At 47.0% G+C, this 56,931-nt stretch overlaps 2 protein-coding genes across 2 annotated transcripts; one reads left to right on the top strand and one right to left on the bottom strand.

Annotated features, from left to right (window-relative positions):
- Positions 1 to 1,447: 1,447 nt before the first annotated feature.
- On the bottom strand, positions 1,448 to 24,257 carry RBM27 (RNA binding motif protein 27). The gene is made up of 21 exons (XM_054168251.1): positions 24,077 to 24,257; positions 21,334 to 21,452; positions 20,465 to 20,589; positions 19,721 to 19,827; positions 18,751 to 18,941; positions 17,668 to 17,925; positions 16,854 to 17,087; positions 16,234 to 16,368; positions 14,353 to 14,502; positions 12,402 to 12,549; positions 11,984 to 12,137; positions 10,637 to 10,894; positions 10,398 to 10,526; positions 8,836 to 8,958; positions 8,236 to 8,310; positions 7,962 to 8,126; positions 7,462 to 7,566; positions 7,169 to 7,360; positions 5,263 to 5,349; positions 4,577 to 4,687; positions 1,448 to 4,055 (listed from the first exon to the last, which is right to left on the bottom strand). Exons 1-21 carry the CDS (start codon positions 24,133 to 24,135, stop codon positions 3,969 to 3,971), a joined length of 3,012 nt encoding a protein of 1,003 aa, XP_054024226.1. The 5' UTR covers positions 24,136 to 24,257; the 3' UTR covers positions 1,448 to 3,968.
- A 3,487-nt stretch (positions 24,258 to 27,744) lies between these two features.
- Positions 27,745 to 55,144, top strand: LARS1 (leucyl-tRNA synthetase 1). Its single transcript, XM_009902327.2, has 30 exons — positions 27,745 to 27,832; positions 29,082 to 29,162; positions 29,587 to 29,727; positions 30,653 to 30,814; positions 31,740 to 31,852; positions 32,238 to 32,301; positions 32,798 to 32,865; positions 33,173 to 33,398; positions 34,427 to 34,514; positions 34,602 to 34,678; positions 35,425 to 35,478; positions 36,014 to 36,154; positions 36,807 to 36,884; positions 37,445 to 37,530; positions 37,623 to 37,688; positions 37,775 to 37,857; positions 38,742 to 38,880; positions 41,625 to 41,837; positions 42,397 to 42,454; positions 42,580 to 42,643; positions 43,312 to 43,495; positions 44,084 to 44,174; positions 44,972 to 45,112; positions 45,698 to 45,838; positions 45,927 to 46,037; positions 47,796 to 47,906; positions 49,995 to 50,099; positions 51,441 to 51,536; positions 53,245 to 53,377; positions 54,824 to 55,144. Exons 1-30 carry the CDS (start codon positions 27,782 to 27,784, stop codon positions 55,027 to 55,029), a joined length of 3,372 nt encoding a protein of 1,123 aa, XP_009900629.2. The 5' UTR covers positions 27,745 to 27,781; the 3' UTR covers positions 55,030 to 55,144.
- The last annotated feature ends 1,787 nt before the right edge of the window (positions 55,145 to 56,931 follow it).

The following is a 56,931-nucleotide window of genomic DNA, read 5'->3' as shown; positions in this document are numbered from 1 at the left end:
GGGAAGAACTCACAAAACTTCAGAGGAATGTCAGACTCCCCTCTCCCTTCCCAGCCACGCTCATGTCCATGATCTCCTCCACAAGGACCCAGGCAGACATCACACAACCTGCTCCAGGGGCTCCACAGAGTTGGGTCCCACACTTCAGAAGTTACAATTCCATTCCCATCCTCAGGAAACAAGCCCTCATAGGGCTTGTGTTCCAAACCCCTCACCAACTTCGTTGCCCTTCTCTGGACTTGTTCCAGCAAGTCAACCTCCTTCCTAAACTGAGGGGTCCAGTTCTGTGCCCGAAAGCAGTGAACAACAGAACAAATCAGTGTTAGAGCAGATGGCAAAGGGGTTGGGATTTGAGGAGTTTCATGCTTGGTACTCAATCTTCATACAATGCCAGACTGGTTTGGGTTGGAAGGGGCCTTAAAGATCATCTTGTTCCAAACCCCTGCAACTAGACCAAGGCCCCAGCCAACCTGCCTTGGAACATTTCCAGGCTTGGAGCCTCCACAACTTCCCTGGGGAACCCATTCTCCTTTCCCTGGGGAAGAATTCCTAATGTTTCATCTCAACCCAGCTTCTTCCAGTGTGAAGCCATCACCCCTAGTCCTCCCACTCCCTGCTTTTATACAAGACAGGACTTTTCAACCCTGCAGCAGTATGGCAAAGCTGGGAGAGACCAGAACCCATCAGGGGCTCCAAAACTTGTTTTCTTTGCTGTTAAGCTCCGAACCTTCCCCAAAACACAACACTGCCGCTCCTGGAACCTCTCCCACCCTGCTGCACCTCCCTCCTCTCCTTTAGCTGGCTCATTTAGTGCCATTTCAGAGCACTTAAAAACTTGCACACACATATCCCACACAACTGAAGCCCCCTCCTCCCTCCCCCTTCACTGCCCCCCAAAGAAGTGATCAGGCTCTTTTGGTGATGGTTGTAATGGTTTGGAATGGTTCTGGCTCTCCAATTGCAGTTAGAACTGACTTTGTCTTTTCTAGATCTTGAACCATTCCACTGTATATCTTTATTGGGAAAAAAAAAAAAAAGGAAAAAGAAAGCAAAAAAAAAAGGAAGTCCACATGCATCTTGGAAATTAATCTTGTAATCAATAAAACAAACATTACAGATAGGAATTTAATGTATAAACAGTTAGAAATCCAACAATATCTCCTAGGGTGCTATTACACAAGTTCACATCTGTAAAAACTATGGTACAGGGTCACTGTACAGCAAGGGCTCCGTTCCTTTTCACATGATTTGGCAGCACAAAGCAGCGGCAGCTGGCTCCACACCGGGCAGTTCAACTCTTGCTTTGCCCTTTCTTTGTTCAGGTGAACTCAAAGAGAGAGAATCCTTCCTGACAGGGACTGTCTTTCATTACACTTGCAGTGTTTGCACCCCAAGTTCAGGCTGGTGCCACCTAACCCACACGCTGCTGGTGGCACACGCTCCTGGCTGGGCACAGGAGTGACGGTGCTGGCTCTGAGCTGGCCCAGGGTACCCCTTGAAAATACAGGTGAATTTGCCAGGGAAGCGTTGCCACAGCAAGCAAGCAGCGCTGTTGTGTTACCTGTTGAACAAAAATCCCCAAACAGCACAACAGAGCCTAAAATCCAGGGAGCTCCCTAAGCTGTGGCAAAAAGGCGACTTCCAAGAGCTTTCCTGCTCCCTACACCCCCAAGTCAGGCACCGCTGCCCTGCCCACCACCTGCACTCCCCAACCACCCCACAGCTCACTATCCACACACAAGCCAAGTTCAGGAGCACAACTCTGCCTCACCACCTAGAAATCACCATGTTTGGGATATCCCCAGAGGACTTATGGAAGCCTGCCAGTGCGTGCTGTAAAGGGGAATAAACCCAACCCAGAAATCGGATGAAGCCCTCACAAGTTCACCAGCTAAAGCCACCACTTGCCTCCCTCTGGCCCAAAAGTGCCCCTGAACAGGGTGCCAGCCAGGCAGGGCCACCCTAAATGAAAAACCATATGAAAAGGAATCCCATTCTACCTGTGCCAAGGCTACTGCCATTGCTCTTACAGCTTTCATCCATTCACTGCAGTTTTCATTTTCCAGATACAAAAATACAACAGTTCTCATGGAAATCTATAGGCTGGTAGTTTTAGTACACAAAAAAAGCAAAGTATTTACAAAATTATACAGTTTAAGAAAAAGCTCTGTACAAAAAAATATATAAATCCTTTTGTTCCCTCTATCACTTTTTAAACTGTCAGCACTCAAGATGGGTTTGCTGCAATGGAGTTTGCAAAATATACACTGAGTGAGCCACAGACACTGAAATGAAACACTGGAGGTGACGGGAGAAAAGCAAGACTTGTAAGGATGTTGGAGTGGCTGCCCCTTGTTTCCTCCTGTCTGCAAGTTAGCCTCAATCAGCAGGAAAGTCCTAATTATATAGGGGTTGAACTTGGAGACAATACTGAGACACATTCCCTTTGATGGCAGGGAAACAAAGTGATACTGGCTTGAGCTTTGATCCATCACCACAGCAGAAGGATAACGAAGTTTGGGGACTGCTGACCTCGAATCATGCTCAGCTACAGGCCACCTGCCAAGCTCAGAGCCATTTAGAGGGTTTGATGGGCATTTTCCCCTCAGCTGGGAACTTGCTAAGCTGATTATTCCCAGGAGGAGAGCATTTCTGCACCAGAGGACAGCATTTCTGCACCCAGAAGCTGCTTATCTCATGTAGAAATGCATCTGAAATGTAGTGAACCTGCACAGTGCAAGGGGCAGGCAAGGAAAGGCTACCTGGAGATCTCAGGAGCTGCAGGAGCTGTCACAATGGAGATGTACAGCTCAGGCACCTGACCCCCTGATCCTCAATACTATTGAACCACCCCATTCACAGGTGCTGTTCTTACAGTGGAACACCAGTAAGGCAATGGAGAATGGAATGGTGCTTATCTTGAAGGTAAGCTCAGAACCTCTCAAGCCCAGCTCTGAACACTCCTCTAGGGACTGGCCACTCCCAGTACAGGTTTAACACTGCTCTTGGAGCAGGACACCAACACTGCCTTGGCTAAAAAGCATTTTTGCTCTGAGCACTTCATGGATTTGGGTTGAAGATCAAAGGGCTGGTGACAGGGAGAGGAGGGAGAGCTGGCAGGCAGCTGCCAGTTTAGTTGTTTTTCAGTATGAAACATTACATTCCTGCTCAGCAACACTGAAATGCAGTAAACAGAATCTAACATGAACCTTACCCTGAAACTATGGCAGAGAACCAAGAAAAAAGTGAAAATCCACTCCAGCAGGGGCCATTGCTGGTCTTTTCTGTGGAGCAGAATTTGAACAAACCAACCAACCAACCTGGACAATGACATGACAATACCCTGTTAAACTGCTTCTTCCACCTCCTCTCCCCAAAAAGCAGTCAAACATAAAACCTGGTGGCCTTCACAGACTGCAATAAATGTATCGATCTAGCCACAAATAATTCCTATAACAAGTGATTCCACTTGAAATACAATGTTTCCCCCTTCTCAATTAGCAAATGAGGCCATTTTTTTCTTTCATAACATTTAATGAAAGTTTGTGTCTTTCCCCCAAGTCCAGAATATTGCTAAATAAAACCTGGGGTAGCTTTTCAATTAGAACCCAACAAATCAACGACGTTATAAAAAACCCAACACAAGGTAATACAGGCGACACAAAGAGGACAAGAAAATATCAATTATTTCTTACTCCCCTCTCTCTTTTTCATCCTCCTTAAATAGAAAATATCACCAGCCTGGTGAGCTTGGTAAGGATGTAAAAATTCACTGGGCCTTTGGCTAGCTTCGTGTCACAGCTCTAGATCCAAAATGTTTTGTAACCAACTTTGCTCACTTTAGACCTTGTGGTTTGAAAAGAAAGTAAAGCTTTTTTCTTTTTTGGCTCATCAACTTCCTTAAATAAATGTTTAAAAGGTGTAGCTTGAACTATATTCCTAAAATTATACATTTCCAACATCAAGTTTCATCTTCTCCAGGAACGTGATTCGTCCTCGTCTTCGTCGTCGTCGTCATCATCTTCGTGCAAAAATAAATCTGAGGTCTCGGTTTCCTAGAGGAAGAAGAAATGGACTTAAACCAACCACAGCCATGCATCCTAGGGAACAGCCACCCCACACAGCACCAGTCCTGCTTTAGATCAGGGTCCTGTTCACCAGATCTCACTGAAACAGTCCCATGCCAGAAGGGTTAGGGACAGAACAGCAGGGAAGGAGGAGGGAGTTGCAGTAAGCCACAGCTCACCCTCTCTGAAACAACTTTTCTGGTCAGTGCCTGCTCAGAAAAAAATCTTTGAAAGCTTTCGGTGCTCAATTACAGGGAAAAGTCCAGACAGTGACTTATCCTCCCTGGAGCACCAATTCTGTGAGCCTCAGAAAATCAACATCCCAGCCAGAAAGTCTCTTTTTTTTCCATTTTTCCTTTTCCATCTTTTCCCCGCCACGACTACTCCAAACCAGCCAAGCGTCTGAAGTAACCTCCTTAATGACACTGCTTCATTAAACAGAAAATGGTAAAAGCTCTGAGGCAATGCATTCTTACAAGAATGGTTGGGTTAGTAACGCACTCTCATACCTCTTCCTTGGATTCCTCTTCCTCGATCTCGGTGGACACTGAAGGTACCTTGGGTTTGTACCATGATATCTGTAGCCTTCGGTCTTTGAAGCGGGATCCTTGGTTAGCAGCCTGGATTGGATTTGAAATGAACAGATTTTCAAAGCCTGGGTCAGGTAAAGAGTTTCTAAGATCACCAACAATGTGCTAGGCCCTGGGAACACCACACAAATGGTGGTAAGGCACTGTAACAGGTTTCCTAGAGATGTACGGAGGCTCCAAGCCTGGAAATGTTCAAAGCCAGGTTGGATGGGACCTTGAGCAACCTGGTCTAGGAGAAGGACTGGAAGTAGATGATCTTTAAGGTCCCTTCCAATCCAAACCCCTTATGATTCTATGAAATGCACATGTGAAGACCTCAGACAAGCCACAACAATCTGCTTCAGTCTTCTGAAAGCAACTTCACTCAAACCTGAATCTGCCAAACAACGCTCATCTACCAGCAGCTGAAAAGCTTAGCAGAGCTCTGGGTCACTAACAGGGTAAGGAAGAGCTGTGATCCCCTCTAGTGAAACTGCCTGCAGCAGCAAAACCAACCCCAGTGTCCAGCCCAAACCAGCAGGAACCAAAGCATGCTACGTTTTAAAAGAAGGGAGGCCCAAGAAGTTCCAATACTCCTATTTTAGAACCTCCCTTCCTCTACTCACATTCTCAGCTTCTGAGCGCGATTTAAAAGTCAGGACAACACTTAACGGGGAATCCTCCTCCTGAAGGTCTTCAATATCTCCAAATTTCTAGAAGAGGAAAGTCAGTTAGGAACAGCTGTGATCTTCTCCTCCAAGACCATGATCATCATCTGCTACAACTGCAGCCACTGAAACCTGATTGTTTTTGACAGAAGATTGACAGCCAGAGAGAGCTCAGCTGCATCACCCCTGAGTACTGCAGCATTTGTACTGGTAGTTTTTGGCCAAAGCAGAAAAGTAGCTCAAAAGAAATAGCTGCAGTAAAGCACTAGCTGTTGGTGAAAACTGCTACTGGTTTTAGAAGCTAAGGACAGCTAAAACTTTGAAAAGCCACAAAGTCTTTTGGAAAGAAGACTAAAAATCTTCACAATAGAGGCACTCTGGTGCCCCTCAGGGCTCTTCCCAGGGTTCGTGGCACTCTTACCACAAAGCAGGTTGGAATTTGTGATCAAATCACAGACCATTTTTCACTGAATTTACCTCAAAGCAGCAGGCAACAAAGCTGGTGAGGGGTTTGGAACACAAGCCCTATGAGGAAAGGCTGAGGGAGCTGGGGTTGCTTAGCCTGAAGAAGAGAAGGCTCAGGGGAGACCTTATTGCTGTCTACAACTACCTGAAGGGAGGTTGCAGCCAGGTGGGGCTTGGTCTCTTCTCCCAGGCAAGCAGCACCAGAACAAGAGGACATAGTCTCAAGCTGTGCCAGGGGAGGTTCAGGCTGGATGTTAGGAAGAAATTCTTCACAGAAAGAGTGATTGGCCGTTGGAATGTGCTGCCCAAGGAGGTGGTGGAGTCACCACCATTAGAAGTGTTTAAGAAGAGCCTGGATGAGGCACTTGGTGCCATGGTTTAGTTGATCAGATGGTGCTGGGCGATAGGTTGGACTCGATCTCGAAGGTCTTTTCAAACCTGGTTAATTCTATTCTATTCTCTAACCTTTTGACAAGCAGTGAGGCCAAAGCAGGAACCTGCTGCATGAAGAACTGGAAACTTCTGTTCCCACTCCAACCAGAAAGAAACCAGCTTTCAGACTAGCAGCTCAAGAGCTCCACTGCTGCTTTGTACCCAGTTCTGAAGGGGAGGGCTACAGAAGTATCAGCCACTTGCTTTGCACAGAGCTTCCAGACATGCCACAGTGACTGGGTCAAGCTTGAATGTCATGCTGGGTCTATCTATGAAGTATGACATCACCTCTCCACAAAGTTTACCATCTTTGCACAACAAAACATCTCCCTCTGGAAAGGGCAGCTGAGGGGAATGGAAAATCAAGTTTTCCTTTGCTATCTTGGTTAGGATTCCAATACTACCTTAGCTGGCAAACCAGCAAGGTGTTTACTCCACCATGAATGCAGGAACAAACATAACTCTTCTGAAACTACTGTCCTGCATAGCAAAGCAGCACTTTGCCTCTGGAGCTCCAGAGAGACAAGAGAAATGGTGTGAACTGCTGATCTAAAAGACAACTCGTGAACAGAGAGAGGCTGATGGTTATTTTTCATCATTCTGACATCTATTTTAAGCTACTTCAGTGAAAAATTAATGAGTAAGCTTCTTAGCACTGCCCATTAAAAGAAAGCACTGGGCAGCTTTTGTGAAGCAGCTACAGACACTTCACATTTACACCCTCGGTAACTGTTGATGCTGTTTGCTTATCCACAGCCTGCTCCATGTGTTCAGGAGGAAGTCTTTGATTTGTCTGCACTAACAGAAACAAACAGACTTGCATCTTCAAGACTTTGGCAGAGAGCTGTTAGTGCCCCTCTGCAAGTGAGCATACGGTCAGGATGCTGGTTCCCTGCTTCATCTCCAAGTCAGAGCTCAGCCACCATTCCCAGCTTTTGTGTTGTTTTTTATGTGACCTTGTACTTACAGAGAAGTGCTGTAACAATTCATCTTTCTCCTCTTCCACGAAGCCTCCCACTGTCAGTGCCTTGGGGCGATGATCCACCACCATGTGGTTCAACATGCCCCTGCCTCTGCCACCACGGCCCCGGCCCCGGCCCCTCCCCTGGCCTGGTGACATCTTCCCACGGCCAGCCGGCAAGATCCCCAAGCGTGCAGCCTGGGAAAGGAGGCAAAGAGCATATGATGTCGTCCTCAGTTTGGGAGGACTGGAAGTGGTTACACTTCATCAACACATCAACAGCATCAGTCCAAACTCACCTCGACCTGTAGCTGGTTGAGCTTTTTTCTCAGCTCAGTTGTGTCCTCTCCAGAAGAGAGTCTCTTATGGAAGTCCAGCTCTGCATCGAGAAGTTCCTTTTGTGCCTTGGGCAAAAAGGAAGGGAAAAGCAGAAGTGCAAGTTATGCTTTTAATGTGTTTTTCCTCAGCAATGCAGTGATGTAAATGATACAGGCAGAGCAGCACACAATAACCACTCATTGCTCTAAGCTGTTTTCACTGCCTTCACGTCTCTCCCCCAGCTCACTTTTCAAAGGGCCCAGAATTCTCTGCCTCAGAACTGGAACAAGCTTGAATGAGCTACATGCAAAACTAGGTCATTCCAGTTCCTTAAAACCATCACCTGCTTGTCCATGACCATCACCCTCAAACTGAAAACACCACTTGGAAGTGTTTTGATGTTAGTCTGCTGCATCTTTAGGGCACGGCCTTGGAAACCGTTACAAAACGCAGCTGGGCAAGTGTCTTGTGCCACACATACCTCTGTCTTGGACTTTAATTTTGATGTTGTGGAGGTTGTAGATGAGGTTTTTAATTCATCCTTTAACTGAGATATTTTGCCTGTTAACTCTTTTAAGGTCTTCATTATTTCTGCCCTTTCTTCTGGTTTCATGGCCTTGTTTTTCTCCAGCTTGGATATCAACATCTGCACGTGAACAAAAGAACAGGAATGTAAGATTCCAGCAACACCACCACTGAACAGACAGCTACCTACAAGCCCAGAATGCATCCTCTAGAAGACACTTCGGAGTTACCTTCTGGCATTCAATTTGTTTTTCTAACATCTCCTGCTTCTTTTTCCTCATGTCTTGCTGGAGTTTCATTGCCTCCTGCATGAGAAGAAAACTCTTTCAGCCAGTAAAAAGCATTAGATGTACTCACACAGATCACATTTCCTTCTTTGGCTCTAAAAGCAAGACCAGCAAACTGCTGGTCTGCAACATGCAAAAGGATGAAATGTGTTTGGGCTGCAGAGCAACAAGCTTCTAACTTCCTGCTGGGAAGTATTCCAAGTACATTTTTGCCTCTTTCAGAGAGATCTAAAGAAACAGATCCTGCATTGTCATTTAAGTGTCTAATGCCTCCAAAGATTATAATCAGGGAAACACCACAGGAAACCCCAGAAACCCCATGCATGACCCATGAGTGCCAGCTGAGGCACCCCAAAGGAAGGAATATCCACTTATCCATGACTAACCTCAGCGTGTGCTTGCAAGACATGCCTGATAACGACAAAACCTGCACAAAATTAGGGAGATAAGCAGCAATCTCTGAGGTTTCAGTGGCCCTCCATCCTTTCCTTATCAAGTGCTTTGATCACTACACTGTCAGGCAGCCAACAAACAGCAAAGTACCTGTTTTTTTTTAAGGGCTTCTTGCACATCGTGTGGTTTAGACCCTGCACCAGGCTTCCCAGGTGCCTTGAGGTGTGAAGCGCTGTAAACCATTTTTGAGTGGCTTGTGGGAGTGGGAAACGTCTGAAACCAGGAAAAACACACAAAACCCACAACAGTTTAAAACAAGCATGTCAGACCAGCAGTGAATTTCAGAGGAATGTGTTTTGTGAAACATGAACACAAACCTCCAGCTCTGTGCAATGAGACAAAAGGACCAAGACCAAGGTCATTGTCACACGTAGATCAAGGTGTGGGTCTAAACTCAAGTTTCCTCAGAAACAATCAGCTTAACTGCTTGTGCAGAGGATTTGGGCAGAAGACAGTTTCTTTCTTCACCCACCACTCCCTCTGTACCTTGATAAGTACTAAGACCAGTGAATCTGATCTGCATTACATGTAGCTTCGCAGTCATCATCTGACATGAGACTTTATGAACAAGTGAGACAGCAGAAGTCACCTGCTTGCTTCCTGTAAGTGAGGGCCCCTCTGTGGCCAGGAGCACATGCTGCTCTAGCATACTGGTGTGAAGTCAACTGGATCAGCTTCAGCTCAGAGCAGGATTACTGAATGGCTTAGGTTGGAAGGGACTTCAGAGATCATCTCCTCCAACCTCCCTGCCATGGGCAGGGAAGGCTCTCAGACTTGGTTGCCCAAAGCCTCATCCAACCTGAGCTTGGACACCTCCAGGGAGGGGGCATCCACAATCTCCGCAGGCAGCCTATTCCAGGGTCTCACCACCCATGTACTGAAGAGCTTCTTCCAAAGATCCAGTCTAAGCTTGCTCTCCTTCAGCTTAAAACCATTCCCCCTTGTCCTCTTGCAAGACATCCTTATGAAAAGGTCTCTCTTCCAGACTTCCTGTAGGATCCTTTCAGGCATTGGAAGGCAGCTCTAATGTCCCCCCAGAGCCTTCTCTTCTCCAGGATGAACAACCCCAGCTCCTTCAGCCTGTCCTTATAGCAGAGGTGTTCCAGCCCTTGTGGCCCTTCTCTGGGCTCACTCCAACAGTTCTGTACCCTTCTCATGATGGGGAAACCAGAATTCACACAGTATTTGAGGTGCAGCCTTACAAGGGCAGAGTAAAGGGGCAAAACACTTCTCCTGCCTGCTGGCCACACTCTTCTTGACGCAGCCTAGAATCTAATTTGCCGTCTGGGCCTTCTATAAGCTTCCAGCACTACTGTTAAAGCACAGCATAAGCTTGGCAGGCACCAGGAAGGCAGTGACATTCACCCAGGGAAAGCTGGCATCACACTGAGGCTGCCAAGCTGGTTTACTATGAAGCATTGCCAAGTGTATTTGATGCTACTTTAAATACTGACTGTTTCTGGAGTTGCTGTCCCTGTTTTACAGAAGCAGGTCATGAAACTGGGAAGTGACTGATGATGGTTGCATGGAGCCTAAGTGAAGAGAAATGGCCAACTGGGAACAACTCAAGCTCTGCTTGCTGGCTTCTCCTTAGGTAACAGTCTAGAGCCTTAACCCAAAGCATGAAGATGATCAGAGCCTCACTAGCATACCTGAGAATCCTCCACCACAGCCCCAGTTTGGCTCAGGTCAGACTGGTTTCCTCCTGCTGCTCCAAGGCGACGTTTTACAGGGACTTTATTAAGGACATAGGCACCAGATGCCAGGGGTTTGTTCATCACCTGTTTTACCAGGAGATATCAACAAAGGGAAGGTTACCCACCATGTCCAGGAGCACCAGTCACTGAGGAACACTGGTGATGCTCAGTTACAGGTCAGGGCAGCACGGTACCTTTGAGAGATTGCTGTGCATGGTCACAGCAGGTGTCGTGGTCAGGGCTTGCTGCTGAAGGTGAAGCTGGTGGTGGAGAGGCTGAGTGGGTGTCTGCTGCTGCTGCAGCACTGGGGGCTGCTGCTCACTGTCCCTGTGCCACAGCACTCGGATAAAGCGGTTGTTGAGAACGGCCTCTGTGCTGGAAATGGCCTTCCTGGCCTCGTCATTATTCAAGTACTGAATTAGAGCAGCCTCAGGGTCGTTTTGGAAAGCAACCTAGAGCAAAAGTTCAGTAGAATGTGTGATTTCTCAAGGAAGGAAACATCTCAGCCAGGAGCAAACTGCAAATAACCTGCACTAACAGTGGGCTATCCAAGGACAGTAACAGCTCAAAACACAGGTCTCACATTCTGTGTGATCAAACCCAGGAACCTTCTGGCAGACACTGCACACACTTGCAGCAAAGCCTAAACACAGGAAAATGAAACAGGCTCCTCCAAACAGCATCACACACTTAGAACAGTGTAAGCTTCCTTCAGGGTATGACTGAAGAGACCCCAGTGCAGACTGGAAGAGCAGACTACTGTCAGAGGTGGACAATGCAGAGGATCCCCACATTCCCAAACCAGAACAATGTCACTGTTTTTCTCTACAAATTAATCACAGGAATAAAAACACACCTTGGTTTGTTTTGATGACTGAGCAGGTTTGAAATGCTTTATTTCACTGCTGAGGTGCAGAAAGCACCTTGATGGTGAAATAAAGCATTTGCAACATGCTGAGCTAAGACATGAAATCATTAATTCAATAAATACAGAAGCTTCCCAGGTATCTGTCTTTGGTTCAGACCTCTGTAGCCCTAGGCAACTGTTTTCTCCAGAAAAATAAATGGGTATTAAGCCATTTAAGCCACTTAACTACCTGTGCTTTGTGTATATGGCTTTCCCTCACCTCTTACAGTGCAAGCAACACTACAGCACTGCAGCCAGCACTAGGGTGCAAAGTGGTGATGGACTGGTGCCTGTAAAGACTCTCCTGTAGCATCATGGGCAAAGTCCTGACTATGAAATACTGCAGGGACAGGACATACAGCAATACATCCAGGACAGGAATGGTTAAAGGCTCTCTTTCATGAGCTGCTTAAGTTGGTTTAATGTTGCTAAACCTGCAAGCCTCTCGAGTTTAATAAGGTCTGGGGAAGGCAGAAGCCAACAGGCTTGCACAGAACTAACACCAGGCAGAGAAACAGAAGTTTCCTCTCAGTCTGATCAGCTGCTCTCCCAGTTTGCTTCCATCAAGACTCCTCAAAGAATGCAGCTCAGTTGCAATATTCAGGTAGGCAGAAAAGTGGCCTTTGATTTTTACCTGAATGTTGACGATAGTTCCAAACTTGCTGAAGTGCTCATTGAGCTGTGTGATGTTGTTCAGGTCTGGGGGAATTTTCCTCACTTCCAGTTTGGTGTTTGTATACTGGTTCTTCTTCAAGAATCCTGGCTTGTTCTGGTTGTTATTTGCTTGCCTAGAGAAAGTGACAACAAGGTAGTAATTTGACAGGCACACATACACTTGAGGAAGGCACATGTTAATCCACATTTAACTTCCATTTTTCTCTAGACACGAGCTAGAGTTCTCCCACTGCCAGATATTGAATCTCTACATTGTGGGATTAAGGATTTTCTGACCCAATCAGCTTAAACTACAGGGATTGGTGAAAAATGACACTCCCAGCACTGTCAGCAATCAACTGCATCCCAATTAGTCAACAACAGCTGTTAATTCTTACTTTCCCAGCCAGGGCTTCTTTAATGGTGGACATTCCATGCTACTTGGAGATCTTTTCCTGCTGTCTGGTTCCAGGACAACTCGAGTGACATTGCTGCTGTTATTTGTGATAGGAATGGGAGGCTCAGTCTGGATGATAATATTGGCAGCTGGGGAGAAGGAAAAAGGCCTGTGTTAGTCACCATACACCCAAGGAGACACTGGGAGAGCTTTCACTTAGACAGCAAAGTAGGATTGAGTTTAACAACAGAAAATGGTGGAAGACTTTATAAAGCTGGTCAGTTTGGTTTATGAAGTGATTTGGAGAAGACTTGCTGGTCTAACTGAACAGAGAAAAGAAAATAGTTAGTCCAGCCAGCAGAAAGGAGGCTTTGACCTTTAAGACTGGTATTAGTTTAGGGAAAAGATGAAACTCCATCTTTCAGGTACTAAAAATTCAGATTCTACAGGAATAGAGGGGGGGAAAGGAGGAAAAGAAGGCAGCTGGGTTCCCAGGCTACAGGTCAGAGTGTGGAAGTGTGGAGCACAAGCTGAACAAACAACCAACTTTCCCTGTATTAACCCTTGACAGTGAAAAAGCAACCAAAAACCCATTCCTCCCCCTGCTACCCCCTTGTCATCCCTCCACTCAGTCTTCAGCAAACAACTGTTTATTAAGCACAAATTTGCCATGAAATTATACTCTGAGACATTAGAGTTTGAAACAACTTCCCCAAAGACAAAGCTGAAGCACTGTATCAGTTTGACAAGGATTTATTTACAGCCTTTTCAAGATTAAGCTGTTCCTGTTGGTCTCCTGTGTATGCCAAACAGTCAGCTCCTAATAAGAAGTCTGAGTTAGAAGTCATTTTCCCAGGTCATTTAGATATGCCAGAGCTCTGCTGGTTACCCTGGTAAGGACACAGACTGGGCATTTTTGGGCACAGTTTTAATCTCTGGAGGATGATTAAAGTAAACATGCCACACATGTGACAAAGACTTAGTAAAACAAGTGGTCTGAAGCCCAGCCCTTACAAATGGAATGGGCTCTCAGAAAGAACCCGAAGGCCAGCAGCAAAGCCCCAAATCTGCTTTTGTGATGTTCACTGAGATGAAACCAGCAATCTCTGCAGCAATACTTAATCATGTTCTGCATAGAATGAGTCACTGGAAGGAAACAGTGAACAATAAAACTTCATCTACTGAATAAGGAACAGTGAACTGTGGCAGTGAGCACTGAAATTTCACAGCTTTTAAGTGCTGAGGAGAGGAATAGAGAAGGGAAAAAGAAAGTTATGCTAACAGAGCAAAAAAACCAAACCCTTAAAGAGCCTCAACTTGTTCTCTCCCCTAAAAGATGCTGTGTGTGTGCTGCCACTAAGAGACTACATCCACATGCAGCCAGTTAAGGACTCAGAATTACTGCAATGCCAGCTGGGATCTCCATAGACTGGGACAACTGGAATGCTGCAATGTTCATCTGAAAGAGAGTATCTGGCTGACAGACTATCAAGCACAAACACATGCCACAGTAGCTCCCCTCTTCACTGCCACCACAGCAGCCAAGGTAAGCACTGGAGATCATGGCCTCTGTGCCCCATCTTCTAAACACACCCTTGGCAAATCTAAGGCAATCTTCAGATTGTCCTGCTTCAAGCCATGTTTCTGCACTGTGTTTCCTTCTTCCAGCACCCAAAGAGTGCCTTCACAGGCTAGAGAGAAATAAACCCCAACCAACCAAGCAGCTGCAAACCCCTTGTAATGTTCCCAAGCCAGTGGCTATGTTGACTCCCAAAGGCTGCTGTGACCGCAGGAGGGTCAGATTAGCGCTCAAAAAGGCAAAGATGTCCGAAACCCCATCTGGAACACTAGATCACTGAGAAAAACTATTGCTTTCAGCCTGAAAAAGGGGAAAACAAGTGTTGAAGTCTTGGACAGAAACAGCAACAGCAATGACTAGAAACCCTTCCTACCTCTTGGATTTGTATCCATCTCCCCAGATGTTAGGCCAATTAGATTGGGACGCTGCGTTTGTGCTCTCGTAAAGAACTGTCGGTACTGGGATCTCCCAGCACTGGTAATGCTGGGAGCTTCAGGGTTATAGCCATCTGGCTCATATGTATCTATAAAAAAAGGAGAGAAATGAAAGAATTTTTCAAATGAGTTGGAGACTCAGGGTTAATGTTCCCTTAGGGAAATGCACGGATGTCCAAGACTCAGAAGTTGGTTTGGATGAAGAGAAGAGGGAACAAAGGTTGTACAGCCAAGGTGTGCAGCCACTCAACTCCTCAGCTGAGCTCTACACCCAGGGCTGACTGGGCCTGTTCTCCTCTGGCTTTGAATGACTGCTGCTGTTTGTCAGAAGCACACAGGTTGCAGCAACTGAGTCCTGATGGGCTGCCTGGGGAAGGAGCCCGGTGTCTGTGTCACAACCTCTGATGGCATTTCAAGGGCAGCACCAAAAGATTTACTGCGAGCATTTCCGCTGCATGGCCCAAGATGCAAAGAGACTTCCAGTCTTTGCTGCCCAGCAGGCTACTTTGCTGCACAAAAGGGGCTTTGGGGAAGAACAAACTTCAGTGATTCCAGTCACAGAAAGCTGAGAAATTGAGTAATTTGACCAATACTTACCTATTAGATGATGCTAAGAATGAGACCAGTTGCCTAGCTCCATCAAGGTACTAAGGATTATTCTAAATAAAAGGGGAACACAAGATGATAGAACTGACTCATTGCTCCTCAAGCCCAAGATCCACAGCAAGGATGATGCATTCTTCCAACCACAGAAAGGAAAAGCTATACAAGAACTAGAATAAATGAAGTCTATGGAAAGCCTTCTCAGAAACACAACATGTCCTGGACCAGAAATGAATGCCTACACAGGGGAAACGTGGCAGGCTTGAAGCACTCTACATTGCAGCTCCTTACTCCACAGCAACGATAAAATAAAGACTGCAAAACTTAGAGCAGATGCTCCAGAATGTCAATATTGATGTTCTACATCTGAGTTTTGTTCTGCTAAGAGCCTTCATTACCCTTGCACAGCGTGACCCACAAGCTCCTCTTCTGTGATCTGGCATGTGATTGACTGCAAGAAGGCAACCAGCAGAAGTTCCCACAACAGTCCAAGAAAAGGAGATGAGAATCAACAGAGATGTTGTGGAGAACAGACTCATGCACAACAGCTGAAGTTAGTGATACCCTGTGAGCTCACGCTGATGGAATCACCTACTAGGATAAGTTCTGCAGCTGAAAGAATAGGATGGGAACATCTGAGTGCCTGACAACATTTTGAGATCACTGTACAGATTATCTAACAAGACAGCTGAGTGACTGAAGTTCTGAGAAGCATGGAAGAAGCCACAAAGGAAATGACATGGAGCATGAACTAGACCTCTCCTTTGGACATGTAAAAACAGCCCAGATGGTAATAGGATAAACCACTGAAAGCCAGACATTTTTTAATCCAGAAAGCCAGAACTAAGTTGATTTTGGAAAGAAGATGGAATCAAATCTCTCATCTGTAGTAGCCAAAACCAGAAGGGAATAAAGACCAGGTCAGATGGCATTTACAGGTTTGCAGATCCATCTTCTGCCTACTACGGATTGCTTGGTGTACATGAACCCCAAAGGAAGCTCCCCACAAGTGACTTTTCCTCAGCCAGGGCAGAGCACCACTGCTGCTTCCCACAGCAGCAGCCCCTGCTGCTGCACTGAGCATGGAGCAAGCCTTCAGACTTCTTTTTAGATTTGTATGCGCTGGAGGAAGGCAGAGGCCATTTCTCATCACACAGCAACAGAGGAACATCACAACTTCTGTCTCACGCAGGTTTCAAAGACAGGAGTTTGCTTACGTTCTGAGACTGTGTAGAGCAGGTTCTGGGGTAGAGGAGGAGGCAGCCTTGCTCCCACAGGTGCCAGGCTGGGCACCACACTTGTCCCGGGCTGCTCACGATTGTTGATCAAACTGGACTGCGTTAATGGGGGTCCTGCAACGACACCACAGAGCAGGTTACCAGGGCTTGTAAGTCCACAGACAAAATATGCACATGGTTCAGTGCTCTCTGCTTATGCCTTTCTCTGGACATGCTCAGCAGCAGAGATTAGCCCAGTGTAGTAAAAGTGCATTGAGAAGCCCCCTTCAGGTAAGTTAGTGACTCCACCAGCTGCTTTATCCTGGGAGGCACAGGGCTTCAAGAGAAAAAAAAAATAAAAGGGAGGAGGAAAGAAGGGTTATGAGGTAAGGTGAAAGAAATCCCCCTTCAATTCTCTGCCCAACCTATCCAATTGCATGTGAAGAGCTGGGAACATCAACATTTAAAAGCTGATTCTCCAGAATTATTTTGGCAATGCTCTGAACAGCATGTTACTAAGCAAAGCAACTAGAACTCGCTGCCTCACATAGAGATCTTCCAGAAAGCTGTCACCACTGCCACTGGGTGACAAAGAAACACAGAACAAAGTTGTGACTCACTTGGTACGGGAAGGACAACGGGAGGCGGTGCCTGTGGGTGAGCTTGCGGAACCGGTAGCCTCATATTCCGAGCTGGACCTGGCAGAGGGGGCAGGAGCATACCAGGAGGAGGAGGAAGTCCCGGAGGCGGTGGAGGAAAAGGAATCATACTTGGCAAAGAAACTTCATCTACTACTAAAGGATCACTTCCATGATCAAACTGGCAAAGATCTCCAAATACACAGAATCCTCGCTCTGCAAAACAGGACAGTTCATGATTTTTTTTAAGACAAAAAAGTAATAATCAATAAATAAATCAATATAGCTGTCAGCAACCTGTGGCATTTCAGTTTTTGCTGACACAAAACATTCAATCACCGATCTGACACGGCACTGCCGCGTGAGGCTTCAAAGTTACTCAGATTATTCTAATCTTCCTGAAAAGCACACAAACATACATGCAGCCAGCGTAAAAGCTGTGGGAAAGTAAAGTCAGAAGTCCCAGGTGATTTATACTGAACACAGACTACAGTCTTCATCAGAACTGCCAGTGGCTGAAGTATCTGCCATACACGTACAGAATTCTGAACAAACTCCACGTGTTCGGTAATTCTATTCTATTCTTACCCAGCTACTGTCAGAGTGTAAGCAAACTGCCCCCAGTAAGAGCAGTTATTTCTCTAGAAAAATACAGGCATATATGTATCTTTCACACAAGCAACACTTCACATCCCACTGCATTTTAACTCCCAGACTACGTTCAGTGGATAACTCCAAACCAAAGCTCAGAGAGTAAATGAAACAAGGCATAAAGCTGAAAACTGAAACACCTCACCGTCATAATCTTGACATCTTCTTTTAGGAGGAGGGTTTCTGCCAAAGGAACTGGGGTTGTTGTGATTGTTATAGAAATTTGACCAGCTCTCTGTTGTGTTTTCAAGATGGTGTGCAGGTGCAACAACAGTGACAGTACTGGGGATAGATTGTGCAGCGGAATACTGCTCAGATGATTTACTGGGAGAGACGGCAACCGGGTTGTAGGAGACCTCAACATCATTCCTTTCGCTCTTGAACTTTGATCTCTCTCGGTGCTCTGTTGTTAAAAAACAGAAGAAGTTAGGTAAAGCCTTCATGCTTTGGTCTGCATACCAGAGCCTTGAAAAAAGTACACAACAGCATAAATATTTCCTTAAATATTCAGTATTCTGCACTTAAGACTAAGCTCCTTCAAGAACAGTTTGTCAATGAAATAAGAACTAAATACAATGCAAACAGGGTTTTAATTTCAGAAAGCTAAATGTTTTCTTTGCAAAATGCATGTTCATTCCTCTACTCCTTAATCCATTCTAGATTACAGCTTTGTCTTTTAAAATAGAAAAAAGGAGGGAAAAAGCCTGAAACAACAAACCTACCCCCGCCCTTAACTAACGTGGTCTCAACAGGCGTGGAAATCTGTTGTAATCTGTGCCTCTTATTTTTCCAACAGACCTGAATTAGCCCTAAAAGAACAATGGAACACATGGTAACCACCTTCAAATACAAAGAAACCTTCTCTAAAACACACACAGTAACAAAGTGACAAAGAGGGTAACACTTTTTTACAAACAGAGATCTTTGAGGGGGTAAAAATAAATAAGAATAAACAGCTTTGTCAACACACAGAGCACAAAACTATCAGCTGCTGCTACTCTCTGGTATACACCAGTGGGTACATTAAGAGGTTAGCAAAAAAGGAACGATCTCTGTGATAGTTCTGCTCTGAAGAACAGCATCTTAATTAATAATTTCAGGAAGACAGAAGCTCTCAAAATTTGCTCCAGCTACTCTAGGACACGCACAGCCTGCCAGACCACACAGTTTGCAGAAGCCACCACACATCACTGCCATCAGATGCTCTCCCCAAGCCCCGAGTACTCACCAGCACTCCTGGCGTCGTGGTCTTTGCTCCTGCCCCGGCTGCGGCTGCGGCTCCGGCTCAGGCCCCTGCTCTTGGAGCGGCTCTTGCTGCGCCCGCGCCGCCAGCTCGACTTCTCCCTGTACAGCTCACTCCTGTCGTAGTACCTGTCGTAGTCCCTCCACTTCCCATCATCTCTCTTTTTGTCTCTGGATCTAGAAAAGACAGATGTGGACCATGTTCATGAAGAGAGAAACCAAAGAAAGAAACAAGCACGCAGCAAGATGCTCTGCATCCCTTCCACCCAGTTTGGCCAGCAAAACATTCAGATCAGAATTTGATAGAATGAGTCACAGAATAGTAAGGGTTGGAAGGGACCTCTAGAGATCAAGTCCAAACCCCTTCTAAAGAAGAAGCACCCACAGCAGCTTGCCCGGGATTACAATGTCCAGGTGGACCAAATTTCTCCAGAGATGAAGACTCCACAACCTTTCCGGGCAGCCTGCTCCAGAGTTTTAGCACCCCCACACTAAAGAGGTTTCTCCTCAGTTTCCCAAATGAGGCAGAAAAGCACAGAATCTCCAAGCTGGGTCACCAACTCAGCGCAATCAGCAAGGGCACAACTAAGGAAAGCCAGCAAGTGAGAAGTTTGAGAAGCAGAACAGGGCATATTTTAAAAGTGATGTTGGCATTGTGAGCAACCCCCTCAACCATTCCAGACCCCCCAGCAATGCTTTTCAATTCTGTAGGAAGGGAAGGGATGGAGCTGATGTTATTCCCTGGCATCCACATCTGAAAAACAGCCCTTCTGTTCTGAAGAGCCCAACTGCAGGTGAAAGGCTCTCATGCAGTCAGTGCTCAGCACACAGATAATGCAGTGCAGGGAGAATGTTACTGTTGCTGCGAAAAATCATCACCTACAAGGTAAAAATCCACAGCTGGAGATTGCCAGTGAATGCAGCAGAAAACATGAACACTTTGGGTCAGAACTAACCTCTGCTCACTGGAATCTGTACGGCTTCTCTGCGGACTGGAGTACTTCTTCTTCCTGCTCTCCCGCTCTTCTTCCACTACCTCTTGGAAATTCTGCTTCAGAGGCAACTACCAAGCAAGTATGAGGGTCAGGTTTGGTGGTTTGTTTTTAAAAGGAAGAAAGTAAGATCAGATTGAGCAAAAACTAAGATGATTTAGACGAATAAACATGTGTCTTAGGCAAGTGACAGCAGAGGATTCTACAAAGAGACTTAGCCAACCTCAGGAATAGGATTTCGCTTTTCTCAAAAACTTGATTGTTTTCAATTTTGTTAATAAAACTTAAGACCAAGGCAAGAGAAAGAGCTACTGGCAAATGAACACTAACTCCCTTCAAAAGTCTTTATCCCTCCATATGGAGGCCACCAGATGTCATTGATTTTTAAATATTACAGAAAACATCTCAAATCCTTTATATTTCTCGCAAAATCTGAAATGCTTTTGCTGCTTTTCTCTCATGCACTTCCCAGACCATTATAAGCTCCTACTGCCAGTGACAGCTGGCTAGGGTTTCTGAGTGCTCTTAATCTACATCAAAGGCAGGCTCTGCAGAGGGATTTTAAAGTCGTCTTATCTGAAGGACCATCTCAGATGCACAGGGATCACAAAACTCATTGGTCACAACACCACAGACTTTTCTTCCCACTTCACGTACAGGACAGTTGATTGGAAGATTAGAGACAGGTAGACAGCAAAACAATGTTACCTCCTCCTTGACTTCTTCTTTTTCCTGACCTGCAGGCTTTGCTTCTGCTTTTGGAGGTTCCAAAGAGGGAAGGTAACTCTTTGTGTACAGACTTTCAAAAAGTTTATCTACAAACCCTGAAGTTTCTGAGGATACAGAACACAAGAATAGACTGTTACATACTGATTTAAGGGCACTGCTGGATTCACCAGAGAAGTCCCTCAAAGAAGTCACCCTGGTGGACTACTGACAGAAGCATCTTAAATTGGTGAACATTAGCTCTGTTCCAGGAGCTGGAATGACATTTGTGGAACTTGTGTATTTTAGGTTTATCAAAGAGCTTCCTTCAACCACATTCACAACTTCAAAATGCTCTAAGAAGCAAGTGTGATCAAAAGTTATGATACAGGAGTGAGTCCAGTGACTCCAACAGCTGCAGTCAGCAGCCTCTTTACAGCAGTTTTTGAGAGCAAATGGCTCACAGGAAGCTAATCACAATCATCAGTTTCACATCAGCTTGCAGAAAAACTCACTGAAGTTCAAGCGTTTAAAACTTGGGTTTGAACCAAACTGCTGTGAGAAGCTCACCAGAAGCCTGAAAGTTTACTATGGACCGGGTTGTCAGAAGGTACCAAATACCTGTCAGAACTCCTGGCAGCATGAGGTACACCAAGAGATTAAATGTCTAGCTTTTATTTCAGAGGACAAGACTAAGCTACATGCCTTCATCTGAAGGTTATTTTTAAAGAAACACACAATTTTTATTCCTTCACACTCTGTTAGAAATAGTTCCTGGATAACAAGAGCGCTTTTGAAGGCAACAGCAGTGGGTCATCCCCCCTCCTCCCCTTGCTGACGAGAGCCCCAAAGAATAGGGCACAGCACAGTACCTTTTTGTAGAAAGACATCCAGCTGATCAGCACAGAAAGCTTTCAGCTCTTTCTCCGGCTTGTCTTTCTTGACTAGTGCCACAACATAGTTGGCTAAGGCAGAGGGGTCTGCATCACATCTATGGAGAGAAAGAACCAGTCTTGACTCTGCTGAAGTTTGCCAAAGTCCTGTGTCGGGCAATCACTGCCAGGAAAAGGCACCAAAGGAAGCCTGGCCATGCGTGCTGGATGCTGCTGACACCCAGCACTGACCTGGACGTGCTGCAGCGGCTGAGCCAGCAAAGGGTCCATCACGGTATTTTAGTTGCTTTGTGTCCCCATCCCACCCAACAGCCTTCCCTTGCTCCTTCCTGAACTTGGCTTAGGAAAAGCCACCCTTCTATTACACAGAAAGAGCCAATTCTAGGCCAGCTGAACAGCTGCCACCATCTCTCAGCTTTCTCCATGCACAGCAACCACCACAAAGTAGGACTCCACAAGAACAAGAGAGCAATCACCAGCAAAGTCACTGCCCATGACTAAAGCATTAGAGGGGCTTTAGAGCCTTGAAACACTGTTACCATGAACAGCAGTTCAGAAAGACCAAAAGAGCCCATTTTAAACACACAAAGAGAAACCTGCAGCACAGCTGTCGTTACTGTGTCCAACACACTGGTTTTCACCCCCCAAGGACTCTTTCCATGCCTACAAACTTTACAGCAATCCTTAAGCACTGTTAAAATGTCTAGGGGGGTGCAACTGTCAATATCCATTCACTATCTGCATTACCTAGGCCCTTATCTAGCCTCATGAAGGCCACAGATAGCCAGCTGTGCAACACCACTCTGCCACAGTTTTACATGGGCTATTGCTTTAGATCCCATCACACAGCTACCAGAGAAACACTCCAAGCACAAACCACATCAACAGTGTCAAATGATTAAGCAGCAACCCCTCATCTTGCCTCTAAAGATGCAGATGCAGGCTATCAGGTGCTAGGCAGGAACTTCAAACAGTTTGACCTTTCAAAGATGATTTTTTTATCTTGTCAAGATTAACAGAGAGGGGATTGTGTATTTCCTAAGAACATTAACTATGGAAACAGAAGGCAACAGTGCAAAGTATACAGACCTCAACGTAAATTAACCACCCCCTATAACAGAAAAAAAAGGCTAAACACAAAGCCAGGCAAGTGACAACTGTCTAGAGAAAATAAAAATCCTCAGTGAGCACCAATCTAGCAGCTCCACTCCAAATTAGTCTGCTGGCTGCTTCCAACATGCACTAAAAGCCAAGTTAAGTGTAGCAATTAACAACAAAGAGACCACAAATTTATGCATTTTACAACTCTCAAGCACACATTTACAAGAAGAAATAAACTCTATGTAATGGATTTGGTGCCAGTGCCCACACAGAATCCACTATAAACCTTCAGTTTAAAATAAAGGACATGAACCATCCCTTTATAGCCATTCCCACCCCTCTCTCCATACATTAGTTTCTTTTAGGCACTACATTATGCACGACAAGAGCACACAAAGTTAACCACACTTCTCCAGGTTAACCACCTTGCACTTTCACACCACAGGGATTTCTGATTCCCTGCCATGAACTCTCAACTCTGATTTGTGTCTCTACAGTGCAGGGAATGCTATACAGCAAGAGAGAAGGCCAATTGTAAATGGCAACGGAGGTGTAGAAGCAAAAGTTACACGCAGTCCAGAGAGACTTTTGGGAGGATGTGATCAAGTCTCAGAGACTCTTTGTCTTAAAAAACAGAAAAAAGGAAAGTCATGAGGTATGTTCAAAGGCCTGTTACTCCATGACTACAGCTAAATATCTCTAAAGCCTGTTTAAAGTAGGAAAGCAGAAATGTAGCTGTAAAAATATCAGTTAACCACACACGGTGAACTGCAGCTTCAAACAGGTCTTATTTTTACACCATAGAAACTACTAGACTAACTAGTTACTGACAAGTTAGGTTCCTCCAGGACCCCCTTCCTACAGAGTAGATTCCACCAGCACCTCCCTGTGTCCATGCCACAAGTGCTCAGTCAGCATGCTAGCTGCCTTTCATGAACACAGTGCCTTTCATTGCCAAAACCAACCCCCCCGGAACAATCCTCACCCAGCACTCACAGCTCCAGAAACAAACCAGCTTGTCTGCCCCTCCTGCAGTGCCTGCCTGCGTGCTTGGCTATTCTGCGACTCTGGCTTCTCGGCTCACGCTCCCATGCCACAAACCGATGTTACGCAGCGGGAATACAGCTCTGACACCACCGCAGCCCCGGGCCCTGCCCGCTCTCTGCCTCTGCCCAAGGCCGATACACAACTGTCGGGACAAAAGGCCAGGCCCGGCGCCCTCTGGAAATCCCAGTTCCCAGCCCAAGCCCTCTAAGCCGGATTCTCGCGTAAACCCAGCGTGACTTCTGAATCGCCGGCCAACGGCGCGGCTCTGGGCCGGGCCCTGTCACCTCACACGGCCTCATGACGCCGGGTTGCCTGTGCTCGACGGAACGCAGCGGTGGGACGAGGGAGGGAGAACTGGGCCCCGGTGCCTCGCCGCTTCGTCCGGGTTCTGGCCCCACACGCAGCCCCGTTCCGCGGGAGCAAGTGCCAAGCGTGCCCACCCCGACCTCCGTCCGCGTTCACCCCACGTCGCTGAACCACCTCCCCTCACAGCGGGGGCCGGCCTGCCCCTACACCTACCCCACCGCCACACCACTGGCCGGGCCGCGCCGGCCCTCCCCCAGTCCGCACTCACATCGGCTCCAGCAACTTGGCCAGCCAAGACTTGAGAGCGTCCACGTTCTCTATAATCATGGTGGCCCCACTGCTCCGCCCGGCTCAGCTCTACACCACCGCCGCCATGGCCGCTCGCTCGGCCCGCTCCCGCCGCTCGTCCTGGGCCCTTCTCCGCGCTGAGGCCTACTACAGGAACTAGCCACCAGTGCGCAACGGAACGTGCTGGGCACAGCCGGGGCGGGAACAAGACACCGCTCACCAATCAGACAGCAGAATTTACACAGCTCGAGCCAATAGGAGCTGCGGAGAGCCTGTCCCGAAGGTCAAAGGAGACCCAACAAGGTAGGTGGCACACACGCATGAACCCCGACGTGATGTCTGTGCGGGCGCGTTTAAAGCGGCAGCATGCCTCAGCGGACAGCGCCGCGGTGGCACCCCCTAGAGGCCCGGCGGGATCCCCGCGGCGTGGCCAGATTTGATTTATTTTTCGTTTTTTTCGGGGTTTCCACAGCGGGAGGTGCTCCCTGGCCGCGCCCTGGGGCCGCGGGCTCGGGACTCTGCGGTGACACACCGGGCAGCAGTGGTGTGCCCCAGCCTCCCAGACCTGTGTTGGTGCCGGAGCTCTGTCAGGATCGACCTCAGCGCGGGCAGCCTCGACTGTCGGACCGGTGAGACCTATTAGACCCTGTTACTGCGCTGGGCTGGCCCCTGGGAGCGGGGGTCTGTCTGCGCTGGGGCGGCGCACGGGCACAGCACCGGGTACGGGTGGGCAGCAGAACTACAGGGGACGAACAGGTGCACCATCTCCGTCCCAGCTGCTGCAAGCGGCGGCGGGGACCAGCAGCCAAGCAGTACAAAAGACCCGCGCTGGCAGCGCCCGCCTCTGCTGGACCGCCACCTCGGTTTTGCAGGGCCCGGCCCGCTCCGTCCTGCCGCTTGTTACGGCTCGGCCCCGCCGGGGGGTGTGGCCTGGCCCCGCGCGGCGTGGGCGGGGCGGGGCGCTCGGTGTCCCGGCAGGCGTGGCGGCCCGGCAGCCATGGCGGTGAGTGCGGGCGGGTCGTGGTTCCTGCCAGCTGCGGTCTGTGAGCGATCTGGGCCCGCCTCGTGGGGTCCTGCTCTGGAGCCATGGTGGGGTCTCTGCGGGGTGTCTGCTGGGTTCCCTCCCCGGGGCCGTGGCCGGGCTCTCTGCGCTTCCCTCCGCGCCAGCGTGGCGGTCCCGGTTCTCGGTGCTGTGGTGCGCGGATGGTGCCCAGGGCCGTGCAGGGTGGCGGGGACGCCGGGCGGGGTGTAGCTGCCCCGCGGCGTTTTGGAGCCCCACCGCTGGTGCTGGGCGGTGTGTTTCGGGGGACTGCCGGGACCGGCGAGGCCGTGAGAGCCCGCGCGGCTCCGCAGCGGCGTTGGTGGCGGTGTAAGGGACGTGGGGACTGGCAGCTGGCAGAGGTGATTCAGTGGCGTGGGGAATGAGGGGCCAGTGATGAAACGTCCTGGTGTGAGTTAGAACTTACCATTAAGCTTTTGTAGTTTCTTTGCTTTTCCTTCAAAGGTATTTTGCAGTTTGCTGTGGTGCTTTTCTCTCAATCAAGTTTCTGTTTGCTCCTATGAGTAAAGGCAGGCACAGGGCGCCTTGTAATGCTTTCATCTTGCGGGAAAAGACCCCAAGCGCTTGGAGTATGTGTGTCAAGTTTATGGCTGTGGTATCTGCATGGGTTATGTGTCCTTTAATAGTTAGAACCATAGAACTACAGACTGTTTTGGGTTGAAAGGGCCTTAAAAACCATCTAGTCCAACCCCCTGCAGACAGCAGGGACACCTGCAACGACAGCAGGGTGTCAGAGCCCCAAACAACCTGACTTGGAACGGTTCCAGGGATCAGGTAGCCATAGCTTCTCTGGACAACCTGTTCCAGTATCTTGGCACCATCACAGGGAAGAATTTCTTCCTTACATATGATTTAAATCTCCCTTCTTTCAGTTTGTGACTGTTACCCATTGCCTTATCACTGCACACCCTCGTAAAATATGTTGCAATGTATGGCGTGCTAAAAGAACAAGGAGAAGTAACATTGAACACTTAATGGTGGTGTTTGAACACTGATGGAACTGAAAATAAGTTAAAGTACTTTGCTTGAAGAGCTCTCTCTGAGAGCTACCATTAGAATAGACTTGACTGCCAGGGTCTTCTGGCATAGGAAGTTCTATTCCCACCTAATATTAGCAAGATGAAGACACATTGCATGGGTTTATGAAAAGTCTGGAATAAAATCAGAATTTCAGGTTGGTTGGTTGATTTTTTTTTTCTTACAGTTTATATCCATTCTCATCTCCTAAGTTCAGAAACCTCTAGTTAGGCCCTGGGAAGATCAGTTTCTTTGTGTGTTATGCTGGCTACTGTAGAGCCTTTCTCCTTGAAAAAACAGTTATTAACTCTTGGAGACTTTAGATCTTGCTCCAGAAGGCTGGATCCCAAGGATTTCACATCAAGGACATTGAGACTCTTGAACATGTCCAGAGAAGGGCAATGAGGCTGGGGAGAGGTCTCGAGCACAAGCCCTATGAGGAGAGGCTGAGGGAGTTGGTGTTGTTTAGCCTGGAGAAGAGGAGATTCAGGGGAGACCTTAGTGCTGTCTACAACTACCTGAAGGGAGGTTGTAGCCAGGAGGGGGCTGGTCTCTTCTCCCAGGCAACCAGCACCAGAACAAGAGGACACAGTCTCAAACTGCACCAGGGGAGGTTTAGGCTTGAGGTGAGGAGAAAGTTCTTCACTGAGAGTTGTTAGCCGTTGGAATGTGCTGCCCAGGGAGGTGGTGGAGTCCCCATCCCTGGAGGTGTTCAAGAGGGGATTGGATGTGGCACTTGGTGCCATGGTTTATTTAGTCATGAGGTGTTGGGTGACAGGTTGGACTTTATGATCTTTGAGGTCTTTTCCAACCTTATTGATTCTATGCTCCGCTGTTGAGATGGTGCTGCAGTGTTACAGAGCCCAGAGGAGTGCTCACCCCTCGTGAGAGGGCGGTCTGTAGCACATTCTGCATTTGTTAGCCCCTTCAGCCAGACTTTCCCTTTTGTGTTTCACAGGAGCGTAAAGGGACAGCCAAAGTCGATTTCCTGAAGAAAATTGAGAAGGAGATCCAGCAGAAGTGGGACAATGAGCGAGTCTTTGAGGTCAACGCTGCCGATAGGCAGAACAAAAAGAGGTAGCTGCTTTTGTGTTCTCACAGATTTTGTCTTTGACTGCTTGAAATGTGCAAGAGAACACAGTGTGTACTCAAAACAGCCTGCAGTGAGAGAGCCCTGTGAAATGAGAGGCTGTGTACGCTGAAAAAAACCCCAACCCAGAGCTCAAGACATTGGGAGGTCAAATGAATGACTTCAAGCCTTTGCAGTAATTACTGTACAGAGGCAGGATTAGAATTTGTTACCTTTGGGAAGATGCTGTATCTGTTTCAGAGGTTCTTTGTGTTCTCAGGCCTATGTGGGTGTTTTCTTTTGTGTATTTTTTTTAAGATGTTAAAGCCTTATTACTTTATCACCTCTTCAAAATCAGAGTCTCCCGTTATTGGCAGGGAAAATATTAATGTCCCTGTGGGCTGCTGATAGCTGAACCTATCTGTTAACCTGCACTTGTGTGTCTTCTGATGGCCATTTTTAAAGCTGGTTACCTGGTCTAATTCTTTTTGTTTCTTCTCAGCACAGGGAAGTACTTTGTCACCTTTCCTTACCCCTACATGAATGGCCGCCTTCACCTGGGACACACATTTTCTTTATCCAAATGTGAGGTAAAAACTTTCCTTTCTAGTATCTTTAAATGCTACTCTGGAACCAGTGCTGATTTAGCAGCTGCATTTTGAGCTAACAGAACATCTTCTTAATGGCTTGGTGGCCAAGAAGGCCAATGGTATCCTGGCCTCCACCAGAAATAGTGTGGCCAGCGGGATCAGGGAGGTCATTCTGCCCTGTACTCAGCACTGGTTAGGCCACACCTTGAGTATTGTGTCCAGTTCTGGGCCCCTCAATTTAAGAAGGACATTGAGACTCTTGAACATGTCCAGAGAAGGGCAACGAGGTTGGGGAGAGGCCTTGAGCACAGCCCTGTGAGGAGAGGTTGAGGGAGCTGGGGTTGTTTAGCCTGGAGAAGAGGAGATTCAGGGGAGACCTTATTGCTGTCTACAAGTACCTGAAGGGAGGTTGTAGCCAGGAGGGGGTTGGTCTCTTCTCCCAGGTAACCAGCATCAGAACAAGAGAACACATTCTCAAGCTGCACCAGGGGAAACTTAGGCTGGAGGTGAGGAGAAAGTTCTTCACAGAGAGAGTTGTTAGCCTTTGGAATGTGCTGCCCAGGGGGGTGGTGGAGTCCCCATCCCTGGAGGTGTTCAAGAGGGGATTGGATGTGGCACTTGGTGCCATGGTTTATTTAGTCATGAGGTGTTGGGTGACAGGTTGGACTTGATGATCTGTGAGGTCTTTTCCAACCTTATTGATTCTATGATTCTGTGACTTTATAGATCAGTGGCTTACTCAAACTTTCCTTTTATCCCCTCTTTTCAATGGCAGTATTTTTGGTTGAAGAGAAACACCACTCATTGCTTTTCCTAGGAGCCTAGAGCACAGCTGTTTCCTCTATTCAGTCTTTCATTTTTTGCCAGCACACTTAGGAAGTGCTGTGAAATAGGACTAACTTGCTGTCTCTTTTGGTGATGAGCACTGTGCTCTGGTGTGCTAACAGATGCTAGTGGACAGAATCCCCCAGAATGAATCCCTTCTTTGGCCCCATTTTTCTCCATCCCAAACCAGCCTCCTGGAAATTAGGAGCACTTGTGCTTCCACAGCCAGGCAGTGGCAGAGCTGATTACAAAATCCAGTTTCAGCACCTTTTTCTGTTCTTTGCCTTCCTGGATGCTGGTTGCTGCCTTCATCTCTTTCAGTAGCTTCCTGTTAAAGAAGGAACTGCACTTATTTTATGAGGAGGAGGCCAACTGAGGCTGGTGCTGTTTTGGTTTCATCTCTTTCATTTTTCCCCTTACACAGTTTGCAGTTGGGTATCAGAGGCTAAAGGGGAAGAGCTGCTTGTTTCCATTTGGGCTGCACTGCACTGGGATGCCTATAAAGGTAAGAGGTTGGGAGGTGCTGAGGGCTTTTTGTAGTGGGTTTTATACCTAATGCTATTTAGACCATAGGTTGCTGTCCATCCAAATGTCACTTTATCAAAATTTCATTAAGCTGATGTGATTTGGAACCTGAATTTGTAGTAAAGATGTGCTTGTGCTATCCATTATCACTTTCCAGGAAACAAAAAGCTTTAAACCCAAGTTTTCTTGTGTTGTTTTGCAAGAAAATCAAATCCTCTGTGTGACCCTCTTCCTGCTATGTCAGGGTTCCTGAGTGTGCAAGATCTCCTAGGGTTTAATGCAGTATCCAGGGATGTTTAAAGTGTGGTGAAATGCAAAGTGCTGCCAGTAACAAGCACTCTTGAGCCATGACTGAAGTGACTGCCACAGAGAAGTGCTGACAGACTGCCAATGACTCTCTTTAGGCTTGTGCAGATAAGCTGAAGAGAGAAATGGAGTTGTATGGTTGCCCACCTGAATTTCCTGATGAGGAGGAAGAGGAGGAAGAACATTCTGCTAAAAAAGAAGATGAAATTATCATCAAAGACAAAGCAAAAGGCAAAAAGGTAAACTTCAAACAAAGACTTTGTGGTTTGGTAGCTTCAAGGTATGCTTTAAGGATTCTTCTTGCTTTGCACTTGGAGACCCCTGGGATACACATTTTGCTTGGTTTTCCCAAGGCAGCTGAGTGCTTCTAAGGTAGGCTTGGAAAAGACAACAACTGCATGGTTCCAGAGATAGCATTTTAATGTGTGACATCTTAGTGGTGAGCTGGTGCACTGGTTAAGAGTTTCCTGAAAAAAATGAGACCACCCAGAGTAACACTCTTTTCCTTTTTTTTTTTCCCCTCTCCTTGTTTTTCTTTCTTGTTTTTCTTCTCTTTTCTTCTGTACAAAGCATTCACAAACACGTTATAGGAAGTAGCCCTGCTCTCTCAGAGGTAGGGGATGATGCATATATATGTCTGTATGTACACACACACACACTCCCCACTCTGTTCTGACTCTTTTCTTGTGAATCAGTGTCTAGCCTCTCCTGGCTGGATATGTCAAGAAGTAAAAACATCCAAATTGTTTTGGCTTATCAGATGGATTTTGGGATTATCACAAAGTAAGCAAAGGAGTCAAGTCCAGGCAAAATTCAGAGGTGTTATGTACATTGTGCATGTGTGCTCATGGCATTGTCACACTGGAAGAACTGGATTGGGATTCTGTCTGCTCTGCATCAGCAGAAGGTGTGATCTTGCTGCTCTTGCAGGTAGCAAGTTATTGTTGTGTACAGACATAAAACATTTGGGGGACAATAACTGCAAAAAAAAAGTATATAAATGGTGTAGAAATTCTAATAATTAATTTTCAGAGCTAGAGAAAGGCCATTAGAATATTGGTATTCACTTGTTTATTTGGGAATGGAAACCATGCTACCAATGCAGAGAAATACTCCTGAGCTCATGCAGCTGTCACATTTTCCTGATCACAATTGTTCTTTCAGAGTAAGGCTGCTGCCAAGACTGGCTCTTCCAAATACCAGTGGGGAATCATGAAGTCTTTGGGTCTTTCTGATGCAGAAGTAGTCAATTTTTCTGAAGCTGAGCACTGGCTGGATTATTTCCCTCCCCTTGCTGTCCAGGATCTGAAGAGCATGGGATTGAAGGTGAGTCTGAGATCTAAAACTCGAAGTTACATGAGCAGCCATGCTTTCTGGATGTGCTGCTGCTTTGAGAAGGTTATCTGCAGAATACCAGAAATATTTCTGGTTTATGGAAATAGTAATTTAACCTTCTAATAGTCTTGGGTGATCATTAAGTGCATGCTTATACCATGTGCAGTGATCTCAGCTGGAATCAAAACTGAATGAAGGAATTGTGACCTCTTGTTTCTGTATTAGACCCCTGTTCTGTAGGCAGCATTGGCAGTAGCTTTAGGGAGACTCATGATGTGCTGTTAAGTAAAGGTATTTGTCCTACTGACAAGTGATTTTTAAGACTAAAGATGAAAGAGGTAAGTGCTGAAGTGTAGCTTGAGTGGCTGTTTAAAACTGCCACAAAACCTCTCAAATCCTCAGTCAGCAGGCAAGGCCTTGAGTCTTTGACATCTCAGCTCTGGAAGACTTGGAAGCACACAGTGACTGAGTTGATATGATTTTAAGCATGCACCCTTTGTGTGGTCCTAGAATCAGGAAGAGGTTTGGCTGGGAAGGGGCCTTAAAGATCATCCAGTTCCAACACCCTGCCATGGGCAGGGACACCTTCTATGAGACCAGGTTGCTCAAGATTCCATCCAATCTGACTTGGAACCCTTCCAGACTTGGAGTCTCTACAGCTTCTCTGGGCAACCTGTTCTAGTGTCTGTCCATCCTCATGGGGAAGAATTTCTTCCTGATATCTCAATCCAGCTTCTTCCAGTTTGAAGCCATCACTCCATGCCTTTGTAAAGTGCCCCTGTCCAGCTCTCCTGTAGCCCCTTCAAATAAATGTACTTGCATTATCTTCTTTTGATTTTTAAGATGTAGGTTTCCTGCTGTGAGGTTCCTTGCATTTCTGATGGTATTCACCAACTGGAGACTCTCCCATTTGCAGGTGGACTGGAGGCGTTCCTTTGTCACCACAGATGTTAACCCTTACTATGATTCCTTTGTACGATGGCAGTTCCTTACCTTAAAGGAGAGAAATAAGATCAAGTTTGGGAAAAGGTAAAGCCTGCCTCAGCTCTGAATCACTGTGAGTCTGGATAAGCAAAGAGGGAGCTTAGAAAGTGTCTCTAGAACATGCTTACAAATCACATTAAAGCAGAGTCCTTTCACTGCACTAGACATGATGAAGTTGTGTGTGTTGTGCTAGCTCAGAGTGTGAGCTTGTGGTGCTGGTTTGGTGTTACCATGGGCAGCAGCTCAAAGCAAAACACAGCCCATACTGACATCTCTTCAAACTGACTGACTGGTGGCATAGGTGGGAACAGATCTGCACACAATTCAAAAGTTCCATCAAGAGCTCTCTCTTCCATGAAGATCTTTGGTTTTGTTTTCTTCTTGGCTGTGTTCTTGTTTGCTGCTAACTGACGCTGGACCTTTTTTCTAGATACACCATTTACTCTCCAAAGGATGGCCAGCCTTGCATGGATCATGACAGACAAACAGGAGAGGTAATAATGTGTTGCTTATCTTAAATACTGAATGAGAAAAGAACTTGTGTCTTGGGGCAAAATGGGTTTTGCATGTCCAGAGTGATCCAAAGCTCTCAGTGCAGGTGGAAATGGAGTGAACTCCTCTACTGGGAAGATTTCTGTTGAGCTGTGGACATTGGTTTCCATTGCAGCTGTTTGCTGTGGTTATTTGGCAGTTTGTGTCAGCAGCATCACTACCTTGTATTGTTCTCTGTTCAGTCAAAGCAAGTCAGCTGTCAGTAGCTGATGTATTGTAGAGGTAGAGGCTGTGGTGAGTAGTCCAATTGTGGACAGAGGGCTGAAGGATGACCTCTGTCTCAAGTCTGCATTGTAGTGAGCTGCTCTTTTTGACAATTGAAGCATCATTTACCAGCCTTGCATGGCATTTAGTCTGGGTTACTGTAAAACAGGAGATGGTTTCTTCACTGCTCAGGTCAGTGTCATGTGTTGACTGCTGCATGTTTGTGAATTGCAGGGTGTGGGGCCTCAGGAGTACACACTAATAAAAATGAAGGTCTTGGATCCTTATCCTGCAAAATTAAGGTAGGTCTTGAATTTGTAGTGGCAGATAGGTCCTGTCTTGTGAGCATTGAAGTAGACAGTCCAGTTTACCTAATGCAGGATTGAATTTCACCCTGTCACTTCAAAGACTTGGTCTCTGTGGGACGCACACTGGAGCTTTAAAATAGAGGAAGAAAATGGAAAACCCACAAAGAACTTGGCATGTTTTGATCCCTTAGGAAATACTACCTCAAAGTTCATATTAGCTTAAAAGCCTGCTTTGCATTACCCTGGATGGCTTTGTTCTGATGATTTCTAATGTACTTTTTTTTCTCCCCCCTCCCACAAGTGGCCTAAGAGGCAAAAATATCTTCTTGGTGGCTGCCACGCTCAGGCCAGAGACCATGTTTGGCCAGACCAACTGCTGGGTGCGCCCAGACATGAAGTACATTGGCTTTGAGACTGTCAGTGGGGACATCTTCATCTGCACCCAGAGAGCTGCCAGGAACATGTCCTACCAGGGCTTCACCAAAGACAATGGAGTTGTGCCTGTTGTCAAGGAGCTGATGGGAGAGGTGAGCATCTTGCACAAGCTTGGCTGTTCCTGTGAGGCTTAGTCTTGTAGAGGTGATTGTAGAATTCTGCTTACAATGAAAATACAGCAACTACCACACAAACTACTGTAAACCTTGGAGTGTTAAGTGGCAAAACAGGAAGGCAGCTGAGCTGCAGCTGCTTCTGGGAGTTGAACCTGAGGCTCTTATCTGTGGACAAATGCACTGCCATTGCCTGGCTTTAAGCAAAAGTTTTCTGTGTGCTGGGGAGAGTGATGACTGCTCTAGGAGGAATGGAGAGGGACAGAAAGAAAGGGTTGTGTGAAAAGACCTTTTGTCAGTGCTGATGTTTTCAGCCCATCTTTGAGTGAAGCATTCTTAGCTTGGTGGTGGAATGTTTTGATATTTACTATCCTTAACTTCTGTGCTTTGTCTAAAGCTAGTTAGTGACATTTGTCCATCCTAATGCAGAGCACCTTCTGGCTGTTCGCATCACTCTATCTCCACTCACTACAGCTTGTCACCATCTTTCTTGAGGATGAAGTATGAAATGCAGTTTTTGTTTCTTTGTTGGGGGTCATGGTGTGAATTCAAGCAAATTAGAGAGATAGAAGATGACTGCAGCTACCTCCTGTCAGTGCATAAATGGTCTTGATGTACTTTTCCTGCCTTCCTGTAATCTGGCTGTTGGCATCAGCTTCCTCATTCATTCTTCTCTTCAGATACTTGGAGGCAAACTCTGTTTACTTTTTTCCAGCTCTGTACTTTAATGATTTTGCTTTCTCTTGTATTTTCTGTTCTTCAACTTTTCTACCAGTCAGTAGTCCATGTACTGTCTCAAGTGGTGCACACTTGATTTTCATACCTACTTCTTCCTTCTCTAACATACCCTGATTCTCTTTTTTCCCCCCCAATGTTTTTGTTTGTTACAACAGTTGTTTTGAGTGCCAGCAAATGTAAAGAATGTCACCCAGGAGAGTGTACTCAGCTAGGCTGACAAAGAATCATTTATGTCACTGATTGTAATAATGTTCCTTTGCCTTGTGCAGGAGATCCTTGGTGCTGCACTTTCAGCACCCCTCACCACCTACAAAGTGATCTATGCCCTCCCCATGCTCACCATCAAGGAAGACAAAGGTAACTTGACAGCAGCCTGGTTGATGCACACTGTGCATTCAGTTCCTGTGGGCTAATTTTTTAACCTGTGGTATCTTACCCTTTGAGGAACTGGAGTGGTGACAAGTGTTCCCTCAGATTCTCCAGATGACATTGCAGCCCTTAGGGATCTGAAAAAAAAACAGGTCAGTGTTAACAGAATTGCTTCTGGTTCTGTTTGCTTTCCATAGTGTGAGGAGTGTCCAGGGGTAAAAAATGAAACTCCTTTTCATTGGAGTTTTGCCATCTCGAACTTGAAATCAGTGAAGTTAAAACCAGCTGGGCTGGGACAGATAGGTGTTTATTCTCAGACTTCAAGAAGAGTTTTGGACAAGTATCTTGTGACTTCTGCTGCTGTATATTAAGGTAGGGAAGAGAACCAGTGAAATAGAAATAAATCCCTGTTGTGGAAGTAAGTTCCAGAGGTGAGACTAAGACCTCTGTGTGAATTTCAAGTGAGACTTAAAAGTAGCTGTTCTGTTGCAGCTTTAAGAGCATCTGGACAGCTGTCCCTAGCTATTGAATGTTTGCCTTACTCCTTTTAAGGGCAGAGCAGTAGTGGTTTTCCCCTCTTAAAAATCAAATAATGGAATGGTTTGGATTGGAAGGGATGCTTAAAGGTCATCTGGTCTAACCCCTCTTCAGTGAGCAGGGACATCTGCAACTAGAGCAGGTTGCTCAGAGTCCAGCCTGACCTGGAATGGTTCCATGTAGACAAAGATTTTACTTGGAGGTGGGAAGGGATTAAAATGAGGTGTGAGGGATGGTGGGAAGGTGAGGAAGTGGCTTTGTCTGCTTTATAATACATTATTATGTGCAAAAAAAGACCCTATGAATCTAGAAAATTGTTCCTCCATCCATGTTGCATTTTGTTTTCTTCTGACTTTCAAAGGCTTTGAGGATGAAGTATGGCATCAAGGATGAAATGGTCCTGCCGTTTGAACCGGTGAGTACAGCCAGTGTGCAGCCCCCTGCAGGACACAGGCTTTGCGTTCACTGGTGGGAAACTCACAGCAACTGTCAGGGTGTCCACTTAAAGTCCTCCTCAGCTGGAAGAGCTGAAATGTTTAGACTGAAGTTTTCATGTTTTGCTGTAGTTGTGTGAACCAAGAGTTGTTATTTGGTGCTGTACTTCAGAGATCAAGGGATGTCTGTGGGAGTTACTGGTCTGGAGAATACTTTGTATGTCTACGGATGGTTGCACGGCAGGGTAGGAGTTTGACATAGTCCTGGCACCTGCTTCTGCTGCTGTTACTGTTGCTTTTGGCTAGGTAACTAGTGACATCTACCTCTTCCCATCCATAATCTGTGCTTCAGGCTCCCATGCCCTCCTGGGGTGGGCAAACTGAGCTAAAGAGACCTATGTCTGCTGCATGCAGTGCAGCACTTCAGTGGAGCTTGTGGAAGGCAGGAAGTAAATCTTAGTGTAGGTTTGATGATAATTCAGACTGAATATCTGACACTGTTTTGTTCATTCTCAGGTGCCCATCATTGAAATCCCAGACTATGGTAACCTTTGTGCACCATTTATCTGTGATGAGCTCAAAATCCAGAGCCAGAATGACAGAGAGAAGCTTGCTGAGGCCAAGGAGAGAGTGTACCTGAAAGGATTTTATGAGGGAGTAAGTAAAAAAAAGATTTGGTTAAGTGTTTTCTTGCCAAGTTTGATCAGGAGAGAAAAAAGAAGTGATGAAGAATTAAACATCAGAAACCAAACCACAGACTGCAAGAAATGGAGATTTTGTTTTTGCTTTTTTTTCCTTTGGACTTCCCCCACTGTCAGGGTCTGTGGTTGCAGGAGTTATGTACAATTGAAGAAAGAGACTAGAGGAATCTGGGACTGCAAACTGAGATTTACACTTCCATTTCCTAGCAAGTGATCACCCTCTGGGGTGCTGATAAGTTTTGTCACAAGTATTGATTTGGCAACTGCTATGAAAAGAGCAGTGTGTTGGGGTGGGACTTTTTGGTGGGTTTGTTTTGTTGTGGTGGTTTTTTTTTCCCCCCCTCCTGTTTTTACTTGTGTAGGGATTTGCTTGGTGTCCTTCTGAGCTGTTTTCTTGTAGCTGGCAGCAATTTTTTTCCCCTGACTGTCTGTGTTCAGTTTGCTATGTGGGTAAAGGTGATTGTTTTTAATGGTAACAGCACCCCTTCCATTCCTATTTTCTGTATATCAATGACTGCAGTAACTGCTACTCCTTTATGCTGACCTAAAAAACTACTGCACCCATTTCTTGTTAGTTAAAATCAGCTCCTGTGGCCCTTCTTTTACAGGTAATGTTGGTGGATGGATTCAAAGGGCAGAAAGTTCAAGATGTCAAGAAAGTGATTCAGAAGATGATGGTGGATAAGGTATGTGGTGCTGTGCACACAGCTGATCTTGAGTGATCCTTTCTGTCCTTTTAGGAGTAGCTGAGCCCCTGAGGAAACTTCTCAGGCCTGGTTCTGTGCTTTGGGTCAATAGAGAGTATAAAACACTGCTAAAAGAAGGACCTTGTTTTCTGGGATGAAGGGCTTGATTAGAGACCTCTAACTGCCTGTTCATCTTACCACTTTCTCCGGGAGATATCTTGGTGGTTTGATTTCATTGCCAATACAGTTGGGCAGGTAGCTGTTTTAATGAGCTGGGGCATAATCAGTGAGTAATATTTTGTGCTTGTCTCCTCCTTTGTGTCATGCACAGAGACATTCTTCACAAAATCATCTGAACTGATGCCTAAACAGTGCCTAGCTGAGCTTTGCCCCTGTTTTACTGAGGTGAATACTGAGGCAGAGAGCCTGTGCTGTGGTGAAAGCCATGCAGCAAATGCTGTAGAACAGAGGAGAGTGGAGAGGATGCTTTCTAGTGAGATGTGAAGACTTTTAGGACTGAATACTTCAGTGTTATCTTTTATTGCCATTTCATCCCTTAGGATGAAGCCATGATTTATATGGAACCTGAGAAACAAGTTATGTCAAGGTCTGCTGATGAGTGTGTGGTGGCTCTTTGTGACCAGTGGTAGGTGAAGTAAAGCTGTAGTTCTAAAGTTCCTGCCCAGTGATGTCCTACCTGTGGATTGCTTTGTTCCAATAGACTTCTCCTGCCTCTAGGTATTTAGATTATGGTGAAGTGAACTGGAAGAAGGAGACATCAGAATGCTTGAACCATCTAGAGACGTAAGTGGTGAAAGGAGTTGTGAAGGGGAGTGATTACTGGTGGTGATCCTCGAGGGCTGAGAGGAGTAATTGCTTATTTCTTACAGGTTTTGTGAAGAGACTAGGAGAAATTTTGAAGCTACTTTAGGCTGGCTACAAGAGCATGCATGCTCCAGGACATATGGCTTAGGTAGGCAAATTGCTGCTTCTCCCACTCAGTGCTTTGTGAGGGTAGGATTGTCACTGTTTGGAAGGCTTTGATGCTCTCTAGGACCCAAGGTGGTGTGGGTAGGAGCAGGACAATCTTATCCAAGCTCTATCCTGACCCAGCACACCAGAGAGGGCACACTAACACATTTGGCTAGAGGAGGGTTTATTTTTGCATTGCTGTAATGATTCCATGCATTATCCCCATAGCCTTTTGCCTGGGCCATTGATTTGGTAGGGACCTTAGGAGAAGGCACTCCACACCTTCTTGGGTGTTCTTAAATTCTGACTAGCTTTCATCTTGTGTAGCCTGTGACATGGGACAGCTGTTGCACTGTCATACTTTTTACAAGAGCCTGTAGTGATAGGATGAGAGGGAATGGATTGAAGCTGTAAGAGGGTAGATTTGGATGAGATTAGGAAGAAATTCTTTAGAGTGAGGGTGGTGAGACACTGCAACAGGTTGCCCAGGGAGATTGTGGATGCACCCCTCCCTGAAGGTGTTCAAAGCCAGGCTGGATGAGGCCTTGAGCAACCTGGGCTAGTGGAAGGTGTCCCTGCCCATGGCAGGGGTTTGGAACCACATGATCTTTAAGGTCCCTTCCAGCACAAACCATTCTATGAATCTGTGAGCTGAGTTTTGTTTGGCAGCTGTTACAAAAGCAGCAGGATTTTTCTCTTGGATAACATTTGCAAATGCTGAAGCTGGATAATTTTTTTTTTTTAAAGAAAGAGTATTATTGAAAGCATGAGCATGGCTACTTGCATGTGTGTATCTCCATCTGTGTTCCTTTGAGAGCCATGAGCTACTTGTGTGTGCCTGGGTGTCCTGCTGGCTGTGTCTGACCTGGCTGCCGTCTCCTGCAGGTACCCGGCTGCCCTGGGATGAGCAGTGGCTGATAGAGTCTCTCTCTGACTCCACTATCTACATGGCCTATTACACTGTGGCCCATCTGCTCCAGGGAGGGAACCTGAGGGGCCAGGGAGAATCTCCTCTGGGCATCAGGTAAGGAGAGTGGCTCGTGAGGTTTGCTTGATCTATTTTTTGTGCCTGTCTCCCAAATTGTTCTTGACAGACTTGCCAAGGAGGCTGATTATTTGTTTCTGGCCTTAAAAAGCATCCTTGTTAAAACTTAAACTGCTGCTAAGTAAGTTAGAGCAGATCAGCAGGAGGGAGATTTGGCCACAACAACCTCATGCAGCGCTACAGGCTGGGGTCAGAGTGGCTGGAGAGCTGCCAAACAGAAAGGGACCTGGGGGTACTGATTGACAGCTGGCTGAACATGAGCCAGCAGCATGCCCAGGTAGCTAAGAAGGCCAATGGCATCCTGGCCTGCATCAGCAATAGTGTGGCCAGCAGGAGCAGGGAATTCATTGTGTCCCTGTACTCAGCAGTGGTTAGGCCACACCTTGAGTACTGTGTCCAGTTCTGGGCCCCTCAGTTTAGGAAGGACATCGAGACACTTGAATGTGTCCAGAGAAGGGCAACGAGGCTGGGGAGAGGCCTTGAGCACAGCCCTATGAGGAGAGGCTGAGGGAGCTGGGATTGTTTAGCGTGGAGAAGAGGAGATTCAGGGGAGACCTTATTGCTGTCTACAACTACCCGAAGGGAGGTTGTAGCCAGGAGGGGGTTGGTCTCTTCTCCCAGGCAACCAGCGCCAGAACAGGAGGCTGTGCCAGGGGAAGTTTAGGCTGGAGGTGTGGAGGAAGTTCTTCACAGAGAGAGCTGTTAGCCATTGGAATGTGCTGCCCAGGGGGGTGGTGGAGTCCCCATCCCTGGAGGTGTTCAAGAGGGGATTGGACATGGCACTTGGTGCCGTGGTTTAGTAGTCATGAGGTGTTGGGTGACAGGTTGGACTTGATGATCTTTGAGTTCTCTTCTAACCTTATTGATTCTATGAAATAAGGAAAGAGAAAGGAGTATGGTGGCCAGAGAAAGAGGGGGGCAACATCCCTAGAAGCAGAGCTGTCTGCAGATGAAATCTCCTTTTTGAATATTTGTTTGCCTTGCCATGACATGGTCCTTACCAGCTGGTTTAGAGTGACTGGTTCCAGGGGCTGCTGAAGTGTCTCTGCTTATTGAGACCACTTTGCACCCATGAAAATTGTGTGCTTTGCTGTAAAAAGTGAGCAGGATCAGCACTTGGCTTTTGTCACAGTGTGAAAAACTGGCAACTTCCTTAGATTTGAGCCCTCTTTTATCCACAACTCCGGTGTGGGAGCCTTCAAGGTAAGAGAGCGAAGGCATTTGTGCTGAAATACCTCCTGTGACTTCCCCGTGACCTCTTGGAGAGTTGTGAATGTCCAGCGCTAGAGAGCTGAGACAGTACAGCTGATCTGGAACTGAATGGAAACCCCTTCCAGCCTTGCCTTCAGTCTTATGCTGTAATTTTGCGTGGCTGAACTATTTTCTGGAGTGGTTCACACACTGGAACTTGCCTTATTCAGTGTTGTAAGTAATCTGAAAAACAATTTCAAAGCCAGGATTCTCCAAACAGGAATGATGCTGAGAGACCTGGCCAGGCGTCCAGTTTGGTTCCAAACTCTGTAATTAGAGGCTCCACAGGAGTCATGTCTGCAAACAAACTTTGAAGTGAGCATGCTGAGCATGGTAGATTTGGTGTTATTAAGTACATACAATTACAGTGTACTCCTAGGTGAGTAGATAACTCATTTCCTACAGAGTTAAAACCACTTCATTTCAGAGCAAGTCTTAGCAAAAAGTATGAGGGGAATTTATGGTGCATCCTTGTCAGCCTCCATTCAGTTACAGGGAAGTTTGGTACCAAACCTTGAAGCAGAGTCACAGCACCCTATAGTTATAGAATAGAATAAACCAGGTTGGAAGAGACCTTCAAGATCATCGTGTCCAACCTATCATCCAACACCACCTAATCAACTAAACCATGCAAGCAAGCATCCTGTCAAGCCTTGCCCTGAACACCCCCAGTGACGGCGACCCCACCACCTCCTCAGGCAGCCCATTCCAATGGGCAATCACTCTCTCTCTGTAAAACTTCCATCCAACCTCCAGCCTAAACCTCCCCTGATGCAGCCTGAGACTGTCCTCTTGTTCTGGTACTGGTTGCCTGGGAGAAGAGACCAACCTCTGCCTCACTACAGTTAAAGATAGAACAGTGACTAGCTGATCTCAAACAGAACTGGTGCATGTAGGACCTGTATTGCAGCCTGGTGGGGTTCAGTGTCATTTGAACTAGTCCTGACAGTACTTTGGACCCAGAGTGCTTTACCTCCCTGCACAATAGAGGCCAAAGCACCTCAGGAGATGTTAACAAATAATAAAGTTTGATTTGAAATGGTTCAGTTGGAGATGTTTGCAGGTGGTATCTGGTGGGCTCCAGCGAGATACTAAGGACCAGGTGTTCAGTGTAAGGTCATGAGTGATGCTGGGGGCATGGGGGTAGCACCTGGAGAAGAAATGATCAGGCTTCAGGAACAGTCAAGAGTATGCTTTAGCTGTTAGTTACCTGTTCTTTAGGAGAGCCTTCATGCTTCTTTGGGAAATAGCAAAGGGCAGTCTGGGCAGGGCATGGCTTGAGCAGTTCCCAGTTCTGATTTTGTTTCTGGTGTTGGACTTGCTCTTTGGTGATCTATCTGTATGCTCTTTGCTCTGCTTATCAATGAAGAAATGTGAGTGAGGCAACAGTTCCAAGCTGTCTTACAGAAAATGCTGTGGGGTGGTAAGAGGAGTTTTTACTGGCATCTCAATGTGGGATTCATTCTGCATAGGGCACAGCAAATGAGCAAAGAAGTCTGGGATTACATCTTCTTCAAGGCAGCTCCCTTCCCTAAAACAGAGATTCCAAAGGAAAAGTTGGACAAGCTAAAGGAGGAGTTTGAGTTTTGGTACCCTGTGGATCTCAGGGTTTCTGGCAAAGATCTTGTTCCAAATCATCTGTCCTACTACCTCTACAACCATGTGGCTATGTGGTCAGATCAAAGGTGGGTTTGGAGATGAAGCCAAGCACCTGTGCAGCAGGTAAAGCTGGGGAGTTTGGAGAGCTGGTCCATTTGTTACTGGCTTTTTTGGGTGGTGCAGCTTTGGTTCAGTTGTCTGCATGAGAAGTTAGTGAAAATGAAGGCTTTTAACCATTATTTCCTGTGGGGTTTTTTTTTCTGGGATCTCTGAAAGATTCCTCCTTCCAACATCTAAGACGTTATTTAAAGCAAAACTGCAATCTAACTGCACAGATTTTCTTCCAGCTCTGTTGAGAGCTGTGGGGAAGTGCCAGTCCTTGGCCTTTCAACTGGATGTGGCTGAGTAGAGGGAGGTAAATGCCATGCAAAGCAGGGAGCACTGCAATTACATTGCAGCAGTGATAATCCCCAGCCCTTATACTGCTGTCCTTTCATCTTCAAAGACACCCTGTAGGCACCCTGTAGGTATTTTTTGAAGATCCTACTTGAGGTGCTCATCCCAAACTGGAACATAAAATGTTTCTTCTTTATGTAAAAAAGAAAATGTGTTTACTTTGCCAAATGCTTTGTATCTTCTTTCCAGAGAGAAGTGGCCAGTAGCTGTGAGAGCAAATGGACATCTCCTCCTCAACTCTGAAAAGGTACAGTGAGGCTTCATGTATGGCACCGCTTTCTCCGTGGTCTGCCCAAAGCCTTCTTGCATCTCTCTTGCTTCCCCAACCACAGAATGGAGTTGGGAGAAAACACACTCTCTTATTTCTTTCAGATGTCTAAATCTACAGGCAACTTTCTTACCCTAACTCAAGCTGTGGACAAGTTTTCTGCAGATGGTGAGTGTGTCCTGGCCTGCCCCTGACTTGCAGTTAATGCCAGAGTGTCTAAAATGAGTGGTTTGCTCTCAGAGGAGCAGTGAGTTTGTCAGTGTTGAACTGCAACAGATCTCCCGCTTCCCACCTGTTCTTGCTTCAGCAAGGAGCTGCTCCTGGGGGCAGGATTTCCTAGAGGCCCTGTTTCATTCTTTTTCATGCATTCATACAGTGGTTTGGGTTGGAAGAGACCATAAAGATCATCTAGTTCCAACCCCCTCTGCCATGGGCAGGAGCACCTTCCCCTAGGCCAGGTTGATCAAGGCTTCATCCACCCTGGCCTTGAACACCCCCAGGGAGGGGCAACTCAATCTCCTTAGGCAACCTGAAATTCTTTCCCAGTCTCTTCAGAGATCACACCACCACGTGTGCTGCTGCTGCCCATGCTGTGTGGACATCCTGCATGCTCTTGGCTTTTGGACATGTGGTGCTCTCCTGGTTCTTGGTGTCTGGCCTGCCCCTCAGGAGGGCAGTGTGGGTAGAGTGCTGGCCTCTCTCTATCTTCAGGAAGTTTGTCAACGCAGTTTGCGTGCTATTGACTGGTGGTGCAGAGTCAGCTGTGGGTTAGGGTGCTATGGTCTCTCTGCAAGGTGGCTCCTTCCAGCCGTGGTAGCTGCCCCTGTGTCTTTCAGGCATGCGCTTGGCCCTGGCTGATGCTGGAGACACTGTTGAAGATGCCAACTTTGTGGAAGCCATGGCAGATGCTGGTATCCTTCGTCTCTACACGTGGGTGGAGTGGGTAAAGGAGATGATTGCAAACAGGGACAGCCTAAGAAGTGGTCCTGCCAACACCTTCAATGACAGGGTCTTTGCCAGGTACTGTACAAAGGCTGCTGATCATAGTATCAGTCAGGGTTGGAAGGGACCACAAGGATCATCTAGTTCCAACCCCCCTGCCATGGGCAGGGACACCTCACACTAGATCAGGCTGGCAAGAGCCTCATCCATCCTGGTCTTAAACATCTCTAGGGATGGGGCCTCAACCACCCCCTGGACAACCCATTCCAGGGCTTCACCACTCTCACGGTGAAGAACTTCCTCCTCATGTCCAGCCTGAACCTCCAGCTTCATTCCATTCCCCCTAGTCCTATCACTACCTGAGATCCTGAGAAGTCCCTCCCCAGCCTTCTTGTAGGCCCCCTTAAGATACTGGAAGGCTGCAATTTGGTCACCTCTGAGCCTCTGATGCACTTGGGTCTGTTGTTTGTTTGTTTTTTTATGGCAAGGAGCATCTCTGTAATTGTCTTTATCCTACAAATGAATGAATTCCTTAAAACAACCCCCACTGTAGGAGCAGGTTATTGGGGTGTGCTTCACTGGTGCCATTGGTAGGGTTGCTTTGCACACTGTTGCCATTCTGGGGGGTAGATGGAGCAGTAGTGATGTGTTCCCTTCCCTCCCCAGTGAAATGAGTGCAGGCATAATGAAGACAGAGCAGAACTACGAGAAGATGATGTTTAAGGAAGCTCTGAAAACTGGCTTCTTTGAATTTCAGGTAGGAGGTCTCTTTTTAGGTGTAAGAAACCAACACATGGTTATTTCTTACTTTGTGGATTTCTTTTGATCCTGGTGTCTCTGATCCTTAATTATACAGCTGAACTGGGGCCAGAGTTTGCAAAGAAACAAGAGTGCTTTCATGGAGTAAATCTGAAATTACAAAGTTCTGCTTGTGTCATTCTGCAAAGGAAGACACCTGTGATGCTGCAAATCATCCTGATAACTACTATGAACAAAAAGCTGCTTAACAAAAGCTGCTATTAAACAGAATTATTTCCTTTCTTTGGCTCCTTTGTAATGAGGAGCTCTTCATTAGAAATCAAAATTGTTTGGAAGCAGGGTGCTTTTTGATACACTCCATAAGCTGTGTCTCCAGAGTGTCTGCTGAACCATGCTGCTTTACTTAATGAATTGGAGACTCCTTTATGTGGCTTCTTTATGATATGCAGGCATATGCTTAATTAGGGTCAGCTATGTATAATGATAGATCACATTCAGTGCCTTTTTCTTGAGACTTATTAGTATCTTTGTGCAAGTTGTGTGGGGTGATAGTACCTGATACACGGCCGTGGGTAGTTCTGTCTTTCATGTCTGTGCCAATGAACACTTTTTAAAGTACCCTGTTAATGCATGAATCAAATGGCCAACCCACACTGGCTGCTTCAGGGGAATACAGGTCTGGTAATAATCCCTTACTGAGTTCTAAGGAGCTGATATTCTCAAGGCATTTCAGAGCAAGGATTTTGTGCCGAGGGCGGCTGGGGTGTTAATGGTGCTGCGCTGGTTGTGTTGCAGGCAGCCAAAGACAAATACCGTGAGCTGGCAATAGAGGGGATGCACAGGGACCTGGTATTTCACTTCATCGAAGTGCAGACTCTGCTGCTGGCCCCCATCTGTCCCCACCTGTGTGAGCACATCTGGGCCCTGCTGGGAAAGGTACCAATGCTTCAGTTCTGTCACTTGATTTGGAGCTGTTGCTGGCTTTTAGAAAGGCTCATATCAGGCTATGAATGGCTTTCGCCTGCAAGTAGAAGAAACGTGTCTTAAAGCATGAGGAGCCACAACAGCTTCTTGTCTTCAGGGCTGTGAAGGTGCAGAGCTAGCTTGTTGCTGTGATAATATATGCAGCTTTAATGCAAACCACTTTGCTTGTCTGCTCACCAAGGGATCTAAAATGAAGCCAAATAATTTCCTGTGCGTGAAACAACTTGATTCTTTAAGTGCCTTGTGCTTGGAGCTGAAGACCTATGGCTATGTAGCAGGTGGTGTTGTGTAGAGTCCCTAACCCCCAGTCCTGTGGCTATGTGGTAGGTGTCATTGTACACAGAGTCCTTCACAGATGAGCAAATCATGGTTTGTTGGCTCTGTCCTTATCACGTTGCAGCCTGGCTAGAGGTGGCTGCTCCCTGAGGTTCAAACTCTCCAAACTCCAGTGTCCACTCAAGCGGTAGTGGGCTGAAAACCCACCAGATACTGCTGCATTTTCAATTCTGTGCTTATCACTTCTTCCCTTCTTCACAGCCTGATTCCATCATGAGAGCCTTGTGGCCAACAGCAGGTCCTGTGGATGAGGTTCTGATTCGCTCTTCTCAGTACCTCATGGAAGCGGCTCATGACCTGCGGCTCCGGCTGAAGAGCTACATGGCACCAGCAAAAGGAAAGGTGACGTGTTCCAGGTCTCCTTGAAGTGTGTGTGCTTGAATTCTGTGTTGCCTCAGGGCTCCTTCCTCATTTGTCTTCATTTCCTTAGAAAAATACTAAAGAACCTGTGCAGAAGCCTTCTCACTGCACCATCTACGTGGCAAAGAGCTACCCGCCTTGGCAGCACACCACCTTATCAGTTCTGCGCAAGCATTATCAGGTGGGCTTCCTTTCCTCTCTCTTTGGGCTGCTCACCTGCTTTTATTGGGGGGGGGGGGGGGGGGAGGGGAGCTCTCTTTTTCCCCCCATTTGCTCTCTTCTTTCATCTGTAGGAAGCTTAGAAGGTGTATTTTGTGACCAGATTATTTAAATGTAAAGCCAGGTAATTAAAATGTTCTCTGTTTTTACACCTGTCCAGTACATTTGGTGCTCATTGGAAATGTCCCAAGGAATTCATGGATTCATAGAATGGTTTAGGTTGAAAGGCACCTTAAAGATCATCTAGTGATTGACTTGACAGGTTGACTTGGGTGGGTATTGACAATGTGAGCAAAAAGGGGCCCCTTGTCTGTTTTTGTCATTTGTAAGTGGTTAGCTTTTAGAATGCTCTTCTTCCCAAGTGTATTTCTGAGGATACATTGTTGACTGGCAGATGGCACTGGTTAGGCCATGCCTTGAGTACTGTGTCCAGTTCTGGGCCCCTCAATTTAAGGACATTGAGACACTTGAACGTGTCCAGAGAAGGGCAACGAGGCTGGGGAGAGGCCTTGAGCACAGCCCTGTGAGGAGAGGCTGAGGGAGCTGGGATTGTTTAGCCTGGAGAGGAGGAGGCTCAGGGGAGACCTTATTGCTGTCTACAACTACCTGAAGGGAGGTTGTAGCCAGGAGGGGGTTGGTCTCTTCTCCCAGGCAACCAGCAGCAGAACAAGAGGACACAGTCTCAAGCTGCACCAGGGGAAATGCTCCTCCTAAACACCTCCAATGATGGTAACTCCACCACGTCCCCAGGCAGCCCATTCCAATGGGCAGTCACTCTCTCTGTGTAGAACTTCTTCCTAACATCCAGCCTCCCTGGCACATCTTGAGACTGTGTCCTCGTGTTCTGGTGCTGGTTACCTGGGAGAAGAGACTAACCTCCGCCTGTCTACAACCTCCCTTCAGGTAGTTGTAGACAGCAATAAGGTCTCCCCTGAGACTCCTCTTTTCCAGGCTAAGCAACCCCAGCTCCCTCAGCCTCTCCTCACAGGTCTTGTGTTCCAATCATATCATTCATTGATGCCACAAGAAGCACACTGGGATGGAATCCATCAGTCATAAGTAGAAGGAACATGCTTTTGAGAGCAGAATTGGTGCTTCTGCTGTGGGGAAACTGAGAGTGGCTTTCAGCACCTTGAGGAGCCAGCCTCACCTTGAACAAACCCGTGTTGTAGCTGATGGATTAGAGAGTGGTGACTGCTCTAGCTTGTGCTACTGAGATAAACCAATAGTCCTCATCTGAAATTTGGTTTGGGGGATTAAACTTCATCATTCTGTAAGCTTTTTTTCTGCATCAACATGAACATCTGCTCTTTGGTCTGATCTGCTAAATAGGATTGTTGCAAGTGTCTGAAGTTTGAATGTAAACCCCAACCAATTCAGGGAACCAGTGCTTAAAAATGTGCTGGTGGCTTAAATGTGGATTTAAAATGCCTTTTTGCTAGAAAATGTAAGTACATTAATCAAGTCACCATAAAGAAGGGCAATACAGGACGATCCTGAGCTGCCCAAATGCAGTAGTTATCTGAGGCTTTGGTCAAAGCTTTACAAATTTCCTTTTTAAAACGTTCCAAAGGGATGAGGATACCTTTGTGTGTGGGCTCAGTGGTGGTGCCAAACCTTGCTGGTGTTTCTGGGGTAGCACAAGGGGTGTAAGATGTTAAAGGGCTGAGGGGCTTTTAATGATCCTTGCAGGTTTTGATGTGTGTCCGTCAATGTTCAGGTCGGCGGAGGTCAGCTGCCAGATAATAAAGTAATTGCCAATGAACTTAATGCCTTGCCAGAGCTGAAGAAGTATATGAAGAAGGTCATGCCTTTTGTTGCCATGGTCAAGGTGCGTGTCAGAGGGACTGTTCTCCTGCAGAGAAAGCCTTTGTGCATGAAACAGCTCAAAGGCAGTGATAATCTGTAGCTTGATGTGTGGGTGTTGTGGTTTCCTTCATTCCTGGCTCTTCTACTAGCATTTGGCTTCAGCCTCTGTCCTGCCTCGTGCTTGTTTGGCATCTTCATCTTTGTTTTATAAACTTCTTTGATATCCCTGGAAGGAAGGTAAAATATAAACATCTCTCCATGAGTTAGCTTGGGTGAGCTAAAGGTGGAGCTGAGGCTAGGCCATTTGTTTGCAGCGGTGTGGTCTGCACTTCAGATACACATGAATCCTGCTGCATTTGAAACTCCTCATCTTTGACTCTTCCAGCTCTTCATTCTGAGTTGAGAGTGGGGTGCTGCTCTGGGGGTGACATAACATCTGAGAGTTAAGAACAAGGCTGGAGACCACTGATTGCACTGTGTATGACTGAGGGGACAGAGGAGCTGTTGTGAGCCCCGAATGGAGCTGAGAATCGTCTGTGTCATTCTCACATTTCAATTACTGATATTTCTGACATTTCATTGTTATTTTCCCAGAGTTGGGCAAGCTGTGAAAATCTTGGCTTAGTGTTGTTTTTTTTGTAAAGTGAAACTTCTTCTGTGCCTGCTGGTGCAGGTTAAAACCATACAAGATCCAAGAAGCAAAGGATAAACAAAATTCTAAGTAAGGGGAAAAAAAGAGTGTGGGGAGAAGAGGAGGCAGGCGTAGGATTGAAAACCTTTTGATTTCTACTCATGATCTGTAGAAGCTGAGAGGGGTTAGTAATGGAGAAAATGAGTGCACAAATGTGACTTTTTCTCCTTAAGCTTTGGCTTGACTTCAGAAATGCAAGCAGCAATGGCTGCTGTTTGTAAGCTTTGTCAGATTTTATAAGCAGGGGGTGCTCTTCTGCCCTCTCTCCTGGGTTATTCTGGTTATTCCTTTTGATGGAAGTTCAGAAGCCTCTGGAGGAGCAGAGAGCACACAGCTGCTTTGGAGCTACTGTTTGTAAAGAGTTGCAGTGATGTGCTAGATCTGCTGACACATTGGACAAGGTCAGGCAGAGTTCACCCTACAAATGTGCTAGGCCTGAACATGCCTGAGTTTTGATGTCCTTAGTCCAGCAGCAGTGAGCCTGGAGTTGATCCTTTCACTCTGGAAAAGCAGTAAGCAGCTTGACATAAAGGTGTAGAACCACCTTAGCTCAGGCTCTCTAGCTCAGTGTTTGTCTCAAACCAATTATTCTCCAACTTCAGCAGGGAAGGAGCTCTTCTGCCTGTGCTTCATACTTGTCAGAGCAGGGCTTAAATGTAGAAGCAGCTGTGATTTACAAAAGGAAGCAATTCAGTGCTAATGCAGGGAATCTTTTCCATTAAGCTGACAAGGAAACCAGGAAACCAGAATCATGCTGAGCCTGACAAAGCAGAGCTTCAGAGGAGCCAGTTGGCTCAGCATGCAAGAGCAGGAAGGGACCCATTGCATCCTGAGGAGCAAACTCTTGTTTTAGGCAAAAAAAAATAACATCTCATGGTTTCAATATTGCCTCTGATACTTTTGTCTCTTCTGCTGTTGGCTTTCTGGACTAATTAAGGAACTTTTATGTTAATATATAAAGCAGTTGTTATTTCCCTGCAGAGAACTTGTTTTACAGCTGCTGTGAACATGTCCAGTTGGGGTGTGCTTGTCCTTGATGTTAAACTAGGTCATAAGACTGCAGTTCCTGCTGTGAAACACCACTGAAATGCTGACTGATTCAGTGAATTCTCCACCTGCACATTAAGTAGGGATTACAAATAACTGGGAATGTCAAACACCTTTCTGGTTCCCTATTAAAAACAGGGTCTAATTGCTCTTACTCCTCCTCTGTGTCACTAACTCCCTGTAGAAAAAGCCCTGTTAGAAGAAAATGATTGCTCCTCCGTGAGCCTGTTGTGCCAGCAGAGAGCTCTTGTGTTTAAAAGCCTCTTCTCTTCATGACTAATGGAGAGAGTTTGCCACTTTGAAGCATCTTTTTACTTGCAATCTTTAGAGGGCTTAAATTCTTTGTTCTTCCCCCTCTCCCCCTTCTGACAGGAAAATCTGGAGAAGAATGGCTCACGTGTTCTAGATCTGGAGCTGGAGTTCGATGAGCGTGCGGTGCTGATGGAGAACATTGTCTACCTGACCAATTCCCTGGAGGTCAGTGCAGGCCTGGCTGCTTCATAGAGTCACAGAATGGTTTGGGTTGGAAGTGACCTTCAGAGGTCACCTAGTCCAACTTCCCTGCAGTCAGCAGGAGTACTCTCCACTAGACCAGATTGCTCAGAGCCTTGTCCAGCCTCACCTTGAATACCTCTAGGGATGGGGCCTTAACGACCTCCCCAGGCAACCTGTTATAGTGCTCCACCACCCTCATGGAAAAGAGCTTGTTCCTAACATCCAGTCAAACCTAATCTCTAATTTCAAACCTCTGGCTTTCTTCCTATCACTGCAGGCCTTTGGAAACTGTCCCTCTGCAGCCCTCTTGTAGGCTCCCTTCAGGTACTTGAAGGTTGCTGTTAGGTCTCCCCAGAGCCTTCTCTTCTCCAGCTCCATCAGGGAGGGGATCTGCTCGATAGAGTGGATCTTCCATATGGGAGAATCTGGAGAACTGGGCTATCAAACCTGCTGAAGTTTAACAGGAGTTGTCAGGATCTGTGCCAGGGCAGAATTGCCCCGTTTTTTGGTGTAAGCTGATGCTGGGGGCCGTCAGCTCTGCCACAAGGACTCTGGGGTTGCTGTGGGATTGTCAGGATGATTGTCAATGTCGTGTGAGTGTGCTGTCACTGCAAATGAGCCATGTTGCCATCTGACCTACTTCAGGAGGAGTTAGCTGTGTAGGACATGATCTGGCACACCAAGTTGAAGTCAGCCCTCTACGTTCAGCTCTCCAAGCTTAATTTGGCACTGTCAGTGATGTGTCCCTTTCTCATCCTCCCTTATTCTACAACTCCCATTTAAAAAGGCTTTGAGGCTGGTGGCTGGTGAGCAGAGGACCATCAAGATGGCTGGGGAGAGCCCAGAGTGTGTCCTACAGAGAGAGGCAGAAGGAGGTGGGCTTGTTGAGACTGCCTGAGGGGAAGATCTCAAGGAAATCTTGCACTCCTTAGAGAGCTGAAGATGGCAAAGCCTCTTTCTTGGTAGTGGGCTGGCAGTGAAGTGAGAGAGTTGCTGCTTCAGTTCCAGCTGGTGAGGCTGAGATGGTTCATGAGAAGTAGGGAGCAGTGTAGCCTTGAACAGGCTCCCTTGAGGGGCTGGGGAATCTCTGTCCTTGGAGGCTGACTAATGTGTACCAGTCCACTTCGAGCAGGGAGCAGGTGACAGGCCACCTGCAGAGAACGTTGTGATTTTAGGTGTGCTTTGGTTGCTCTAAGTCAGTGCACATTTGCTTCCCTCTTCATTATGCCAGCAGTTGGTTGGGAGGCCTGGGAACTCCTGTGGTTCCCTCCAAAACCATGAAACTCTTCTTTATCCCTCCTGCTGCTGCTTTCTGTTTTTCAGCTGGATCACATTGAAGTGAAGTTTGCTTCTGAAGCAGAAGATAAAATAAAGGAAGACTGCTGTCCTGGGAAACCATTTTCCACATTCAGAACTGAGGTAAAAATCAGAAATTCAGATATTCATACTCTGGAAACTTTGTTTAAAACAACCCAAAACCCAAACAAAGCAAGCTCCCCCAAAATGGACCTAATATGCAATTTGAAAGCTTAATCAGCCATGGAGGTTGGAGTTGTTTTTTTTCCTTTGGCCCATCAGAGGAAGAAACATTTCCTGAGGCAATCCTGCTCTTCCTCTGCACACAGCACTGAGTGTGGCTGCAGCTGTACCTCAGCTTTGGGATGGCATTCAACAAGTCCAAGTGCTGGGTGCTGCACTTTGGCCACAGCAACCCCATGAACAGCTACAGGCTGGGGTCAGAGTGGCTGAGAGCTGCCAAACAGAGAGGGACCTGGGGGTGCTGATTGACAGCTGCCTAAACATGAGCCAGCAGTGTGCCCAGGTGGCCAAGAGGGCCAATGGCATCCTGGCCTGCATTAGGAATAATGTGGCCAGCAGGAGCAGGGAAGTCATTGTGCCCCTGGACTCTGCACTGGTTAGGCCACACCTTGAGTACTGTGTCCAGTTCTGGGCCTCTCAGTTTAAGAAGGACATCGAGACACTTGAACGTGTCCAGAGAAGGGCAACGAGGCTGGGGAGAGGCCTTGAGCACAGCCCTGTGAGGAGAGGCTGAGGGAGCTGGGGTTGTTCAGCCTGGAGAAGAGGAGGCTCAGGGGAGACCTCATTGCTCTCTACAACTACCTGAAAGGTGGTTGTAGCCAGGAAGGGGTTGGTCTCTTCTCCCAGGCAACCAGCACCAGAACAAGGGGACACAGTCTCAAGCTATGCCAGGGGAAGTTTAGGCTGGAGGTGAGGAGAAAGTTCTTCACAGAGAGAGTTGTTAGCCATTGGAATGGGCTGCCCAGGGAGCTGGTGGAGTCACCATCCCTGGAGGTGTTCAGGAGGGGATTGGATGTGGCACTTGGTGCCATGGTCTAGTCATGAGGTCTGTGGGGACAGGTTGGACTCGATGATCTTTGAGGTCTCTTCCAGCCTTAGTGATATTGTGATACTGTGATACTTCCAGCCAGCACAATCCAGTGACTTGACCTGAGCACTGTCACAAGCCATAGAGCTGAGCATTCACAAAGCCTTATTTCTGTCAGCCTCAACTGCTACTATTTTAGATAAGGTAGATGGTGTGGTGGCCAAGAAGAGTATTGAGAGGGGCTGTGCAAGTGTGGCTGAGTCTCACTTCACTGCTGCTTCGAAATTGTGGTGCTGCTTATTACACTTTAAAACTACCAATGTCCAGGTGAAGCTTTGTTTGCTGAGTCCTGAAGTGCTGCTTCATGTTTTCTCTGCCTGTTAGTTTACAATGAGTGAATAAAGTCTGTTTAGCTGCAGCAAGATCAACCCTTTTGGAAGTATTCTACAGCTGTGCGATGGGGGAGTTAGTGAGGAATGTGTAAGATGAGTGAAGCTTTACAGCAGTGGTATCCTGTATGAGTATTTCTAGCTCTAACACTTAACAGGAAAAAATTCACAGATTTCCCCTAAATACATCCTAAAAAGTTGTGCATGCTCTGGTGATGTGGTAAGGAGTTGAGGGCTTGCTTGCCTTCTGCCTTTGGGTTTCCAAGTGAGGTTATTCCACCCAGAGTATTGTTTGGTAGAAGATGTTGATTAGGTTCAGTTTCATGTTCCGGCTGAGGCTTGGATCACAAATGCAGATTCTCCTTTAATCCTTGTGCTGATTTTCCCACAGCCCAGTGTGTCTGTGTTTTTGGTGAACCCTCAACCATCCAATGGCCACTTCTCTACAAAAATTGAAATCAGGCAAGGAGACAACAGAGAGACAGTGATCAGGCGCCTGATGAAGATGGACAGAGGAATCAAAGGTAAGATGCTGGCACACAGGGCTGCCTCCACAGACTGAGCTGAGGAACCTTTCCAGGAGACAAGTAGGGACAGAGGGCTGCTGAAGTTTGTGCTGCTGCTGTAGGTGCTTAGAAAAGAGCCAGAAACTTTGTGGGAGTGCACAAGAGAGAGAGAACACACAGTTAAGCCACCCTGCTGTAGGGTTCCTTATTAGGCTCTTGCTCTGCCACTGGCACCCCAAACCCTAGCTTCAGCCAGAGATGACTGTCAATGATATTTCCCCTTGTGTTTTCCCCTTGCTGCTTCTAAGCAGAAGAGTTAGTTCTTTAAGTGCTGTGGGCAGTTTAAGTGCTAGTGTGTCCTGATAGTCCCCAGGTGGTCTCTGTAGCACTATTACAGGGTGGGTTCCTTGGAACTCCGTGATTCTTCTTGGCAATAACCAGTGTTGATAGTTGCAGTGTTCCTCACTTACCCACTTCCCTGGAAAACACAGTAAGGCATGATGCAGTTCCATGCTGGACATTAGTTTTCTGGCCAGTGTAAGGAAGGGTAAACAGCTTTCTTAAAGGAACACCAGCTGTGTTTCTGTTGAAGAATGCAGGAGTTAAGAATCAAACAAGTTTGAAGTGCTGTGAGCTGGGTGTAAGAAGGAAACTGGACCTCATCCAACCGCTTGTGGGCCAGCAGAGTGGTTTTTGCTGTTTGTTTTTTCCCTTCATCCTTTCCATCTTCCAGCAGCCTGTGTTTAATGTTTAGCTGTGGAACAAAGACAGTTGCAGGCTGATGTTGGTGCACACTGGAATGTCTGACCGAGCAGGCAGCAAACCCGGCCAGGGGGAGATGCACTGCACATGCTGCAGGTGTGTCTCTATCTGCTGGTCTCCTGCTGGGTGGGCAGTTGGAAGCAAGACCGTTGGGCTTACACAGGAGTTCCTCACTGTCTTTTCCAGGAGGTGTCGCTGTTCTCTTGGTGCACAAGGGCCTGAAGGTGGTGCTTGGAGGAAGGCTTGGCTGAATGATCCCAGGCTGCCTAGAGATTGTTCGTGGGCTGCTTAGCAGCCTTTTATTAGCGTGTGTTTTAATAGGGGGTGGTATTCAAATTAACCTTCACCTGCTCCTTCCTCCCAGGCTCCCAAATTAACTCCTCAGTAAAAGATCCCACGACTGTTTAGTCACTCAGAGCTGTCCCAAGGCCAGAGAGGGAAAGTTTGGTGGTTGGAGCGTGGCACTGAGAGCTGGTATTTCTGTGTGGTTTATCCTCACCTCTGCTGGTGCATTCCTGTGTAACCCCTGAGTGACTGGACAGATGTTCAGTGGGTAGCTCCCCACTGTAATTCCCAGAGAAAGGGTTTCCTTGGAGAAGATAGAGAAGCACCAAGCGTTCAGTGTGGTTCGATCGCTTCTGCGGCTGCCGTAGCTTGCGTGCTGATCCCGGGGCCTGACCAGCTGCTCTTTTTTGCCTGCAGACCTCTCCAAAGTGAAGCTGATGAGGTTTGATGACCCTGTGCTAGGGCCCCGCCGTGTCCCAGTCCTTGGCAGAGAAGAAGCAGAGAAGACTCCCATTCTGGAGCAGGCCACCTTCCACATTGACCTGGAGGAGAAGCACGTCCGCGTCACCGAGAATGGCCTGACCAAGGACATTGGGGACACCATCGTTTATCTGGTCCACTGAACTGCGTGGTCCCTGGCTGTCAGAAGGTTCAGAGAGTGACTTTGAAAGCACCTGCAACAAGAAAGGATGAGCATTTGCTCTGTTAAAAATAAAAAAGCCTCCCCCCAGCCCTGCCCCCCCCAACTCTGCATGTAAGCTCCCCCCAGCTCTTTTCAACAGGGATACAATAAAATTATTTTCCTCTGGCCCTTTGCCTTTTCTTGAGCAGAAACAGTAACATGCTGAAGCTCCCTTCTCAGCTGTGGGCAGGGGGTTTGAAGGCAAACTGGAGGACCACGCTTGGAATGCCTCTCCTCAGCAAGCTGGGGTCTGTGTAGAGAAGCTGGTTGTGAATGTCCTGTAATGGAGGGTGCAAATTGTGTTTATCTCCAGTGCTCCACAAAGAGCACCTGAGGATCAGGTGAAGCCAGCTGGCCAGCAAAGTTTCCTTCATTTCCTTCTCCAAAAGCACCTTTGTTAGCTGCAAGAAGCAGAGATTATGATAGTAAAAGCTTAGTTTATACCATGAGAGGCAAGTTATAAGCAGTGGTGGGATTTGTTACAGCCTCAAGTGAAGCAGCCAAACTGAGGGGGAATGAGCACGGCAGAGCTGAAAGCTGGGTTTGTTTTCTGTGCTGGTTGGTTTGGTGGCTTCCAGGAGATGTCACTGCTCTGCTGGTCCTGTGCTTGGTTTCCTAGTGAAGCTGGTCACAGGATACATGCTGGATTTCTCACATCATTAACAGAACTGTGGCCTTACTTGGGAGTCTTCACGTTGTGATTTTGGTCAGAGAAACCTGCAAAGGGAGCATTTACAAGTGTGGTTTGTTTTGTTCTGAGCCGGGTTTCGCACTGCAGATATTGACAGCCACAGAGCTGGGCTCTTGCTTTTATTTCCTGCCTCTTCCAGTTTCCTGCTGTAGCACCACAGGATATTTCCTGGCTTTCTGTGCCCTCCAGTTTCCCTCCCTTCAGGAGAACAGGTGGGTACTTCTCTCTGAGATGTGGAGACATGGATAACATTTCTTACAGAAGGAAATTGAAGAGCTCAGAGGACCACCAAGTGCCACCAGCTGCATCATGCAGCAGTGGGGAAACCAGCTCAGGACAGAAAGCATACTGACCCCTCTGAGGTTCTGTCATCATTTATTGTTCCCAGGATAGATCCTGAGGACAGGACTTTGTCTGAAAGAAGGAGTGGAGTTAGGAACCCCATGCTCAACATTACAAATGTCTGGTGTATATAGAAAACAAATCTCTTTGGAAGCCCAGGAGCTGGGGAGAGCTGAGAGCTTGCTGCTGGAGCTTCTCTGAAATGCCTGAAGTGGGGCTGGGGCAGCTCCTCCTGCTCAGGGGTTCAGCTTATGAATCCCCTCCAGGCTGTGCAAGCAGACTACTGTGGCACCAGCAGAGCACCCAGAATCCATGATTTCACTTAAAGCAGAAGCTGTTACTATCCAGCAGGGCCTTGTGTTGGGAGGATTTGCCTGAAGTAGGGAGCAGCAGAAAGGGTGGTGAGGAGCTAGAGATGCACAGCAGTGCTGAGCTGGGGAGAGCTGCCCAGGAATTGCTGAGACTGGTTCAGAGAGGCCTTTTGAAATATTTCTACCCCACTTCTGAGGGGCACCATTGGAGCTGGGCAGTTCTTGTCCTGTGGCAGCTCCAACCCTTTCCTGTCACACGGGCTGGGAACCTCAGTGAGAGTGACTCCAGCACACAGCAGAGCCCTTCCACCCTGGGAAATCAGCATGGGCTCCTGAAGCCCCTTCCAGTGAAGCCATGAGTGGTTTGTTAACAGAACTGGAGGTCTGATTGTGGCATGGCTCTCGTCATCCAAGAGGCAGTTTGTGGTGGCACAGCTGAGAGCTGCTGAGGACCTTCTGAATATCATCACTTGCTCTGGAAGCACTTGAGCCTTACTGT

The sequence above is a fragment of the Dryobates pubescens genome, chromosome 16 (assembly GCF_014839835.1).
Source record: "Dryobates pubescens isolate bDryPub1 chromosome 16, bDryPub1.pri, whole genome shotgun sequence".
Lineage (NCBI taxonomy): Eukaryota > Metazoa > Chordata > Aves > Piciformes > Picidae > Dryobates > Dryobates pubescens.
Note: the sequence above shows the minus strand (reverse complement) of the source record. Positions and strands in the feature narration are given on the sequence as shown.

What these genes read in the sequence shown, in the direction of transcription:
- RBM27 (XM_054168251.1), bottom strand. Translation starts at nt 24,135, where the DNA reads ATGATTATAGAGAACGTGGACGCTCTCAAGTCTTGGCTGGCCAAGTTG. An exon ending in CGTTGTCCTTCCCGTACCAA is followed by an intron (nt 16,369 to 16,853) that starts GTGAGTCACAAC and finishes GTGTCGTTGCAG; the next exon opens with GACCCCCATTAACGCAGTCC. An exon ending in GATGGATACAAATCCAAGAG is followed by an intron (nt 12,550 to 14,352) that starts GTAGGAAGGGTT and finishes CCTTCTCCCCAG; the next exon opens with CTGCCAATATTATCATCCAG.
- LARS1 (XM_009902327.2), top strand. Translation starts at nt 27,782, where the DNA reads ATGAATGGCCGCCTTCACCTGGGACACACATTTTCTTTATCCAAATGT. An exon ending in AGAAGATGATGGTGGATAAG is followed by an intron (nt 36,885 to 37,444) that starts GTATGTGGTGCT and finishes TTCATCCCTTAG; the next exon opens with GATGAAGCCATGATTTATAT. An exon ending in TTCTGCGCAAGCATTATCAG is followed by an intron (nt 46,038 to 47,795) that starts GTGGGCTTCCTT and finishes GTCAATGTTCAG; the next exon opens with GTCGGCGGAGGTCAGCTGCC.